Raw genomic sequence first — 72,089 nt, 5'->3', positions numbered from 1 at the left:
CCACTGTGCAGGAGAATCCGTATAGGTGTTCGAGTGTTCGAACCGTAATGCGCAAGAAATGGTATGTAAACCCCGTATTTACATATCTGCCACTGTGCAGGAAAATCCGTATAGGTGTTCGAGTGTTCGAACCGGATTGCGCAAGAAATGGCATGTAAATCCCGTATTTACATATCTGCCACTGTGCAGGAGAATCCGCATAGCTGTTCGAGTGTTCGAACCGTAATGCGCAAGAAATGGTATGGAAACCCCGTATTTACATATCTGCCACTGTGCAGGAGAATCCGTATAGGTGTTCGAGTGTTCGAACCGTAATGCGCAAGAAATGGTATGGAAATCCCGTATTTACATATCTGCCACTGTGCAGGAAAATCCGTATAGGTGTTCGAGTGTTCGAACCGTATTGCGAAAAAAATGGTATGTAAACCCCGTATTTACATATCTGCCACTGTGCAGGAGAATCCGTATAGGTGTTCGACTGTTCGAACCGTGTTTCGCAAGAAATGGTATGTAAACCCCGTATTTACATATCTGCCACTGTGCAGGAGAATCCGTATAGGTGTTCGAGTGTTCGAACCGTAATGCACAAGAAATGGTATGGAAACCCCGTATTTACATATCTGCCACTGTGTAGGAGAATCCGTATAGGTGTTCGAGTGTTCGAACCGTAATGCGCAAGAAATGGTGTGTAAACCCCGTATTTACATATCTGCCACTGTGCAGGAAAATCCGTATAGGTGTTCGAGTGTTCGAACCGGATTGCGCAAGAAATGGAATGTAAATCCCGTATTTACATATCTGCCACTATGCAGGAGAATCCGCATAGGTGTTCGAGTGTTCGAACCGTAATGCGTAAGAAATGGTATGGAAACCCCGTATTTACATATCTGCCACTGTGCAGGAGAATCCGTATAGGTGTTCGAGTGTTGGAACCGTAATACGCAAGAAATGGTATGGAAACCCCGTATTTACATATCTGCCACTGTGCAGGAAAATCCGTATAGGTGTTCGAGTGTTCGAACCGTATTGCGCAAGAAATGGTATGTAAACCCCGTATTTACATATCTGCCACTGTGCAGGAGAATCCGTATAGGTGTTCGAGTGTTCGAACCGTGTTGCGCAAGAAATGGTATGTAAACCCCGTATTTACATATCTGCCACTGTGCAGGAGAATCCGTATAGGTGTTCGAGTGTTCGAGCCGTAATGCGCAAGAAATGGTATGGAAACCCCGTATTTACATGTCTGCCACTGTGCAGGAAAATCCGTATAGGTGTTCGACTGTTCGAACCGTATTGCGCAAGAAATGGTATGTAAATCCCGTATTTACATATCTGCCACTGTGCAGGAGAATCCGCATAGGTGTTCGAGTGTTCGAACCGTAATGCGCAAGAAATGGTATGGAGACCCCGTGTTTACATATCTGCCACTATGCAGGAGAATCCGTATAGGTGTTCGAGTGTTCGAACCGTAATGCGCAAGAAATGGTATGGAAACCCCGTATTTACATATCTGCCACTGTGCAGGAAAATCCGTATAGGTGTTCGAGTGATCGAACCGTATTGCGCAAGAAATGGTATGTAAACCCCGTATTTACATATCTGCCATTGTGCAGAAGAATCCGTATAGGTGTTCGAGTGTTCGAACCGTAATGCGCAAGAAATGGTATGTAAACCCCGTATTTACATATCTGCCACTGTGCAGGAAAATCCGTATAGGTGTTCGAGTGTTCGAACCGGATTGCGCAAGAAATGGTATGTAAATCCCATATTTAAATATCTGCCACTGTGCAGGAGAATCCGCATAGGTGTTCGAGTGTTCGAACCGTAATGCGCAAGAAATGGTATGGAAGCCCCGTATTTACATATCTGCCACTGTGCAGGAGAATCCGTATAGCTGTTCGAGTGTTCGAACCGTAATGCGCAAGAAATGGTATGGAAACCCCGTATTTACATATCTGCCACTGTGCAGGAAAATCCGTATAGGTGTTCGAGTGTTCGAACCGTATTGCGCAAGAAATGGTATGTAAACCCCGTATTTACATATCTGCCACTGTGCAGGAGAATCCGTATAGGTGTTCGAGTGTTCGAACCGTGTTGCGCAAGAAATGGTATGGAAACCCCGTATTTACATATCTGCCACTGTGCAGGAAAATCCGTATAGGTGTTCGAGTGCTCGAACCGTAATGCGCAAGAAATGGTATGGAAACCCCGTATTTACATATCTGCCACTGTGCAGGAGAATCCGTATAGGTGTTCGAGTGTTCGAACCGTAATGCGCAAGAAATGGTATGGAAACCCCGTATTTACATATCTGCCACTGTGCAGGAAAATCCGTATAGGTGTTCGAGTGTTCGAACCGTATTGCGCAAGAAATGGTATGTAAACCCCGTATTTACATATCTGCCACTGTGCATTAGAATCCGTATAGGTGTTCGAGTGTTCGAACCGTGTTGCGCAAGAAATGGTATGTAAACCCCGTATTTACATATCTGCCACTGTGCAGGAGAATCCGTATAGGTGTTCGAGTGTTCGAACCGTAATGCGCAAGAAATGGTATGGAAACCCCGTATTTACATATCTGCCACTGTGCAGGAGAATCCGTATAGGTGTTCGAGTGTTCGAACCGTAATGCGCAAGAAATGGTATGGAAACCCCGTATTTACATATCTGCCACTGTGCAGGAAAATCCGTGTAGGTGTTCGAGTGTTCGAACCGTATTGCGCAAGAAATGGTATATAAACCCCGTATTTACATATCTGCCACTGTGCAGGAGAATCCGTATAGGTGTTCGAGTGTTCGAACCGTGTTGCGCAAGAAATGGTATGTAAACCCCGTATTTACATATCTGCCACTGTGCAGGAGAATCCGTATAGGTGTTCGAGTGTTCGAACCGTAATGCGCAAGAAATGGTATGGAAACCCCGTATTTACATATCTGCCACTGTGCAGGAAAATCCGTATAGGTGTTCGAGTGTTCGAACCGTATTGCGCAAGAAATGGTATGTAAACCCCGTATTTACATATCTGCCACTGTGCATTAGAATCCGTATAGGTGTTCGAGTGTTCGAACCGTGTTGCGCAAGAAATGGTATGTAAACCCCGTATTTACATATCTGCCACTGTGCAGGAGAATCCGTATAGGTGTTCGAGTGTTCGAACCGTAATGCGCAAGAAATGGTATGGAAACCCCGTATTTACATATCTGCCACTGTGCAGGAGAATCCGTATAGGTGTTCGAGTGTTCGAACCGTAATGCGCAAGAAATGGTATGGAAACCCCGTATTTACATATCTGCCACTGTGCAGGAAAATCCGTGTAGGTGTTCGAGTGTTCGAACCGTATTGCGCAAGAAATGGTATATAAACCCCGTATTTACATATCTGCCACTGTGCAGGAGAATCCGTATAGGTGTTCGAGTGTTCGAACCGTGTTGCGCAAGAAATGGTATGTAAACCCCGTATTTACATATCTGCCACTGTGCAGGAGAATCCGTATAGGTGTTCGAGTGTTCGAACCGTAATGCGCAAGAAATGGTATGTAAACCCCGTATTTACATATCTGCCACTGTGCAGGAAAATCCGTATAGGTGTTCGAGTGTTCGAACCGGATTGCGCAAGAAATGGTATGTAAATCCCGTATTTAAATATCTGCCACTGTGCAGGAGAATCCGCATAGGTGTTCGAGTGTTCGAACCGTAATGCGCAAGAAATGGTATGGAAACCCCGTATTTACATATCTGCCACTGTGCAGGAGAATCCGTATAGCTGTTCGAGTGTTCGAACCGTAATGCGCAAGAAATGGTATGGAAACCCCGTATTTACATATCTGCCACTGTGCAGGAAAATCCGTATAGGTATTCGAGTGTTCGAACCGTATTGCGCAAGAAATGGTATGTAAACCCCGTATTTACATATCTGCCACTGTGTAGGAGAATCCGTATAGGTGTTCGAGTGTTCGAACCGTGTTGCGCAAGAAATGGTATGGAAACCCCGTATTTACATATCTGCCACTGTGCAGGAAAATCCGTATAGGTGTTCGAGTGCTCGAACCGTAATGCGCAAGAAATGGTATGGAAACCCCGTATTTACATATCTGCCACTCTGCAGGAGAATCCGTATAGGTGTTCGAGTGTTCGAACCGTAATGCGCAAGAAATGGTATGGAAACCCCGTATTTACATATCTGCCACTGTGCAGGAAAATCCGTATAGGTGTTCGAGTGTTCGAACCGTATTGCGCAAGAAATGGTATGTAAACCCCGTATTTACATATCTGCCACTGTGCAGGAGAATCCGTATAGGTGTTCGAGTGTTCGAACCGTGTTGCGCAAGAAATGGTATGTAAACCCCGTATTTACATATCTGCCACTGTGCAGGAGAATCCGTATAGGTGTTCGAGTGTTCGAACCGTAATGCGCAAGAAATGGTATGGAAACCCCGTATTTACATATCCGCCACTGTGCAGGAGAATCCGTATAGGTGTTCGAGTGTTCGAACCGTAATGCGCAAGAAATGGTATGGAAACCCCGTATTTACATATCTGCCACTGTGCAGGAAAATCCGTATAGGTGTTCGAGTGTTCGAACCGTATTGCGCAAGAAATGGTATGTAAACCCTGTATTTACATATCTGCCACTGTGCAGGAGAATCCGTATAGGTGTTCGAGTGTTCGAACCGTGTTGCGCAATAAATGGTATGTAAACCCCGTATTTACATATCTGCCACTGTGCAGGAGAATCCGTATAGGTGTTCGAGTGTTCGAACCGTAATGCGCAAGAAATGGTATGGAAACCCCGTATTTACATATCTGCCACTGTACAGGAGAATCCGTATAGGTGTTCGAGTGTTCGAACCGTAATGCGCAAGAAATGGTATGGAAACCCCGTATTTACATATCTGCCACTGTGCAGGAAAATCCGTATTGGTGTTCGAGTGTTCGAACCGTATTGCGCAAGAAATGGTATGTAAACCCCGTATTTACATATCAGCCACTGTGCAGGAGAATCCGTATAGGTGTTCGAGTGTTCGAACCGTGTTGCGCAAGAAATGGTATGTAAACCCCGTATTTACATATCTGCCACTGTGCAGGAGAATCCGTATAGGTGTTCGAGTGTTCGAACCGTAATGCGCAAGAAATGGTATGTAAACCCCGTATTTACATATCTGCCACTGTGCAGGAAAATCCGTATAGGTGTTCGAGTGTTCGAACCGGATTGCGCAAGAAATGGTATGTAAATCCCGTATTTAAATATCTGCCACTGTGCAGGAGAATCCGCATAGGTGTTCGGGTGTTCGAACCGTAATGCGCAAGAAATGGTATGGAAACCCCGTATTTACATATTTGCCACTGTGCAGGAGAATCCGTATAGCTGTTCGAGTGTTCGAACCGTAATGCGCAAGAAATGGTATGGAAACCCCGTATTTACATATCTGCCACTGTGCAGGAAAATCCGTATAGGTGTTCGAGTGTTCGAACCGGATTGCGCAAGAAATGGCATGTAAATCCTGTATTTACATATCTGCCACTGTGCAGGAGAATCCGCATAGGTGTTCGAGTGTTCGAACCGTAATGCGCAAGAAATGGTATGGAAACCCCGTATTTACATATCTGCCACTGTGCAGGAGAATCCGTATAGGTGTTCGAGTGTTCGAACCGTAATGCGCAAGAAATGGTATGGAAACCCCGTATTTACATATCTTCCACTGTGCAGGAGAATCCGTATAGGTGTTCGAGTATTCGAACCGTAATGCGCAAGAAATGGTATGGAAACCCCGTATTTACATATCTGCCACTGTGCAGGAAAATCCGTATAGGTGTTCGAGTGTTCGAACCGTATTGCGCAAGAAATGGTATGTAAACCCCGTATTTTCATATCTGCCACTGTGCAGAAGAATCCGTATAGGTGTTCGAAGTGTTCGAACCGTGTTGCGCACGAAATGGTATGTAAACCCCGTATTTACATATCTGCCACTGTGCAGGAGAATCCGTATAGGTGTTCGAGTGTTCGGACCGTAATGCGCAAGAAATGGTATGGAAACCCCGTATTTACATATCTGCCACTGTGCAGGGGAATCCGTATAGGTGTTCGAGTGTTCGAACCGTAATGCGCAAGAAATGGCATGGAAACCCCGTATTTACATATCTGCCACTGTGCTGGAGAATCCGTATAGGTGTTCGAGTGTTCGAACCGTATTGCGCAAGAAATGGTATGTAAACCCCGTATTTACATATCTGCCACTGTGCAGGAGAATCCGTATAGGTGCTCGAGTGTTCGAACCGTGTTGCGCAAGAAATGGTATGTAAACCCCGTATTTACATATCTGCCACTGTGCGGGAGAATCCGTATAGGTGTTCGAGTGTTCGAACCGTAATGCGCAAGAAATGGTATGGAAACCCCGTATTTACATATCTGCCACTGTGCAGGAGAATCCGTATAGGTGTTCGAGTGTTCGAACCGTAATGCGCAAGAAATGGTATGTAAACCCCGTATTTACATATCTGCCACTGTGCAGGAAAATCCGTATAGGTGTTCGAGTGTTCGAACCGGATTGCGCAAGAAATGGCATGTAAATCCCGTATTTACATATCTGCCACTGTGCAGGAGAATCCGCATAGCTGTTCGAGTGTTCGAACCGTAATGCGCAAGAAATGGTATGGAAACCCCGTATTTACATATCTGCCACTGTGCAGGAGAATCCGTATAGGTGTTCGAGTGTTCGAACCGTAATGCGCAAGAAATGGTATGGAAATCCCGTATTTACATATCTGCCACTGTGCAGGAAAATCCGTATAGGTGTTCGAGTGTTCGAACCGTATTGCGAAAAAAATGGTATGTAAACCCCGTATTTACATATCTGCCACTGTGCAGGAGAATCCGTATAGGTGTTCGACTGTTCGAACCGTGTTTCGCAAGAAATGGTATGTAAACCCCGTATTTACATATCTGCCACTGTGCAGGAGAATCCGTATAGGTGTTCGAGTGTTCGAACCGTAATGCACAAGAAATGGTATGGAAACCCCGTATTTACATATCTGCCACTGTGTAGGAGAATCCGTATAGGTGTTCGAGTGTTCGAACCGTAATGCGCAAGAAATGGTGTGTAAACCCCGTATTTACATATCTGCCACTGTGCAGGAAAATCCGTATAGGTGTTCGAGTGTTCGAACCGGATTGCGCAAGAAATGGAATGTAAATCCCGTATTTACATATCTGCCACTATGCAGGAGAATCCGCATAGGTGTTCGAGTGTTCGAACCGTAATGCGTAAGAAATGGTATGGAAACCCCGTATTTACATATCTGCCACTGTGCAGGAGAATCCGTATAGGTGTTCGAGTGTTGGAACCGTAATACGCAAGAAATGGTATGGAAACCCCGTATTTACATATCTGCCACTGTGCAGGAAAATCCGTATAGGTGTTCGAGTGTTCGAACCGTATTGCGCAAGAAATGGTATGTAAACCCCGTATTTACATATCTGCCACTGTGCAGGAGAATCCGTATAGGTGTTCGAGTGTTCGAACCGTGTTGCGCAAGAAATGGTATGTAAACCCCGTATTTACATATCTGCCACTGTGCAGGAGAATCCGTATAGGTGTTCGAGTGTTCGAGCCGTAATGCGCAAGAAATGGTATGGAAACCCCGTATTTACATGTCTGCCACTGTGCAGGAAAATCCGTATAGGTGTTCGACTGTTCGAACCGTATTGCGCAAGAAATGGTATGTAAATCCCGTATTTACATATCTGCCACTGTGCAGGAGAATCCGCATAGGTGTTCGAGTGTTCGAACCGTAATGCGCAAGAAATGGTATGGAGACCCCGTGTTTACATATCTGCCACTATGCAGGAGAATCCGTATAGGTGTTCGAGTGTTCGAACCGTAATGCGCAAGAAATGGTATGGAAACCCCGTATTTACATATCTGCCACTGTGCAGGAAAATCCGTATAGGTGTTCGAGTGATCGAACCGTATTGCGCAAGAAATGGTATGTAAACCCCGTATTTACATATCTGCCATTGTGCAGAAGAATCCGTATAGGTGTTCGAGTGTTCGAACCGTAATGCGCAAGAAATGGTATGTAAACCCCGTATTTACATATCTGCCACTGTGCAGGAAAATCCGTATAGGTGTTCGAGTGTTCGAACCGGATTGCGCAAGAAATGGTATGTAAATCCCATATTTAAATATCTGCCACTGTGCAGGAGAATCCGCATAGGTGTTCGAGTGTTCGAACCGTAATGCGCAAGAAATGGTATGGAAGCCCCGTATTTACATATCTGCCACTGTGCAGGAGAATCCGTATAGCTGTTCGAGTGTTCGAACCGTAATGCGCAAGAAATGGTATGGAAACCCCGTATTTACATATCTGCCACTGTGCAGGAAAATCCGTATAGGTGTTCGAGTGTTCGAACCGTATTGCGCAAGAAATGGTATGTAAACCCCGTATTTACATATCTGCCACTGTGCAGGAGAATCCGTATAGGTGTTCGAGTGTTCGAACCGTGTTGCGCAAGAAATGGTATGGAAACCCCGTATTTACATATCTGCCACTGTGCAGGAAAATCCGTATAGGTGTTCGAGTGCTCGAACCGTAATGCGCAAGAAATGGTATGGAAACCCCGTATTTACATATCTGCCACTGTGCAGGAGAATCCGTATAGGTGTTCGAGTGTTCGAACCGTAATGCGCAAGAAATGGTATGGAAACCCCGTATTTACATATCTGCCACTGTGCAGGAAAATCCGTATAGGTGTTCGAGTGTTCGAACCGTATTGCGCAAGAAATGGTATGTAAACCCCGTATTTACATATCTGCCACTGTGCATTAGAATCCGTATAGGTGTTCGAGTGTTCGAACCGTGTTGCGCAAGAAATGGTATGTAAACCCCGTATTTACATATCTGCCACTGTGCAGGAGAATCCGTATAGGTGTTCGAGTGTTCGAACCGTAATGCGCAAGAAATGGTATGGAAACCCCGTATTTACATATCTGCCACTGTGCAGGAGAATCCGTATAGGTGTTCGAGTGTTCGAACCGTAATGCGCAAGAAATGGTATGGAAACCCCGTATTTACATATCTGCCACTGTGCAGGAAAATCCGTGTAGGTGTTCGAGTGTTCGAACCGTATTGCGCAAGAAATGGTATATAAACCCCGTATTTACATATCTGCCACTGTGCAGGAGAATCCGTATAGGTGTTCGAGTGTTCGAACCGTGTTGCGCAAGAAATGGTATGTAAACCCCGTATTTACATATCTGCCACTGTGCAGGAGAATCCGTATAGGTGTTCGAGTGTTCGAACCGTAATGCGCAAGAAATGGTATGGAAACCCCGTATTTACATATCTGCCACTGTGCAGGAAAATCCGTATAGGTGTTCGAGTGTTCGAACCGTATTGCGCAAGAAATGGTATGTAAACCCCGTATTTACATATCTGCCACTGTGCATTAGAATCCGTATAGGTGTTCGAGTGTTCGAACCGTGTTGCGCAAGAAATGGTATGTAAACCCCGTATTTACATATCTGCCACTGTGCAGGAGAATCCGTATAGGTGTTCGAGTGTTCGAACCGTAATGCGCAAGAAATGGTATGGAAACCCCGTATTTACATATCTGCCACTGTGCAGGAGAATCCGTATAGGTGTTCGAGTGTTCGAACCGTAATGCGCAAGAAATGGTATGGAAACCCCGTATTTACATATCTGCCACTGTGCAGGAAAATCCGTGTAGGTGTTCGAGTGTTCGAACCGTATTGCGCAAGAAATGGTATATAAACCCCGTATTTACATATCTGCCACTGTGCAGGAGAATCCGTATAGGTGTTCGAGTGTTCGAACCGTGTTGCGCAAGAAATGGTATGTAAACCCCGTATTTACATATCTGCCACTGTGCAGGAGAATCCGTATAGGTGTTCGAGTGTTCGAACCGTAATGCGCAAGAAATGGTATGTAAACCCCGTATTTACATATCTGCCACTGTGCAGGAAAATCCGTATAGGTGTTCGAGTGTTCGAACCGGATTGCGCAAGAAATGGTATGTAAATCCCGTATTTAAATATCTGCCACTGTGCAGGAGAATCCGCATAGGTGTTCGAGTGTTCGAACCGTAATGCGCAAGAAATGGTATGGAAACCCCGTATTTACATATCTGCCACTGTGCAGGAGAATCCGTATAGCTGTTCGAGTGTTCGAACCGTAATGCGCAAGAAATGGTATGGAAACCCCGTATTTACATATCTGCCACTGTGCAGGAAAATCCGTATAGGTATTCGAGTGTTCGAACCGTATTGCGCAAGAAATGGTATGTAAACCCCGTATTTACATATCTGCCACTGTGTAGGAGAATCCGTATAGGTGTTCGAGTGTTCGAACCGTGTTGCGCAAGAAATGGTATGGAAACCCCGTATTTACATATCTGCCACTGTGCAGGAAAATCCGTATAGGTGTTCGAGTGCTCGAACCGTAATGCGCAAGAAATGGTATGGAAACCCCGTATTTACATATCTGCCACTCTGCAGGAGAATCCGTATAGGTGTTCGAGTGTTCGAACCGTAATGCGCAAGAAATGGTATGGAAACCCCGTATTTACATATCTGCCACTGTGCAGGAAAATCCGTATAGGTGTTCGAGTGTTCGAACCGTATTGCGCAAGAAATGGTATGTAAACCCCGTATTTACATATCTGCCACTGTGCAGGAGAATCCGTATAGGTGTTCGAGTGTTCGAACCGTGTTGCGCAAGAAATGGTATGTAAACCCCGTATTTACATATCTGCCACTGTGCAGGAGAATCCGTATAGGTGTTCGAGTGTTCGAACCGTAATGCGCAAGAAATGGTATGGAAACCCCGTATTTACATATCCGCCACTGTGCAGGAGAATCCGTATAGGTGTTCGAGTGTTCGAACCGTAATGCGCAAGAAATGGTATGGAAACCCCGTATTTACATATCTGCCACTGTGCAGGAAAATCCGTATAGGTGTTCGAGTGTTCGAACCGTATTGCGCAAGAAATGGTATGTAAACCCTGTATTTACATATCTGCCACTGTGCAGGAGAATCCGTATAGGTGTTCGAGTGTTCGAACCGTGTTGCGCAATAAATGGTATGTAAACCCCGTATTTACATATCTGCCACTGTGCAGGAGAATCCGTATAGGTGTTCGAGTGTTCGAACCGTAATGCGCAAGAAATGGTATGGAAACCCCGTATTTACATATCTGCCACTGTACAGGAGAATCCGTATAGGTGTTCGAGTGTTCGAACCGTAATGCGCAAGAAATGGTATGGAAACCCCGTATTTACATATCTGCCACTGTGCAGGAAAATCCGTATTGGTGTTCGAGTGTTCGAACCGTATTGCGCAAGAAATGGTATGTAAACCCCGTATTTACATATCAGCCACTGTGCAGGAGAATCCGTATAGGTGTTCGAGTGTTCGAACCGTGTTGCGCAAGAAATGGTATGTAAACCCCGTATTTACATATCTGCCACTGTGCAGGAGAATCCGTATAGGTGTTCGAGTGTTCGAACCGTAATGCGCAAGAAATGGTATGTAAACCCCGTATTTACATATCTGCCACTGTGCAGGAAAATCCGTATAGGTGTTCGAGTGTTCGAACCGGATTGCGCAAGAAATGGTATGTAAATCCCGTATTTAAATATCTGCCACTGTGCAGGAGAATCCGCATAGGTGTTCGGGTGTTCGAACCGTAATGCGCAAGAAATGGTATGGAAACCCCGTATTTACATATTTGCCACTGTGCAGGAGAATCCGTATAGCTGTTCGAGTGTTCGAACCGTAATGCGCAAGAAATGGTATGGAAACCCCGTATTTACATATCTGCCACTGTGCAGGAAAATCCGTATAGGTGTTCGAGTGTTCGAACCGGATTGCGCAAGAAATGGCATGTAAATCCTGTATTTACATATCTGCCACTGTGCAGGAGAATCCGCATAGGTGTTCGAGTGTTCGAACCGTAATGCGCAAGAAATGGTATGGAAACCCCGTATTTACATATCTGCCACTGTGCAGGAGAATCCGTATAGGTGTTCGAGTGTTCGAACCGTAATGCGCAAGAAATGGTATGGAAACCCCGTATTTACATATCTGCCACTGTGCAGGAAAATCCGTATAGGTGTTCGAGTGTTCGAACCGTATTGCGCAAGAAATGGTATGTAAACCCCGTATTTACATATCTGCCACTGTGCAGGAGAATCCGTATAGGTGTTCGACTGTTCGAACCGTGTTTCGCAAGAAATGGTATGTAAATCCCGTATTTACATATCTGCCACTGTGCAGGAGAATCCGTATAGGTGTTCGAGTGTTCGAACCGTAATGCACAAGAAATGGTATGGAAACCCCGTATTTACATATCTGCCACTGTGTAGGAGAATCCGTATAGGTGTTCGAGTGTTCAAACCGTAATGCGCAAGAAATGGTATGTAAACCCCGTATTTACATATCTGCCGCTGTGCAGGAAAATCCGTATAGGTGTTCGAGTGTTCGAACCGGATTGCGCAAGAAATGGTATGTAAATCCCGTATTTACATATCTGCCACTGTGCAGGAGAATCCGCATAGGTGTTCGAGTGTTCGAACCGTAATGCGCAAGAAATGGTATGGAAACCCCGTATTTACATATCTGCCACTGTGCAGGAGAATCCGTATAGGTGTTCGAGTGTTCGAACCGTAATGCGCAAGAAATGGTATGGAAACCCCGTATTTACATATCTGCCACTGTGCAGGAGAATCCGTATAGGCGTTCGAGTGTTCGAACCGCGTTGCGCTAGAAATGGTATGGAAACCCCGTATTTACATATCTGCCACTGTGCAGGAAAATCCATATAGGTGTTCGAGTGCTCGAACCGTAATGCGCAAGAAATGGTAGGGAAACCCCGTATTTACATATCTGCCACTGTGCAGGAGAATCCGTATAGGTGTTCGAGTGTTCGAACCGTAATGCGCAAGAAATGGTATGGAAACCCCGTATTTACATATCTGCCACTGTGCAGGAAAATCCGTATAGGTGTTCGAGTGTTCGAACCGTATTGCGCAAGAAATGGTATGTAAACCCCGTATTTACATATCTGCCACTGTGCAGGAGAATCCGTATAGGTGTTCGAGTGTTCGAACCGTGTTGCGCAAGAAATGGTATGTAAACCCCGTATTTACATATCTGCCACTATGCAGGAGAATCCGTATAGGTGTTCGAGTGTTCGAACCGTAATGCGCAAGAAATGGTATGGAAACCCCGTATTTACATATCTGCCACTGTGCAGGAAAATCCGTATAGGTGTTCGAGTGTTCGAACCGTATTGCGCAAGAAATGGTATGTAAACCCCGTATTTACATATCTGCCACTGTGCAGGAGAATCCGTATAGGTGTTCGACTGTTCGAACCTTGTTGCGCAAGAAATGGTATGTAAACCCCGTATTTACATATCTGCCACTGTGCAGGAGAATCCGTATAGGTGTTCGAGTGTTCGAACCGTAATGCGCAAGAAATGGTATGGAAACCCCGTATTTACATATCTGCCACTGTGCAGGAGAATCCGTATAGGTGCTCGAGTGTTCGAACCGTAATGCGCAAGAAATGGTATGGAAACCCCGTATTTACATATCTGCCACTGTGCAGGAAAATCCGTATAGGTGTTCGAGTGTTCGAACCGGATTGCGCAAGAAATGGCATGTAAATCCCGTATTTACATATCTGCCACTGTGCAGGAGAATCCGCATAGCTGTTCGAGTGTTCGAACCGTAATGCGCAAGAAATGGTATGGAAACCCCGTATTTACATATCTGCCACTGTGCAGGAGAATCCGTATAGGTGTTCGAGTGTTCGAACCGTAATGCGCAAGAAATGGTATGGAAATCCCGTATTTACATATCTGCCACTGTGCAGGAAAATCCGTATAGGTGTTCGAGTGTTCGAACCGTATTGCGAAAAAAATGGTATGTAAACCCCGTATTTACATATCTGCCACTGTGCAGGAGAATCCGTATAGGTGTTCGACTGTTCGAACCGTGTTTCGCAAGAAATGGTATGTAAACCCCGTATTTACATATCTGCCACTGTGCAGGAGAATCCGTATAGGTGTTCGAGTGTTCGAACCGTAATGCACAAGAAATGGTATGGAAACCCCGTATTTACATATCTGCCACTGTGTAGGAGAATCCGTACAGGTGTTCGAGTGTTCGAACCGTAATGCGCAAGAAATGGTGTGTAAACCCCGTATTTACATATCTGCCACTGTGCAGGAAAATCCGTATAGGTGTTCGAGTGTTCGAACCGGATTGCGCAAGAAATGGAATGTAAATCCCGTATTTACATATCTGCCACTATGCAGGAGAATCCGCATAGGTGTTCGAGTGTTCGAACCGTAATGCGCAAGAAATGGTATGGAAACCCCGTATTTACATATCTGCCACTGTGCAGGAGAATCCGTATAGGTGTTCGAGTGTTGGAACCGTAATACGCAAGAAATGGTATGGAAACCCCGTATTTACATATCTGCCACTGTGCAGGAAAATCCGTATAGGTGTTCGAGTGTTCGAACCGTATTGCGCAAGAAATGGTATGTAAACCCCGTATTTACATATCTGCCACTGTGCAGGAGAGTCCGTATAGGTGTTCGAGTGTTCGAACCGTGTTGCGCAAGAAATGGTATGTAAACCCCGTATTTACATATCTGCCACTGTGCAGGAGAATCCGTATAGGTGTTCGAGTGTTCGAACCGTAATGCGCAAGAAATGGTATGGAAACCCCGTATTTACATGTCTGCCACTGTGCAGGAAAATCCGTATAGGTGTTCGACTGTTCGAACCGTATTGCGCAAGAAATGGTATGGAAACCCCGTATTTACATATCTGCCACTGTGCAGGAAAATCCGTATAGGTGTTCGAGTGTTCGAACCGTATTGCGCAAGAAATGGTATGTAAACCCCGTATTTACATATCTGCCACTGTGCATTAGAATCCGTATAGGTGTTCGAGTGTTCGAACCGTGTTGCGCAAGAAATGGTATGTAAACCCCGTATTTACATATCTGCCACTGTGCAGGAGAATCCGTATAGGTGTTCGAGTGTTCGAACCGTAATGCGCAAGAAATGGTATGGAAACCCCGTATTTACATATCTGCCACTGTGCAGGAGAATCCGTATAGGTGTTCGAGTGTTCGAACCGTAATGCGCAAGAAATGGTATGGAAACCCCGTATTTACATATCTGCCACTGTGCAGGAAAATCCGTGTAGGTGTTCGAGTGTTCGAACCGGATTGCGCAAGAAATGGTATGTAAATCCCATATTTAAATATCTGCCACTGTGCAGGAGAATCCGCATAGGTGTTCGAGTGTTCGAACCGTAATGCGCAAGAAATGGTATGGAAGCCCCGTATTTACATATCTGCCACTGTGCAGGAGAATCCGTATAGCTGTTCGAGTGTTCGAACCGTAATGCGCAAGAAATGGTATGGAAACCCCGTATTTACATATCTGCCACTGTGCAGGAAAATCCGTATAGGTGTTCGAGTGTTCGAACCGTATTGCGCAAGAAATGGTATGTAAACCCCGTATTTACATATCTCCCACTGTGCAGGAGAATCCGTATAGGTGTTCGAGTGTTCGAACCGTGTTGCGCAAGAAATGGTATGGAAACCCCGTATTTACATATCTGCCACTGTGCAGGAAAATCCGTATAGGTGTTCGAGTGCTCGAACCGTAATGCGCAAGAAATGGTATGGAAACCCCGTATTTACATATCTGCCACTGTGCAGGAGAATCCGTATAGGTGTTCGAGTGTTCGAACCGTAATGCGCAAGAAATGGTATGGAAACCCCGTATTTACATATCTGCCACTGTGCAGGAAAATCCGTATAGGTGTTCGAGTGTTCGAACCGTATTGCGCAAGAAATGGTATGTAAACCCCGTATTTACATATCTGCCACTGTGCATTAGAATCCGTATAGGTGTTCGAGTGTTCGAACCGTGTTGCGCAAGAAATGGTATGTAAACCCCGTATTTACATATCTGCCACTGTGCAGGAGAATCCGTATAGGTGTTCGAGTGTTCGAACCGTAATGCGCAAGAAATGGTATGGAAACCCCGTATTTACATATCTGCCACTGTGCAGGAGAATCCGTATAGGTGTTCGAGTGTTCGAACCGTAATGCGCAAGAAATGGTATGGAAACCCCGTATTTACATATCTGCCACTGTGCAGGAAAATCCGTGTAGGTGTTCGAGTGTTCGAACCGTATTGCGCAAGAAATGGTATATAAACCCCGTATTTACATATCTGCCACTGTGCAGGAGAATCCGTATAGGTGTTCGAGTGTTCGAACCGTGTTGCGCAAGAAATGGTATGTAAACCCCGTATTTACATATCTGCCACTGTGCAGGAGAATCCGTATAGGTGTTCGAGTGTTCGAACCGTAATGCGCAAGAAATGGTATGGAAACCCCGTATTTACATATCTGCCACTGTGCAGGAAAATCCGTATAGGTGTTCGAGTGTTCGAACCGTATTGCGCAAGAAATGGTATGTAAACCCCGTATTTACATATCTGCCACTGTGCATTAGAATCCGTATAGGTGTTCGAGTGTTCGAACCGTGTTGCGCAAGAAATGGTATGTAAACCCCGTATTTACATATCTGCCACTGTGCAGGAGAATCCGTATAGGTGTTCGAGTGTTCGAACCGTAATGCGCAAGAAATGGTATGGAAACCCCGTATTTACATATCTGCCACTGTGCAGGAGAATCCGTATAGGTGTTCGAGTGTTCGAACCGTAATGCGCAAGAAATGGTATGGAAACCCCGTATTTACATATCTGCCACTGTGCAGGAAAATCCGTGTAGGTGTTCGAGTGTTCGAACCGTATTGCGCAAGAAATGGTATATAAACCCCGTATTTACATATCTGCCACTGTGCAGGAGAATCCGTATAGGTGTTCGAGTGTTCGAACCGTGTTGCGCAAGAAATGGTATGTAAACCCCGTATTTACATATCTGCCACTGTGCAGGAGAATCCGTATAGGTGTTCGAGTGTTCGAACCGTAATGCGCAAGAAATGGTATGTAAACCCCGTATTTACATATCTGCCACTGTGCAGGAAAATCCGTATAGGTGTTCGAGTGTTCGAACCGGATTGCGCAAGAAATGGTATGTCAATCCCGTATTTAAATATCTGCCACTGTGCAGGAGAATCCGCATAGGTGTTCGAGTGTTCGAACCGTAATGCGCAAGAAATGGTATGGAAACCCCGTATTTACATATCTGCCACTGTGCAGGAGAATCCGTATAGCTGTTCGAGTGTTCGAACCGTAATGCGCAAGAAATGGTATGGAAACCCCGTATTTACATATCTGCCACTGTGCAGGAAAATCCGTATAGGTATTCGAGTGTTCGAACCGTATTGCGCAAGAAATGGTATGTAAACCCCGTATTTACATATCTGCCACTGTGTAGGAGAATCCGTATAGGTGTTCGAGTGTTCGAACCGTGTTGCGCAAGAAATGGTATGGAAACCCCGTATTTACATATCTGCCACTGTGCAGGAAAATCCGTATAGGTGTTCGAGTGCTCGAACCGTAATGCGCAAGAAATGGTATGGAAACCCCGTATTTACATATCTGCCACTCTGCAGGAGAATCCGTATAGGTGTTCGAGTGTTCGAACCGTAATGCGCAAGAAATGGTATGGAAACCTCGTATTTACATATCTGCCACTGTGCAGGAAAATCCGTATAGGTGTTCGAGTGTTCGAACCGTATTGCGCAAGAAATGGTATGTAAACCCCGTATTTACATATCTGCCACTGTGCAGGAGAATCCGTATAGGTGTTCGAGTGTTCGAACCGTGTTGCGCAAGAAATGGTATGTAAACCCCGTATTTACATATCTGCCACTGTGCAGGAGAATCCGTATAGGTGTTCGAGTGTTCGAACCGTAATGCGCAAGAAATGGTATGGAAACCCCGTATTTACATATCCGCCACTGTGCAGGAGAATCCGTATAGGTGTTCGAGTGTTCGAACCGTAATGCGCAAGAAATGGTATGGAAACCCCGTATTTACATATCTGCCACTGTGCAGGAAAATCCGTATAGGTGTTCGAGTGTTCGAACCGTATTGCGCAAGAAATGGTATGTAAACCCTGTATTTACATATCTGCCACTGTGCAGGAGAATCCGTATAGGTGTTCGAGTGTTCGAACCGTGTTGCGCAATAAATGGTATGTAAACCCCGTATTTACATATCTGCCACTGTGCAGGAGAATCCGTATAGGTGTTCGAGTGTTCGAACCGTAATGCGCAAGAAATGGTATGGAAACCCCGTATTTACATATCTGCCACTGTACAGGAGAATCCGTATAGGTGTTCGAGTGTTCGAACCGTAATGCGCAAGAAATGGTATGGAAACCCCGTATTTACATATCTGCCACTGTGCAGGAAAATCCGTATTGGTGTTCGAGTGTTCGAACCGTATTGCGCAAGAAATGGTATGTAAACCCCGTATTTACATATCAGCCACTGTGCAGGAGAATCCGTATAGGTGTTCGAGTGTTCGAACCGTGTTGCGCAAGAAATGGTATGTAAACCCCGTATTTACATATCTGCCACTGTGCAGGAGAATCCGTATAGGTGTTCGAGTGTTCGAACCGTAATGCGCAAGAAATGGTATGTAAACCCCGTATTTACATATCTGCCACTGTGCAGGAAAATCCGTATAGGTGTTCGAGTGTTCGAACCGGATTGCGCAAGAAATGGTATGTAAATCCCGTATTTAAATATCTGCCACTGTGCAGGAGAATCCGCATAGGTGTTCGGGTGTTCGAACCGTAATGCGCAAGAAATGGTATGGAAACCCCGTATTTACATATTTGCCACTGTGCAGGAGAATCCGTATAGCTGTTCGAGTGTTCGAACCGTAATGCGCAAGAAATGGTATGGAAACCCCGTATTTACATATCTGCCACTGTGCAGGAAAATCCGTATAGGTGTTCGAGTGTTCGAACCGGATTGCGCAAGAAATGGCATGTAAATCCTGTATTTACATATCTGCCACTGTGCAGGAGAATCCGCATAGGTGTTCGAGTGTTCGAACCGTAATGCGCAAGAAATGGTATGGAAACCCCGTATTTACATATCTGCCACTGTGCAGGAAAATCCGTATAGGTGTTCGAGTGTTCGAACCGTATTGCGCAAGAAATGGTATGTAAACCCCGTATTTACATATCTGCCACTGTGCAGGAGAATCCGTATAGGTGTTCGACTGTTCGAACCGTGTTTCGCAAGAAATGGTATGTAAATCCCGTATTTACATATCTGCCACTGTGCAGGAGAATCCGTATAGGTGTTCGAGTGTTCGAACCGTAATGCACAAGAAATGGTATGGAAACCCCGTATTTACATATCTGCCACTGTGTAGGAGAATCCGTATAGGTGTTCGAGTGTTCAAACCGTAATGCGCAAGAAATGGTATGTAAACCCCGTATTTACATATCTGCCGCTGTGCAGGAAAATCCGTATAGGTGTTCGAGTGTTCGAACCGGATTGCGCAAGAAATGGTATGTAAATCCCGTATTTACATATCTGCCACTGTGCAGGAGAATCCGCATAGGTGTTCGAGTGTTCGAACCGTAATGCGCAAGAAATGGTATGGAAACCCCGTATTTACATATCTGCCACTGTGCAGGAGAATCCGTATAGGTGTTCGAGTGTTCGAACCGTAATGCGCAAGAAATGGTATGGAAACCCCGTATTTACATATCTGCCACTGTGCAGGAGAATCCGTATAGGCGTTCGAGTGTTCGAACCGCGTTGCGCTAGAAATGGTATGGAAACCCCGTATTTACATATCTGCCACTGTGCAGGAAAATCCATATAGGTGTTCGAGTGCTCGAACCGTAATGCGCAAGAAATGGTAGGGAAACCCCGTATTTACATATCTGCCACTGTGCAGGAGAATCCGTATAGGTGTTCGAGTGTTCGAACCGTAATGCGCAAGAAATGGTATGGAAACCCCGTATTTACATATCTGCCACTGTGCAGGAAAATCCGTATAGGTGTTCGAGTGTTCGAACCGTATTGCGCAAGAAATGGTATGTAAACCCCGTATTTACATATCTGCCACTGTGCAGGAGAATCCGTATAGGTGTTCGAGTGTTCGAACCGTGTTGCGCAAGAAATGGTATGTAAACCCCGTATTTACATATCTGCCACTATGCAGGAGAATCCGTATAGGTGTTCGAGTGTTCGAACCGTAATGCGCAAGAAATGGTATGGAAACCCCGTATTTACATATCTGCCACTGTGCAGGAAAATCCGTATAGGTGTTCGAGTGTTCGAACCGTATTGCGCAAGAAATGGTATGTAAACCCCGTATTTACATATCTGCCACTGTGCAGGAGAATCCGTATAGGTGTTCGACTGTTCGAACCTTGTTGCGCAAGAAATGGTATGTAAACCCCGTATTTACATATCTGCCACTGTGCAGGAGAATCCGTATAGGTGTTCGAGTGTTCGAACCGTAATGCGCAAGAAATGGTATGGAAACCCCGTATTTACATATCTGCCACTGTGCAGGAGAATCCGTATAGGTGCTCGAGTGTTCGAACCGTAATGCGCAAGAAATGGTATGGAAACCCCGTATTTACATATCTGCCACTGTGCAGGAAAATCCGTATAGGTGTTCGAGTGTTCGAACCGTATTGCGCAAGAAATGGTATGTAAACCCCGTATTTACATATCTGCCACTGTGCAGGAGAATCCGTATAGGTGTTCGAGTGTTCGAACCGTGTTGCGCAAGAAATGGTATGTAAACCCCGTATTTACATATCTGCCACTGTGCAGGAGAATCCGTATAGGTGTTCGAGTGTTCGAACCGTAATGCGCAAGAAATGGTATGGAAACCCCGTATTTACATATCTGCCACTGTACAGGAGAATCCGTATAGGTGTTCGAGTGTTCGAACCGTAATGCGCAAGAAATGGAATGGAAACCCCGTATTTACATATCTGCCACTGTGCAGGAAAATCCGTATAGGTGTTCGAGTGTTCGAACCGTATTGCGCAAGAAATGGTATGTAAACCCCGTATTTACATATCTGCCACTGTGCAGGAGAATCCGTATAGGTGTTCGAGTGTTCGAACCGTGTTGCGCAAGAAATGGTATGTAAACCCCGTATTTACATATCTGCCACTGTGCAGGAGAATCCGTATAGGTGTTCGAGTGTTCGAACCGTAATGCGCAAGAAATGGTATGTAAACCCCGTATTTACATATCTGCCACTGTGCAGGAAAATCCGTATAGGTGTTCGAGTGTTCGAACCGGATTGCGCAAGAAATGGTATGTAAATCCCGTAGTTAAATATCTGCCACTGTGCAGGAGAATCCGCATAGGTGTTCGAGTGTTCGAACCGTAATGCGCAAGAAATGGTATGGAAACCCCGTATTTACATATCTGCCACTGTGCAGGAGAATCCGTATAGCTGTTCGAGTGTTCGAACCGTAATGCGCAAGAAATGGTATGGAAACCCCGTATTTACATATCTGCCACTGTGCAGGAAAATCCGTATAGGTGTTCGAGTGTTCGAACCGGATTGCGCAAGAAATGGCATGTAAATCCTATATTTACATATCTGCCACTGTGCAGGAGAATCCGCATAGGTGTTCGAGTGTTCGAACCGTAATGCGCAAGAAATGGTATGGAAACCCCGTATTTACATATCTGCCACTGTGCAGGAAAATCCGTATAGGTGTTCGAGTGTTCGAACCGTATTGCGCAAGAAATGGTATGTAAACCCCGTATTTACATATCTGCCACTGTGCAGGAGAATCCGTATAGGTGTTCGACTGTTCGAACCGTGTTTCGCAAGAAATGGTATGTAAACCCCGTATTTACATATCTGCCACTGTGCAGGAGAATCCGTATAGGTGTTCGAGTGTTCGAACCGTAATGCACAAGAAATGGTATGGAAACCCCGTATTTACATATCTGCCACTGTGCAGGAGAATCCGTATAGGTGTTCGAGTGTTCAAACCGTAATGCGCAAGAAATGGTATGTAAACCCCGTATTTACATATCTGCCGCTGTGCAGGAAAATCCGTATAGGTGTTCGAGTGTTCGAACCGGATTGCGCAAGAAATGGTATGTAAATCCCGTATTTACATATCTGCCACTGTGCAGGAGAATCCGCATAGGTGTTCGAGTGTTCGAACCGTAATGCGCAAGAAATGGTATGGAAACCCCGTATTTACATATCTGCCACTGTGCAGGAGAATCCGTATAGGTGTTCGAGTGTTCGAACCGTAATGCGCAAGAAATGGTATGGAAACCCCGTATTTACATATCTGCCACTGTGCAGGAGAATCCGTATAGGTGTTCGAGTGTTCGAACCGTGTTGCGCAAGAAATGGTATGGAAACCCCGTATTTACATATCTGCCACTGTGCAGGAAAATCCGTATAGGTGTTCGAGTGCTCGAACCGTAATGCGCAAGAAATGGTATGGAAACCCCGTATTTACATATCTGCCACTGTGCAGGAGAATCCGTATAGGTGTTCGATTGTTCGAACCGTAATGCGCAAGAAATGGTATGGAAACCCCGTATTTACATATCTGCCACTGTGCAGGAAAATCCGTATAGGTGTTCGAGTGTTCGAACCGTATTGCGCAAGAAATGGTTTGTAAACCCCGTATTTACATATCTGCCACTGTGCAGGAGAATCGGTATAGGTGTTCGAGTGTTCGAACCGTGTTGCGCAAGAAATGGTTTGTAAACTCCGTATTTACATATCTGCCACTGTGCAGGAGAATCCGTATAGGTGTTCGAGTGTTCGAACCGTAATGCGCAAGAAATGGTATGGAAACCCCGTATTTACATATCTGCCACTGTGCAGGAAAATCCGTATAGGTGTTCGAGTGTTCGAACCGTATTGCGCAAGAAATGGTATGTAAACCCCGTATTTACATATCTGCCACTGTGCAGGAGAATCCGTATAGGTGTTCGAGTGTTCGAACCGTGTTGCGCAAGAAATGGTATGTAAACCCCGTATTTACATATCTGCCACTGTGCAGGAGAATCCGTATAGCTGTTCGAGTGTTCGAACCGTAATGCGCAAGAAATGGTATGGAAACCCCGTATTTACATATCTGCCACTGTGCAGGAAAATCCGTATAGGTGTTCGAGTGTTCGAACCGGATTGCGCAAGAAATGGCATGTAAATCCTATATTTACATATCTGCCACTGTGCAGGAGAATCCGCATAGGTGTTCGAGTGTTCGAACCGTAATGCGCAAGAAATGGTATGGAAACCCCGTATTTACATATCTGCCACTGTGCAGGAAAATCCGTATAGGTGTTCGAGTGTTCGAACCGTATTGCGCAAGAAATGGTATGTAAACCCCGTATTTACATATCTGCCACTGTGCAGGAGAATCCGTATAGGTGTTCGACTGTTCGAACCGTGTTTCGCAAGAAATGGTATGTAAACCCCGTATTTACATATCTGCCACTGTGCAGGAGAATCCGTATAGGTGTTCGAGTGTTCGAACCGTAATGCACAAGAAATGGTATGGAAACCCCGTATTTACATATCTGCCACTGTGCAGGAGAATCCGTATAGGTGTTCGAGTGTTCAAACCGTAATGCGCAAGAAATGGTATGTAAACCCCGTATTTACATATCTGCCGCTGTGCAGGAAAATCCGTATAGGTGTTCGAGTGTTCGAACCGGATTGCGCAAGAAATGGTATGTAAATCCCGTATTTACATATCTGCCACTGTGCAGGAGAATCCGCATAGGTGTTCGAGTGTTCGAACCGTAATGCGCAAGAAATGGTATGGAAACCCCGTATTTACATATCTGCCACTGTGCAGGAGAATCCGTATAGGTGTTCGAGTGTTCGAACCGTAATGCGCAAGAAATGGTATGGAAACCCCGTATTTACATATCTGCCACTGTGCAGGAGAATCCGTATAGGTGTTCGAGTGTTCGAACCGTGTTGCGCAAGAAATGGTATGGAAACCCCGTATTTACATATCTGCCACTGTGCAGGAAAAGCCGTATAGGTGTTCGAGTGCTCGAACCGTAATGCGCAAGAAATGGTATGGAAACCCCGTATTTACATATCTGCCACTGTGCAGGAGAATCCGTATAGGTGTTCGATTGTTCGAACCGTAATGCGCAAGAAATGGTATGGAAACCCCGTATTTACATATCTGCCACTGTGCAGGAAAATCCGTATAGGTGTTCGAGTGTTCGAACCGTATTGCGCAAGAAATGGTTTGTAAACCCCGTATTTACATATCTGCCACTGTGCAGGAGAATCGGTATAGGTGTTCGAGTGTTCGAACCGTGTTGCGCAAGAAATGGTTTGTAAACTCCGTATTTACATATCTGCCACTGTGCAGGAGAATCCGTATAGGTGTTCGAGTGTTCGAACCGTAATGCGCAAGAAATGGTATGGAAACCCCGTATTTACATATCTGCCACTGTGCAGGAAAATCCGTATAGGTGTTCGAGTGTTCGAACCGTATTGCGCAAGAAATGGTATGTAAACCCCGTATTTACATATCTGCCACTGTGCAGGAGAATCCGTATAGGTGTTCGAGTGTTCGAACCGTGTTGCGCAAGAAATGGTTTGTAAACCCCGTATTTACATATCTGCCACTGTGCAGGAGAATCCGTATAGGTGTTCGAGTGTTCGAACCGTAATGCGCAAGAAATGGTATGGAAACCCCGTATTTACATATCTGCCACTGTGCAGGAGAATCCGTATAGGTGTTCGAGTGTTCGAACCGTAATGCGCAAGAAATGGTATGGAAACCCCGTATTTACATATCTGCCACTGTGCAGGAAAATCCGTATAGGTGTTCGAGTGTTCGAACCGTATTGCGCAAGAAATGGTATGTAAACCCCGTATTTACATATCTGCCACTGTGCAGGAGAATCCGTATAGGTGTTCGAGTGTTCGAACCGTGTTGCGCAAGAAATGGTATGGAAACCCCGTATTTACATATCTGCCACTGTGCAGGAAAATCCGTATAGGTGTTCGAGTGCTCGAACCGTAATGCGCAAGAAATGGTATGGAAACCCCGTATTTACATATCTGCCACTGTGCAGGAGAATCCGTATAGGTGTTCGATTGTTCGAACCGTAATGCGCAAGAAATGGTATGGAAACCCCGTATTTACATATCTGCCACTGTGCAGGAAAATCCGTATAGGTGTTCGAGTGTTCGAACCGTATTGCGCAAGAAATGGTATGTAAACCCCGTATTTACATATCTGCCACTGTGCAGGAGAATCCGTATAGGTGTTCGAGTGTTCGAACCGTGTTGCGCAAGAAATGGTTTGTAAACCCCGTATTTACATATCTGCCACTGTGCAGGAGAATCCGTATAGGTGTTCGAGTGTTCGAACCGTAATGCGCAAGAAATGGTATGGAAACCCCGTATTTACATATCTGCCACTGTGCAGGAAAATCCGTATAGGTGTTCGAGTGTTCGAACCGTATTGCGAAAGAAATGGTATGTAAACCCCGTATTTACATATCTGCCACTGTGCAGGAGAATCCGTATAGGTGTTCGAGTGTTCGAACCGTGTTGCGCAGGAAATGGTTTGTAAACCCCGTATTTACATATCTGCCACTGTGCAGGAGAATCCGTATAGGTGTTCGAGTGTTCGAACCGTAATGCGCAAGAAATGGTATGGAAACCCCGTATTTACATATCTGCCACTGTGCAGGAGAATCCGTATAGGTGTTCGAGTGTTCGAACCGTAATGCGCAAGAAATGGTATGGAAACCCCGTATTTACATATCTGCCACTGTGCAGGAAAATCCGTATAGGTGTTCGAGTGTTCGAACCGTATTGCGCAAGAAATGGTATGTAAACCCCGTATTTACATATCAGCCACTGTGCAGGAGAATCCGTATAGGTGTTCGAGTGTTCGAACCGTGTTGCGCAAGAAATGGTATGTAAACCCCGTATTTACATATCTGCCACTGTGCAGGAGAATCCGTATAGGTGTTCGAGTGTTCGAACCGTAATGCGCAAGAAATGGTATGGAAACCCCGTATTTACATATCTGCCACTGTGCAGGAAAATCCGTATAGGTGTTCGAGTGTTCGAACCGTATTGCGCAAGAAATGGTATGTAAACCCCGTATTTACATATCTGCCACTGTGCAGGAGAATCCGTATAGGTGTTCGACTGTTCGAACCGTGTTTCGCAAGAAATGGTATGTAAACCCCGTATTTACATATCTGCCACTGTGCAGGAGAATCCGTATAGGTGTTCGAGTGTTCGAACCGTAATGCACAAGAAATGGTATGGAAACCCCGTATTTACATATCTGCCACTGTGCAGGAGAATCCGTATAGGTGTTCGAGTGTTCAAACCGTAATGCGCAAGAAATGGTATGTAAACCCCGTATTTACATATCTGCCGCTGTGCAGGAAAATCCGTATAGGTGTTCGAGTGTTCGAACCGGATTGCGCAAGAAATGGTATGTAAATCCCGTATTTACATACCTGCCACTGTGCAGGAGAATCCGCATAGGTGTTCGAGTGTTCGAACCGTAATGCGCAAGAAATGGTATGGAAACCCCGTATTTACATATCTGCCACTGTGCAGGAGAATCCGTATAGGTGTTCGAGTGTTCGAACCGTAATGCGCAAGAAATGGTATGGAAACCCCGTATTTACATATCTGCCACTGTGCAGGAGAATCCGTATAGGTGTTCGAGTGTTCGAACCGTGTTGCGCAAGAAATGGTATGGAAACCCCGTATTTACATATCTGCCACTGTGCAGGAAAATCCGTATAGGTGTTCGAGTGCTCGAACCGTAATGCGCAAGAAATGGTATGGAAACCCCGTATTTACATATCTGCCACTGTGCAGGAGAATCCGTATAGGTGTTCGAGTGTTCGAACCGTAATGCGCAAGAAATGGTATGGAAACCCCGTATTTACATATCTGCCACTGTGCAGGAAAATCCGTATAGGTGTTCGAGTGTTCGAACCGTATTGCGCAAGAAATGGTATGTAAACCCCGTATTTACATATCTGCCACTGTGCAGGAGAATCCGTATAGGTGTTCGAGTGTTCGAACCGTGTTGCGCAAGAAATGGTATGTAAACCCCGTATTTACATATCTGCCACTGTGCAGGAGAATCCGTATAGGTGTTCGAGTGTTCGAACCGTAATGCGCAAGAAATGTTATGGAAACCCCGTATTTACATATCTGCCACTGTGCAGGAGAATCCGTATAGGTGTTCGAGTGTTCGAACCGTAATGCGCAAGAAATGGTATGGAAACCCCGTATTTACATATCTGCCACTGTGCAGGAAAATCCGTATAGGTGTTCGAGTGTTCGAACCGTATTGCGCAAGAAATGGTATGTAAACCCCGTATTTACATATCTGCCACTGTGCAGGAGAATCCGTATAGGTGTTCGAGTGTTCGAACCGTGTTGCGCAAGAAATGGTATGTAAACCCCGTATTTAGATATCTGCCACTGTGCAGGAGAATCCGTATAGGTGTTCGAGTGTTCGAACCGTAATGCGCAAGAAATGGTATGTAAACCCCGTATTTACATATCTGCCACTGTGCAGGAAAATCCGTATAGGTGTTCGAGTGTTCGAACCGGATTGCGCAAGAAATGGTATGTAAATCCCGTATTTAAATATCTGCCACTGTGCAGGAGAATCCGCATAGGTGTTCGAGTGTTCGAACCGTAATGCGCAAGAAATGGTATGGAAACCCCGTATTTACATATCTGCCACTGTGCAGGAGAATCCGTATAGCTGTTCGAGTGTTCGAACCGTAATGCGCAAGAAATGGTATGTAAACCCCGTATTTACATATCTGCCACTGTGCAGGAAAATCCGTATAGGTGTTCGAGTGTTCGAACCGTATTGCGCAAGAAAGGGTATGTAAACCCCGTATTTACATATCTGCCGCTGTGCAGGAGAATCCGTATAGGTGTTCGAGTGTTCGAACCGTGTTGCGCAAGAAATGGTATGGAAACCCCGTATTTACATATCTGCCACTGTGCAGGAAAATCCGTATAGGTGTTCGAGTGCTCGAACCGTAATGCGCAAGAAATGGTATGGAAACCCCGTATTTACATATCTGCCACTGTGCAGGAGAATCCGTATAGGTGTTCGATTGTTCGAACCGTAACGCGCAAGAAATGGTATGGAAACCCCGTATTTACATATCTGCCACTGTGCAGGAAAATCCGTATAGGTGTTCGAGTGTTCGAACCGTATTGCGCAAGAAATGGTTTGTAAACCCCGTATTTACATATCTGCCACTGTGCAGGAGAATCGGTATAGGTGTTCGAGTGTTCGAACCGTGTTGCGCAAGAAATGGTTTGTAAACCCCGTATTTACATATCTGCCACTGTGCAGGAGAATCCGTATAGGTGTTCGAGTGTTCGAACCGTAATGCGCAAGAAATGGTATGGAAACCCCGTATTTACATATCTGCCACTGTGCAGGAAAATCCGTATAGGTGTTCGAGTGTTCGAACCGTATTGCGCAAGAAATGGTATGTAAACCCCGTATTTACATATCTGCCACTGTGCAGGAGAATCCGTATAGGTGTTCGAGTGTTCGAACCGTGTTGCGCAAGAAATGGTTTGTAAACCCCGTATTTACATATCTGCCACTGTGCAGGAAAATCCGTATAGGTGTTCGAGTGTTCGAACCGTAATCCGCAAGAAATGGTATGGAAACCCCGTATTTACATATCTGCCACTGTGCAGGAGAATCCGTATAGGTGTTCGAGTGTTCGAACCGTAATGCGCAAGAAATGGTATGGAAACCCCGTATTTACATATCTGCCACTGTGCAGGAAAATCCGTATAGGTGTTCGAGTGTTCGAACCGTATTGCGCAAGAAATGGTATGTAAACCCCGTATTTACATATCTGCCACTGTGCAGGAGAATCCGTATAGGTGTTCGAGTGTTCGAACCGTGTTGCGCAAGAAATGGTATGGAAACCCCGTATTTACATATCTGCCACTGTGCAGGAAAATCCGTATAGGTGTTCGAGTGTTCGAACCGTATTGCGCAAGAAATGGTATGTAAACCCCGTATTTACATATCTGCCACTGTGCAGGAAAATCCGTATAGGTGTTCGAGTGCTCGAACCGTAATGCGCAAGAAATGGTATGGAAACCCCGTATTTACATATCTGCCACTGTGCAGGAGAATCCGTATAGGTGTTCGAGTGTTCGAACCGTAATGCGCAAGAAATGGTATGGAAACCCCGTATTTACATATCTGCCACTGTGCAGGAAAATCCGTATAGGTGTTCGAGTGTTCGAACCGTATTGCGCAAGAAATGGTATGTAAACCCCGTATTTACATATCTGCCACTGTGCAGGAGAATCCGTATAGGTGTTCGAGTGTTCGAACCGTGTTGCGCAAGAAATGGTATGTAAACCCCGTATTTACATATCTGCCACTGTGCAGGAGAATCCGTATAGGTGTTCGAGTGTTCGAACCGTAATGCGCAAGAAATGGTATGGAAACCCCGTATTTACATATCTGCCACTGTGCAGGAGAATCCGTATAGGTGTTCGAGTGTTCGAACCGTAATGCGCAAGAAATGGTATGGAAACCCCGTATTTACATATCTGCCACTGTGCAGGAAAATCCGTATAGGTGTTCGAGTGTTCGAACCGTATTGCGCAAGAAATGGTATGTAAACCCCGTATTTACATATCTGCCACTGTGCAGGAGAATCCGTATAGGTGTTCGAGTGTTCGAACCGTGTTGCGCAAGAAATGGTATGTAAACCCCGTATTTAGATATCTGCCACTGTGCAGGAGAATCCGTATAGGTGTTCGAGTGTTCGAACCGTAATGCGCAAGAAATGGTATGTAAACCCCGTATTTACATATCTGCCACTGTGCAGGAAAATCCGTATAGGTGTTCGAGTGTTCGAACCGGATTGCGCAAGAAATGGTATGTAAATCCCGTATTTAAATATCTGCCACTGTGCAGGAGAATCCGCATAGGTGTTCGAGTGTTCGAACCGTAATGCGCAAGAAATGGTATGGAAACCCCGTATTTACATATCTGCCACTGTGCAGGAGAATCCGTATAGCTGTTCGAGTGTTCGAACCGTAATGCGCAAGAAATGGTATGTAAACCCCGTATTTACATATCTGCCACTGTGCAGGAAAATCCGTATAGGTGTTCGAGTGTTCGAACCGTATTGCGCAAGAAATGGTATGTAAACCCCGTATTTACATATCTGCCGCTGTGCAGGAGAATCCGTATAGGTGTTCGAGTGTTCGAACCGTGTTGCGCAAGAAATGGTATGGAAACCCCGTATTTACATATCTGCCACTGTGCAGGAAAATCCGTATAGGTGTTCGAGTGCTCGAACCGTAATGCGCAAGAAATGGTATGGAAACCCCGTATTTACATATCTGCCACTGTGCAGGAGAATCCGTATAGGTGTTCGATTGTTCGAACCGTAATGCGCAAGAAATGGTATGGAAACCCCGTATTTACATATCTGCCACTGTGCAGGAAAATCCGTATAGGTGTTCGAGTGTTCGAACCGTATTGCGCAAGAAATGGTTTGTAAACCCCGTATTTACATATCTGCCACTGTGCAGGAGAATCGGTATAGGTGTTCGAGTGTTCGAACCGTGTTGCGCAAGAAATGGTTTGTAAACCCCGTATTTACATATCTGCCACTGTGCAGGAGAATCCGTATAGGTGTTCGAGTGTTCGAACCGTAATGCGCAAGAAATGGTATGGAAACCCCGTATTTACATATCTGCCACTGTGCAGGAAAATCCGTATAGGTGTTCGAGTGTTCGAACCGTATTGCGCAAGAAATGGTATGTAAACCCCGTATTTACATATCTGCCACTGTGCAGGAGAATCCGTATAGGTGTTCGAGTGTTCGAACCGTGTTGCGCAAGAAATGGTTTGTAAACCCCGTATTTACATATCTGCCACTGTGCAGGAGAATCCGTATAGGTGTTCGAGTGTTCGAACCGTAATGCGCAAGAAATGGTATGGAAACCCCGTATTTACATATCTGCCACTGTGCAGGAGAATCCGTATAGGTGTTCGAGTGTTCGAACCGTAATGCGCAAGAAATGGTATGGAAACCCCGTATTTACATATCTGCCACTGTGCAGGAAAATCCGTATAGGTGTTCGAGTGTTCGAACCGTATTGCGCAAGAAATGGTATGTAAACCCCGTATTTACATATCTGCCACTGTGCAGGAGAATCCGTATAGGTGTTCGAGTGTTCGAACCGTGTTGCGCAAGAAATGGTATGGAAACCCCGTATTTACATATCTGCCACTGTGCAGGAAAATCCGTATAGGTGTTCGAGTGCTCGAACCGTAATGCGCAAGAAATGGTATGGAAACCCCGTATTTACATATCTGCCACTGTGCAGGAGAATCCGTATAGGTGTTCGATTGTTCGAACCGTAATGCGCAAGAAATGGTATGGAAACCCCGTATTTACATATCTGCCACTGTGCAGGAAAATCCGTATAGGTGTTCGAGTGTTCGAACCGTATTGCGCAAGAAATGGTATGTAAACCCCGTATTTACATATCTGCCACTGTGCAGGAGAATCCGTATAGGTGTTCGAGTGTTCGAACCGTGTTGCGCAAGAAATGGTTCGTAAACCCCGTATTTACATATCTGCCACTGTGCAGGAGAATCCGTATAGGTGTTCGAGTGTTCGAACCGTAATGCGCAAGAAATGGTATGGAAACCCCGTATTTACATATCTGCCACTGTGCAGGAAAATCCGTATAGGTGTTCGAGTGTTCGAACCGTATTGCGAAAGAAATGGTATGTAAACCCCGTATTTACATATCTGCCACTGTGCAGGAGAATCCGTATAGGTGTTCGAGTGTTCGAACCGTGTTGCGCAGGAAATGGTTTGTAAACCCCGTATTTACATATCTGCCACTGTGCAGGAGAATCCGTATAGGTGTTCGAGTGTTCGAACCGTAATGCGCAAGAAATGGTATGGAAACCCCGTATTTACATATCTGCCACTGTGCAGGAGAATCCGTATAGGTGTTCGAGTGTTCGAACCGTAATGCGCAAGAAATGGTATGGAAACCCCGTATTTACATATCTGCCACTGTGCAGGAAAATCCGTATAGGTGTTCGAGTGTTCGAACCGTATTGCGCAAGAAATGGTATGTAAACCCCGTATTTACATATCAGCCACTGTGCAGGAGAATCCGTATAGGTGTTCGAGTGTTCGAACCGTGTTGCGCAAGAAATGGTATGTAAACCCCGTATTTACATATCTGCCACTGTGCAGGAGAATCCGTATAGGTGTTCGAGTGTTCGAACCGTAATGCGCAAGAAATGGTATGGAAACCCCGTATTTACATATCTGCCACTGTGCAGGAAAATCCGTATAAGTGTTCGAGTGTTCGAACCGTATTGCGCAAGAAATGGTATGTAAACCCCGTATTTACATATCTGCCACTGTGCAGGAGAATCCGTATAGGTGTTCGAGTGTTCGAACCGTGTTGCGCAAGAAATGGTATGTAAACCCCGTATTTACATATCTGCCACTGTGTAGGAGAATCCGTATAGGTGTTCGAGTGTTCGAACCGTGTTGCGCAAGAAATGGTATGGAAACCCCGTATTTACATATCTGCCACTGTGTAGGAAAATCCGTATAGGTGTTCGAGTGGTCGAACCGTAATGCGCAAGAAATGGTATGGAAACCCCGTATTTACATATCTGCCACTGTACAGGAGAATCCGTATAGGTGTTCGATTGTTCGAACCGTAATGCGCAAGAAATGGTATGGAAACCCCGTATTTACATATCTGCCACTGTGCAGGAAAATCCGTATAGGTGTTCGAGTGTTCGAACCGTATTGCGCAAGAAATGGTATGTAAACCCCGTATTTACATATCTGCCACTGTGCAGGAGAATCCGTATAGGTGTTCGAGTGTTCGAACCGTGTTGCGCAAGAAATGGTATGTAAACCCCGTATTTACATATCTGCCACTGTGCAGGAGAATCCGTATAGGTGTTCGAGTGTTCGAACCGTAATGCGCAAGAAATGGTATGTAAACCCCGTATTTACATATCTGCCACTGTGCAGGAAAATCCGTATAGGTGTTCGAGTGTTCGAACCGGATTGCGCAAGAAATGGTATGTAAATCCCGTAGTTAAATATCTGCCACTGTGCAGGAGAATCCGCATAGGTGTTCGAGTGTTCGAACCGTAATGCGCAAGAAATGGTATGGAAACCCCGTATTTACATATCTGCCACTGTGCAGGAGAATCCGTATAGCTGTTCGAGTGTTCGAACCGTAATGCGCAAGAAATGGTATGGAAACCCCGTATTTACATATCTGCCACTGTGCAGGAAAATCCGTATAGGTGTTCGAGTGTTCGAACCGGATTGCGCAAGAAATGGCATGTAAATCCTATATTTACATATCTGCCACTGTGCAGGAGAATCCGCATAGGTGTTCGAGTGTTCGAACCGTAATGCGCAAGAAATGGTATGGAAACCCCGTATTTACATATCTGCCACTGTGCAGGAAAATCCGTATAGGTGTTCGAGTGTTCGAACCGTATTGCGCAAGAAATGGTATGTAAACCCCGTATTTACATATCTGCCACTGTGCAGGAGAATCCGTATAGGTGTTCGACTGTTCGAACCGTGTTTCGCAAGAAATGGTATGTAAACCCCGTATTTACATATCTGCCACTGTGCAGGAGAATCCGTATAGGTGTTCGAGTGTTCGAACCGTAATGCACAAGAAATGGTATGGAAACCCCGTATTTACATATCTGCCACTGTGCAGGAGAATCCGTATAGGTGTTCGAGTGTTCAAACCGTAATGCGCAAGAAATGGTATGTAAACCCCGTATTTACATATCTGCCGCTGTGCAGGAAAATCCGTATAGGTGTTCGAGTGTTCGAACCGGATTGCGCAAGAAATGGTATGTAAATCCCGTATTTACATATCTGCCACTGTGCAGGAGAATCCGCATAGGTGTTCGAGTGTTCGAACCGTAATGCGCAAGAAATGGTATGGAAACCCCGTATTTACATATCTGCCACTGTGCAGGAGAATCCGTATAGGTGTTCGAGTGTTCGAACCGTAATGCGCAAGAAATGGTATGGAAACCCCGTATTTACATATCTGCCACTGTGCAGGAGAATCCGTATAGGTGTTCGAGTGTTCGAACCGTGTTGCGCAAGAAATGGTATGGAAACCCCGTATTTACATATCTGCCACTGTGCAGGAAAATCCGTATAGGTGTTCGAGTGCTCGAACCGTAATGCGCAAGAAATGGTATGGAAACCCCGTATTTACATATCTGCCACTGTGCAGGAGAATCCGTATAGGTGTTCGATTGTTCGAACCGTAATGCGCAAGAAATGGTATGGAAACCCCGTATTTACATATCTGCCACTGTGCAGGAAAATCCGTATAGGTGTTCGAGTGTTCGAACCGTATTGCGCAAGAAATGGTTTGTAAACCCCGTATTTACATATCTGCCACTGTGCAGGAGAATCGGTATAGGTGTTCGAGTGTTCGAACCGTGTTGCGCAAGAAATGGTTTGTAAACTCCGTATTTACATATCTGCCACTGTGCAGGAGAATCCGTATAGGTGTTCGAGTGTTCGAACCGTAATGCGCAAGAAATGGTATGGAAACCCCGTATTTACATATCTGCCACTGTGCAGGAAAATCCGTATAGGTGTTCGAGTGTTCGAACCGTATTGCGCAAGAAATGGTATGTAAACCCCGTATTTACATATCTGCCACTGTGCAGGAGAATCCGTATAGGTGTTCGAGTGTTCGAACCGTGTTGCGCAAGAAATGGTATGTAAACCCCGTATTTACATATCTGCCACTGTGCAGGAGAATCCGTATAGCTGTTCGAGTGTTCGAACCGTAATGCGCAAGAAATGGTATGGAAACCCCGTATTTACATATCTGCCACTGTGCAGGAAAATCCGTATAGGTGTTCGAGTGTTCGAACCGGATTGCGCAAGAAATGGCATGTAAATCCTATATTTACATATCTGCCACTGTGCAGGAGAATCCGCATAGGTGTTCGAGTGTTCGAACCGTAATGCGCAAGAAATGGTATGGAAACCCCGTATTTACATATCTGCCACTGTGCAGGAAAATCCGTATAGGTGTTCGAGTGTTCGAACCGTATTGCGCAAGAAATGGTATGTAAACCCCGTATTTACATATCTGCCACTGTGCAGGAGAATCCGTATAGGTGTTCGACTGTTCGAACCGTGTTTCGCAAGAAATGGTATGTAAACCCCGTATTTACATATCTGCCACTGTGCAGGAGAATCCGTATAGGTGTTCGAGTGTTCGAACCGTAATGCACAAGAAATGGTATGGAAACCCCGTATTTACATATCTGCCACTGTGTAGGAGAATCCGTATAGGTGTTCGAGTGTTCAAACCGTAATGCGCAAGAAATGGTATGTAAACCCCGTATTTACATATCTGCCGCTGTGCAGGAAAATCCGTATAGGTGTTCGAATGTTCGAACCGGATTGCGCAAGAAATGGTATGTAAATCCCGTATTTACATATCTGCCACTGTGCAGGAGAATCCGCATAGGTGTTCGAGTGTTCGAACCGTAATGCGCAAGAAATGGTATGGAAACCCCGTATTTACATATCTGCCACTGTGCAGGAGAATCCGTATAGGTGTTCGAGTGTTCGAACCGTAATGCGCAAGAAATGGTATGGAAACCCCGTATTTACATATCTGCCACTGTGCAGGAGAATCCGTATAGGTGTTCGAGTGTTCGAACCGTGTTGCGCAAGAAATGGTATGGAAACCCCGTATTTACATATCTGCCACTGTGCAGGAAAATCCGTATAGGTGTTCGAGTGCTCGAACCGTAATGCGCAAGAAATGGTATGGAAACCCCGTATTTACATATCTGCCACTGTGCAGGAGAATCCGTATAGGTGTTCGATTGTTCGAACCGTAATGCGCAAGAAATGGTATGGAAACCCCGTATTTACATATCTGCCACTGTGCAGGAAAATCCGTATAGGTGTTCGAGTGTTCGAACCGTATTGCGCAAGAAATGGTTTGTAAACCCCGTATTTACATATCTGCCACTGTGCAGGAGAATCGGTATAGGTGTTCGAGTGTTCGAACCGTGTTGCGCAAGAAATGGTTTGTAAACTCCGTATTTACATATCTGCCACTGTGCAGGAGAATCCGTATAGGTGTTCGAGTGTTCGAACCGTAATGCGCAAGAAATGGTATGGAAACCCCGTATTTACATATCTGCCACTGTGCAGGAAAATCCGTATAGGTGTTCGAGTGTTCGAACCGTATTGCGCAAGAAATGGTATGTAAACCCCGTATTTACATATCTGCCACTGTGCAGGAGAATCCGTATAGGTGTTCGAGTGTTCGAACCGTGTTGCGCAAGAAATGGTTTGTAAACCCCGTATTTACATATCTGCCACTGTGCAGGAGAATCCGTATAGGTGTTCGAGTGTTCGAACCGTAATGCGCAAGAAATGGTATGGAAACCCCGTATTTACATATCTGCCACTGTGCAGGAGAATCCGTATAGGTGTTCGAGTGTTCGAACCGTAATGCGCAAGAAATGGTATGGAAACCCCGTATTTACATATCTGCCACTGTGCAGGAAAATCCGTATAGGTGTTCGAGTGTTCGAACCGTATTGCGCAAGAAATGGTATGTAAACCCCGTATTTACATATCTGCCACTGTGCAGGAGAATCCGTATAGGTGTTCGAGTGTTCGAACCGTGTTGCGCAAGAAATGGTATGGAAACCCCGTATTTACATATCTGCCACTGTGCAGGAAAATCCGTATAGGTGTTCGAGTGCTCGAACCGTAATGCGCAAGAAATGGTATGGAAACCCCGTATTTACATATCTGCCACTGTGCAGGAGAATCCGTATAGGTGTTCGATTGTTCGAACCGTAATGCGCAAGAAATGGTATGGAAACCCCGTATTTACATATCTGCCACTGTGCAGGAAAATCCGTATAGGTGTTCGAGTGTTCGAACCGTATTGCGCAAGAAATGGTATGTAAACCCCGTATTTACATATCTGCCACTGTGCAGGAGAATCCGTATAGGTGTTCGAGTGTTCGAACCGTGTTGCGCAAGAAATGGTTTGTAAACCCCGTATTTACATATCTGCCACTGTGCAGGAGAATCCGTATAGGTGTTCGAGTGTTCGAACCGTAATGCGCAAGAAATGGTATGGAAACCCCGTATTTACATATCTGCCACTGTGCAGGAAAATCCGTATAGGTGTTCGAGTGTTCGAACCGTATTGCGAAAGAAATGGTATGTAAACCCCGTATTTACATATCTGCCACTGTGCAGGAGAATCCGTATAGGTGTTCGAGTGTTCGAACCGTGTTGCGCAGGAAATGATTTGTAAACCCCGTATTTACATATCTGCCACTGTGCAGGAGAATCCGTATAGGTGTTCGAGTGTTCGAACCGTAATGCGCAAGAAATGGTATGGAAACCCCGTATTTACATATCTGCCACTGTGCAGGAGAATCCGTATAGGTGTTCGAGTGTTCGAACCGTAATGCGCAAGAAATGGTATGGAAACCCCGTATTTACATATCTGCCACTGTGCAGGAAAATCCGTATAGGTGTTCGAGTGTTCGAACCGTATTGCGCAAGAAATGGTATGTAAACCCCGTATTTACATATCAGCCACTGTGCAGGAGAATCCGTATAGGTGTTCGAGTGTTCGAACCGTGTTGCGCAAGAAATGGTATGTAAACCCCGTATTTACATATCTGCCACTGTGCAGGAGAATCCGTATAGGTGTTCGAGTGTTCGAACCGTAATGCGCAAGAAATGGTATGGAAACCCCGTATTTACATATCTGCCACTGTGCAGGAAAATCCGTATAGGTGTTCGAGTGTTCGAACCGTATTGCGCAAGAAATGGTATGTAAACCCCGTATTTACATATCTGCCACTGTGCAGGAGAATCCGTATAGGTGTTCGACTGTTCGAACCGTGTTTCGCAAGAAATGGTATGTAAACCCCGTATTTACATATCTGCCACTGTGCAGGAGAATCCGTATAGGTGTTCGAGTGTTCGAACCGTAATGCACAAGAAATGGTATGGAAACCCCGTATTTACATATCTGCCACTGTGCAGGAGAATCCGTATAGGTGTTCGAGTGTTCAAACCGTAATGCGCAAGAAATGGTATGTAAACCCCGTATTTACATATCTGCCGCTGTGCAGGAAAATCCGTATAGGTGTTCGAGTGTTCGAACCGGATTGCGCAAGAAATGGTATGTAAATCCCGTATTTACATACCTGCCACTGTGCAGGAGAATCCGCATAGGTGTTCGAGTGTTCGAACCGTAATGCGCAAGAAATGGTATGGAAACCCCGTATTTACATATCTGCCACTGTGCAGGAGAATCCGTATAGGTGTTCGAGTGTTCGAACCGTAATGCGCAAGAAATGGTATGGAAACCCCGTATTTACATATCTGCCACTGTGCAGGAGAATCCGTATAGGTGTTCGAGTGTTCGAACCGTGTTGCGCAAGAAATGGTATGGAAACCCCGTATTTATATATCTGCCACTGTGCAGGAAAATCCGTATAGGTGTTCGAGTGCTCGAACCGTAATGCGCAAGAAATGGTATGGAAACCCCGTATTTACATATCTGCCACTGTGCAGGAGAATCCGTATAGGTGTTCGAGTGTTCGAACCGTAATGCGCAAGAAATGGTATGGAAACCCCGTATTTACATATCTGCCACTGTGCAGGAAAATCCGTATAGGTGTTCGAGTGTTCGAACCGTATTGCGCAAGAAATGGTATGTAAACCCCGTATTTACATATCTGCCACTGTGCAGGAGAATCCGTATAGGTGTTCGAGTGTTCGAACCGTGTTGCGCAAGAAATGGTATGTAAACCCCGTATTTACATATCTGCCACTGTGCAGGAGAATCCGTATAGGTGTTCGAGTGTTCGAACCGTAATGCGCAAGAAATGGTATGGAAACCCCGTATTTACATATCTGCCACTGTGCAGGAGAATCCGTATAGGTGTTCGAGTGTTCGAACCGTAATGCGCAAGAAATGGTATGGAAACCCCGTATTTACATATCTGCCACTGTGCAGGAAAATCCGTATAGGTGTTCGAGTGTTCGAACCGTATTGCGCAAGAAATGGTATGTAAACCCCGTATTTACATATCTGCCACTGTGCAGGAGAATCCGTATAGGTGTTCGAGTGTTCGAACCGTGTTGCGCAAGAAATGGTATGTAAACCCCGTATTTAGATATCTGCCACTGTGCAGGAGAATCCGTATAGGTGTTCGAGTGTTCGAACCGTAATGCGCAAGAAATGGTATGTAAACCCCGTATTTACATATCTGCCACTGTGCAGGAAAATCCGTATAGGTGTTCGAGTGTTCGAACCGGATTGCGCAAGAAATGGTATGTAAATCCCGTATTTAAATATCTGCCACTGTGCAGGAGAATCCGCATAGGTGTTCGAGTGTTCGAACCGTAATGCGCAAGAAATGGTATGGAAACCCCGTATTTACATATCTGCCACTGTGCAGGAGAATCCGTATAGCTGTTCGAGTGTTCGAACCGTAATGCGCAAGAAATGGTATGTAAACCCCGTATTTACATATCTGCCACTGTGCAGGAAAATCCGTATAGGTGTTCGAGTGTTCGAACCGTATTGCGCAAGAAAGGGTATGTAAACCCCGTATTTACATATCTGCCGCTGTGCAGGAGAATCCGTATAGGTGTTCGAGTGTTCGAACCGTGTTGCGCAAGAAATGGTATGGAAACCCCGTATTTACATATCTGCCACTGTGCAGGAAAATCCGTATAGGTGTTCGAGTGCTCGAACCGTAATGCGCAAGAAATGGTATGGAAACCCCGTATTTACATATCTGCCACTGTGCAGGAGAATCCGTATAGGTGTTCGATTGTTCGAACCGTAATGCGCAAGAAATGGTATGGAAACCCCGTATTTACATATCTGCCACTGTGCAGGAAAATCCGTATAGGTGTTCGAGTGTTCGAACCGTATTGCGCAAGAAATGGTTTGTAAACCCCGTATTTACATATCTGCCACTGTGCAGGAGAATCGGTATAGGTGTTCGAGTGTTCGAACCGTGTTGCGCAAGAAACGGTTTGTAAACCCCGTATTTACATATCTGCCACTGTGCAGGAGAATCCGTATAGGTGTTCGAGTGTTCGAACCGTAATGCGCAAGAAATGGTATGGAAACCCCGTATTTACGTATCTGCCACTGTGCAGGAAAATCCGTATAGGTGTTCGAGTGTTCGAACCGTATTGCGCAAGAAATGGTATGTAAACCCCGTATTTACATATCTGCCACTGTGCAGGAGAATCCGTATAGGTGTTCGAGTGTTCGAACCGTGTTGCGCAAGAAATGGTTTGTAAACCCCGTATTTACATATCTGCCACTGTGCAGGAAAATCCGTATCGGTGTTCGAGTGTTCGAACCGTAATGCGCAAGAAATGGTATGGAAACCCCGTATTTACATATCTGCCACTGTGCAGGAGAATCCGTATAGGTGTTCGAGTGTTCGAACCGTAATGCGCAAGAAATGGTATGGAAACCCCGTATTTACATATCTGCCACTGTGCAGGAAAATCCGTATAGGTGTTCGAGTGTTCGAACCGTATTGCGCAAGAAATGGTATGTAAACCCCGTATTTACATATCTGCCACTGTGCAGGAGAATCCGTATAGGTGTTCGAGTGTTCGAACCGTGTTGCGCAAGAAATGGTATGGAAACCCCGTATTTACATATCTGCCACTGTGCAGGAAAATCCGTATAGGTGTTCGAGTGTTCGAACCGTATTGCGCAAGAAATGGTATGTAAACCCCGTATTTACATATCTGCCACTGTGCAGGAAAATCCGTATAGGTGTTCGAGTGCTCGAACCGTAATGCGCAAGAAATGGTATGGAAACCCCGTATTTACATATCTGCCACTGTGCAGGAGAATCCGTATAGGTGTTCGAGTGTTCGAACCGTAATGCGCAAGAAATGGTATGGAAACCCCGTATTTACATATCTGCCACTGTGCAGGAAAATCCGTATAGGTGTTCGAGTGTTCGAACCGTATTGCGCAAGAAATGGTATGTAAACCCCGTATTTACATATCTGCCACTGTGCAGGAGAATCCGTATAGGTGTTCGAGTGTTCGAACCGTGTTGCGCAAGAAATGGTATGTAAACCCCGTATTTAGATATCTGCCACTGTGCAGGAGAATCCGTATAGGTGTTCGAGTGTTCGAACCGTAATGCGCAAGAAATGGTATGTAAACCCCGTATTTACATATCTGCCACTGTGCAGGAAAATCCGTATAGGTGTTCGAGTGTTCGAACCGGATTGCGCAAGAAATGGTATGTAAATCCCGTATTTAAATATCTGCCACTGTGCAGGAGAATCCGCATAGGTGTTCGAGTGTTCGAACCGTAATGCGCAAGAAATGGTATGGAAACCCCGTATTTACATATCTGCCACTGTGCAGGAGAATCCGTATAGCTGTTCGAGTGTTCGAACCGTAATGCGCAAGAAATGGTATGTAAACCCCGTATTTACATATCTGCCACTGTGCAGGAAAATCCGTATAGGTGTTCGAGTGTTCGAACCGTATTGCGCAAGAAAGGCTATGTAAACCCCGTATTTACATATCTGCCGCTGTGCAGGAGAATCCGTATAGGTGTTCGAGTGTTCGAACCGTGTTGCGCAAGAAATGGTATGGAAACCCCGTATTTACATATCTGCCACTGTGCAGGAAAATCCGTATAGGTGTTCGAGTGCTCGAACCGTAATGCGCAAGAAATGGTATGGAAACCCCGTATTTACATATCTGCCACTGTGCAGGAGAATCCGTATAGGTGTTCGATTGTTCGAACCGTAATGCGCAAGAAATGGTATGGAAACCCCGTATTTACATATCTGCCACTGTGCAGGAAAATCCGTATAGGTGTTCGAGTGTTCGAACCGTATTGCGCAAGAAATGGTTTGTAAACCCCGTATTTACATATCTGCCACTGTGCAGGAGAATCGGTATAGGTGTTCGAGTGTTCGAACCGTGTTGCGCAAGAAATGGTTTGTAAACCCCGTATTTACATATCTGCCACTGTGCAGGAGAATCCGTATAGGTGTTCGAGTGTTCGAACCGTAATGCGCAAGAAATGGTATGGAAACCCCGTATTTACGTATCTGCCACTGTGCAGGAAAATCCGTATAGGTGTTCGAGTGTTCGAACCGTATTGCGCAAGAAATGGTATGTAAACCCCGTATTTACATATCTGCCACTGTGCAGGAGAATCCGTATAGGTGTTCGAGTGTTCGAACCGTGTTGCGCAAGAAATGGTTTGTAAACCCCGTATTTACATATCTGCCACTGTGCAGGAAAATCCGTATAGGTGTTCGAGTGTTCGAACCGTAATGCGCAAGAAATGGTATGGAAACCCCGTATTTACATATCTGCCACTGTGCAGGAGAATCCGTATAGGTGTTCGAGTGTTCGAACCGTAATGCGCAAGAAATGGTATGGAAACCCCGTATTTACATATCTGCCACTGTGCAGGAAAATCCGTATAGGTGTTCGAGTGTTCGAACCGTATTGCGCAAGAAATGGTATGTAAACCCCGTATTTACATATCTGCCACTGTGCAGGAGAATCCGTATAGGTGTTCGAGTGTTCGAACCGTGTTGCGCAAGAAATGGTATGGAAACCCCGTATTTACATATCTGCCACTGTGCAGGAAAATCCGTATAGGTGTTCGAGTGTTCGAACCGTATTGCGCAAGAAATGGTATGTAAACCCCGTATTTACATATCTGCCACTGTGCAGGAAAATCCGTATAGGTGTTCGAGTGCTCGAACCGTAATGCGCAAGAAATGGTATGGAAACCCCGTATTTACATATCTGCCACTGTGCAGGAGAATCCGTATAGGTGTTCGAGTGTTCGAACCGTAATGCGCAAGAAATGGTATGGAAACCCCGTATTTACATATCTGCCACTGTGCAGGAAAATCCGTATAGGTGTTCGAGTGTTCGAACCGTATTGCGCAAGAAATGGTATGTAAACCCCGTATTTACATATCTGCCACTGTGCAGGAGAATCCGTATAGGTGTTCGAGTGTTCGAACCGTGTTGCGCAAGAAATGGTATGTAAACCCCGTATTTACATATCTGCCACTGTGCAGGAGAATCCGTATAGGTGTTCGAGTGTTCGAACCGTAATGCGCAAGAAATGGTATGTAAACCCCGTATTTACATATCTGCCACTGTGCAGGAAAATCCGTATAGGTGTTCGAGTGTTCGAACCGGATTGCGCAAGAAATGGTATGTAAATCCCGTATTTAAATATCTGCCACTGTGCAGGAGAATCCGCATAGGTGTTCGAGTGTTCGAACCGTAATGCGCAAGAAATGGTATGGAAACCCCGTATTTACATATCTGCCACTGTGCAGGAGAATCCGTATAGCTGTTCGAGTGTTCGAACCGTAATGCGCAAGAAATGGTATGTAAACCCCGTATTTACATATCTGCCACTGTGCAGGAAAATCCGTATAGGTGTTCGAGTGTTCGAACCGTATTGCGCAAGAAAGGCTATGTAAACCCCGTATTTACATATCTGCCGCTGTGCAGGAGAATCCGTATAGGTGTTCGAGTGTTCGAACCGTGTTGCGCAAGAAATGGTATGGAAACCCCGTATTTACATATCTGCCACTGTGCAGGAAAATCCGTATAGGTGTTCGAGTGCTCGAACCGTAATGCGCAAGAAATGGTATGGAAACCCCGTATTTACATATCTGCCACTGTGCAGGAGAATCCGTATAGGTGTTCGATTGTTCGAACCGTAATGCGCAAGAAATGGTATGGAAACCCCGTATTTACATATCTGCCACTGTGCAGGAAAATCCGTATAGGTGTTCGAGTGTTCGAACCGTATTGCGCAAGAAATGGTTTGTAAACCCCGTATTTACATATCTGCCACTGTGCAGGAGAATCGGTATAGGTGTTCGAGTGTTCGAACCGTGTTGCGCAAGAAATGGTTTGTAAACCCCGTATTTACATATCTGCCACTGTGCAGGAGAATCCGTATAGGTGTTCGAGTGTTCGAACCGTAATGCGCAAGAAATGGTATGGAAACCCCGTATTTACGTATCTGCCACTGTGCAGGAAAATCCGTATAGGTGTTCGAGTGTTCGAACCGTATTGCGCAAGAAATGGTATGTAAACCCCGTATTTACATATCTGCCACTGTGCAGGAGAATCCGTATAGGTGTTCGAGTGTTCGAACCGTGTTGCGCAAGAAATGGTTTGTAAACCCCGTATTTACATATCTGCCACTGTGCAGGAAAATCCGTATAGGTGTTCGAGTGTTCGAACCGTAATGCGCAAGAAATGGTATGGAAACCCCGTATTTACATATCTGCCACTGTGCAGGAGAATCCGTATAGGTGTTCGAGTGTTCGAACCGTAATGCGCAAGAAATGGTATGGAAACCCCGTATTTACATATCTGCCACTGTGCAGGAAAATCCGTATAGGTGTTCGAGTGTTCGAACCGTATTGCGCAAGAAATGGTATGTAAACCCCGTATTTACATATCTGCCACTGTGCAGGAGAATCCGTATAGGTGTTCGAGTGTTCGAACCGTGTTGCGCAAGAAATGGTATGGAAACCCCGTATTTACATATCTGCCACTGTGCAGGAAAATCCGTATAGGTGTTCGAGTGTTCGAACCGTATTGCGCAAGAAATGGTATGTAAACCCCGTATTTACATATCTGCCACTGTGCAGGAAAATCCGTATAGGTGTTCGAGTGCTCGAACCGTAATGCGCAAGAAATGGTATGGAAACCCCGTATTTACATATCTGCCACTGTGCAGGAGAATCCGTATAGGTGTTCGAGTGTTCGAACCGTAATGCGCAAGAAATGGTATGGAAACCCCGTATTTACATATCTGCCACTGTGCAGGAAAATCCGTATAGGTGTTCGAGTGTTCGAACCGTATTGCGCAAGAAATGGTATGTAAACCCCGTATTTACATATCTGCCACTGTGCAGGAGAATCCGTATAGGTGTTCGAGTGTTCGAACCGTGTTGCGCAAGAAATGGTATGTAAACCCCGTATTTACATATCTGCCACTGTGCAGGAGAATCCGTATAGGTGTTCGAGTGTTCGAACCGTAATGCGCAAGAAATGGTATGGAAACCCCGTATTTACATATCTGCCACTGTGCAGGAGAATCCGTATAGGTGTTCGAGTGTTCGAACCGTAATGCGCAAGAAATGGTATGGAAACCCCGTATTTACATATCTGCCACTGTGCAGGAAAATCCGTATAGGTGTTCGAGTGTTCGAACCGTATTGCGCAAGAAATGGTATGTAAACCCCGTATTTACATATCTGCCACTGTGCAGGAGAATCCGTATAGGTGTTCGAGTGTTCGAACCGTGTTGCGCAAGAAATGGTATGTAAACCCCGTATTTAGATATCTGCCACTGTGCAGGAGAATCCGTATAGGTGTTCGAGTGTTCGAACCGTAATGCGCAAGAAATGGTATGGAAACCCCGTATTTACATATCTGCCACTGTGCAGGAGAATCCGTATAGGTGTTCGAGTGTTCGAACCGTAATGCGCAAGAAATGGTATGGAAACCCCGTATTTACATATCTGCCACTGTGCAGGAAAATCCGTATAGGTGTTCGAGTGTTCGAACCGTATTGCGCAAGAAATGGTATGTAAACCCCGTATTTACATATCTGCCACTGTGCAGGAGAATCCGTATAGGTGTTCGAGTGTTCGAACCGTAATGCGCAAGAAATGGTATGGAAACCCCGTATTTACGTATCTGCCACTGTGCAGGAAAATCCGTATAGGTGTTCGAGTGTTCGAACCGTATTGCGCAAGAAATGGTATGTAAACCCCGTATTTACATATCTGCCACTGTGCAGGAGAATCCGTATAGGTGTTCGAGTGTTCGAACCGTGTTGCGCAAGAAATGGTTTGTAAACCCCGTATTTACATATCTGCCACTGTGCAGGAAAATCCGTATCGGTGTTCGAGTGTTCGAACCGTAATGCGCAAGAAATGGTATGGAAACCCCGTATTTACATATCTGCCACTGTGCAGGAGAATCCGTATAGGTGTTCGAGTGTTCGAACCGTAATGCGCAAGAAATGGTATGGAAACCCCGTATTTACATATCTGCCACTGTGCAGGAAAATCCGTATAGGTGTTCGAGTGTTCGAACCGTATTGCGCAAGAAATGGTATGTAAACCCCGTATTTACATATCTGCCACTGTGCAGGAGAATCCGTATAGGTGTTCGAGTGTTCGAACCGTGTTGCGCAAGAAATGGTATGGAAACCCCGTATTTACATATCTGCCACTGTGCAGGAAAATCCGTATAGGTGTTCGAGTGTTCGAACCGTATTGCGCAAGAAATGGTATGTAAACCCCGTATTTACATATCTGCCACTGTGCAGGAAAATCCGTATAGGTGTTCGAGTGCTCGAACCGTAATGCGCAAGAAATGGTATGGAAACCCCGTATTTACATATCTGCCACTGTGCAGGAGAATCCGTATAGGTGTTCGAGTGTTCGAACCGTAATGCGCAAGAAATGGTATGGAAACCCCGTATTTACATATCTGCCACTGTGCAGGAAAATCCGTATAGGTGTTCGAGTGTTCGAACCGTATTGCGCAAGAAATGGTATGTAAACCCCGTATTTACATATCTGCCACTGTGCAGGAGAATCCGTATAGGTGTTCGAGTGTTCGAACCGTGTTGCGCAAGAAATGGTATGTAAACCCCGTATTTAGATATCTGCCACTGTGCAGGAGAATCCGTATAGGTGTTCGAGTGTTCGAACCGTAATGCGCAAGAAATGGTATGTAAACCCCGTATTTACATATCTGCCACTGTGCAGGAAAATCCGTATAGGTGTTCGAGTGTTCGAACCGGATTGCGCAAGAAATGGTATGTAAATCCCGTATTTAAATATCTGCCACTGTGCAGGAGAATCCGCATAGGTGTTCGAGTGTTCGAACCGTAATGCGCAAGAAATGGTATGGAAACCCCGTATTTACATATCTGCCACTGTGCAGGAGAATCCGTATAGCTGTTCGAGTGTTCGAACCGTAATGCGCAAGAAATGGTATGTAAACCCCGTATTTACATATCTGCCACTGTGCAGGAAAATCCGTATAGGTGTTCGAGTGTTCGAACCGTATTGCGCAAGAAAGGGTATGTAAACCCCGTATTTACATATCTGCCGCTGTGCAGGAGAATCCGTATAGGTGTTCGAGTGTTCGAACCGTGTTGCGCAAGAAATGGTATGGAAACCCCGTATTTACATATCTGCCACTGTGCAGGAAAATCCGTATAGGTGTTCGAGTGCTCGAACCGTAATGCGCAAGAAATGGTATGGAAACCCCGTATTTACATATCTGCCACTGTGCAGGAGAATCCGTATAGGTGTTCGATTGTTCGAACCGTAATGCGCAAGAAATGGTATGGAAACCCCGTATTTACATATCTGCCACTGTGCAGGAAAATCCGTATAGGTGTTCGAGTGTTCGAACCGTATTGCGCAAGAAATGGTTTGTAAACCCCGTATTTACATATCTGCCACTGTGCAGGAGAATCGGTATAGGTGTTCGAGTGTTCGAACCGTGTTGCGCAAGAAATGGTTTGTAAACCCCGTATTTACATATCTGCCACTGTGCAGGAGAATCCGTATAGGTGTTCGAGTGTTCGAACCGTAATGCGCAAGAAATGGTATGGAAACCCCGTATTTACGTATCTGCCACTGTGCAGGAAAATCCGTATAGGTGTTCGAGTGTTCGAACCGTATTGCGCAAGAAATGGTATGTAAACCCCGTATTTACATATCTGCCACTGTGCAGGAGAATCCGTATAGGTGTTCGAGTGTTCGAACCGTGTTGCGCAAGAAATGGTTTGTAAACCCCGTATTTACATATCTGCCACTGTGCAGGAAAATCCGTATAGGTGTTCGAGTGTTCGAACCGTAATGCGCAAGAAATGGTATGGAAACCCCGTATTTACATATCTGCCACTGTGCAGGAGAATCCGTATAGGTGTTCGAGTGTTCGAACCGTAATGCGCAAGAAATGGTATGGAAACCCCGTATTTACATATCTGCCACTGTGCAGGAAAATCCGTATAGGTGTTCGAGTGTTCGAACCGTATTGCGCAAGAAATGGTATGTAAACCCCGTATTTACATATCTGCCACTGTGCAGGAGAATCCGTATAGGTGTTCGAGTGTTCGAACCGTGTTGCGCAAGAAATGGTATGGAAACCCCGTATTTACATATCTGCCACTGTGCAGGAAAATCCGTATAGGTGTTCGAGTGTTCGAACCGTATTGCGCAAGAAATGGTATGTAAACCCCGTATTTACATATCTGCCACTGTGCAGGAAAATCCGTATAGGTGTTCGAGTGCTCGAACCGTAATGCGCAAGAAATGGTATGGAAACCCCGTATTTACATATCTGCCACTGTGCAGGAGAATCCGTATAGGTGTTCGAGTGTTCGAACCGTAATGCGCAAGAAATGGTATGGAAACCCCGTATTTACATATCTGCCACTGTGCAGGAAAATCCGTATAGGTGTTCGAGTGTTCGAACCGTATTGCGCAAGAAATGGTATGTAAACCCCGTATTTACATATCTGCCACTGTGCAGGAGAATCCGTATAGGTGTTCGAGTGTTCGAACCGTGTTGCGCAAGAAATGGTATGTAAACCCCGTATTTACATATCTGCCACTGTGCAGGAGAATCCGTATAGGTGTTCGAGTGTTCGAACCGTAATGCGCAAGAAATGGTATGGAAACCCCGTATTTACATATCTGCCACTGTGCAGGAGAATCCGTATAGGTGTTCGAGTGTTCGAACCGTAATGCGCAAGAAATGGTATGGAAACCCCGTATTTACATATCTGCCACTGTGCAGGAAAATCCGTATAGGTGTTCGAGTGTTCGAACCGTATTGCGCAAGAAATGGTATGTAAACCCCGTATTTACATATCTGCCACTGTGCAGGAGAATCCGTATAGGTGTTCGAGTGTTCGAACCGTGTTGCGCAAGAAATGGTATGTAAACCCCGTATTTAGATATCTGCCACTGTGCAGGAGAATCCGTATAGGTGTTCGAGTGTTCGAACCGTAATGCGCAAGAAATGGTATGTAAACCCCGTATTTACATATCTGCCACTGTGCAGGAAAATCCGTATAGGTGTTCGAGTGTTCGAACCGGATTGCGCAAGAAATGGTATGTAAATCCCGTATTTAAATATCTGCCACTGTGCAGGAGAATCCGCATAGGTGTTCGAGTGTTCGAACCGTAATGCGCAAGAAATGGTATGGAAACCCCGTATTTACATATCTGCCACTGTGCAGGAGAATCCGTATAGCTGTTCGAGTGTTCGAACCGTAATGCGCAAGAAATGGTATGTAAACCCCGTATTTACATATCTGCCACTGTGCAGGAAAATCCGTATAGGTGTTCGAGTGTTCGAACCGTATTGCGCAAGAAATGGTATGTAAACCCCGTATTTACATATCTGCCGCTGTGCAGGAGAATCCGTATAGGTGTTCGAGTGTTCGAACCGTGTTGCGCAAGAAATGGTATGGAAACCCCGTATTTACATATCTGCCACTGTGCAGGAAAATCCGTATAGGTGTTCGAGTGCTCGAACCGTAATGCGCAAGAAATGGTATGGAAACCCCGTATTTACATATCTGCCACTGTGCAGGAGAATCCGTATAGGTGTTCGATTGTTCGAACCGTAATGCGCAAGAAATGGTATGGAAACCCCGTATTTACATATCTGCCACTGTGCAGGAAAATCCGTATAGGTGTTCGAGTGTTCGAACCGTATTGCGCAAGAAATGGTTTGTAAACCCCGTATTTACATATCTGCCACTGTGCAGGAGAATCGGTATAGGTGTTCGAGTGTTCGAACCGTGTTGCGCAAGAAATGGTTTGTAAACCCCGTATTTACATATCTGCCACTGTGCAGGAGAATCCGTATAGGTGTTCGAGTGTTCGAACCGTAATGCGCAAGAAATGGTATGGAAACCCCGTATTTACATATCTGCCACTGTGCAGGAAAATCCGTATAGGTGTTCGAGTGTTCGAACCGTATTGCGCAAGAAATGGTATGTAAACCCCGTATTTACATATCTGCCACTGTGCAGGAGAATCCGTATAGGTGTTCGAGTGTTCGAACCGTGTTGCGCAAGAAATGGTTTGTAAACCCCGTATTTACATATCTGCCACTGTGCAGGAGAATCCGTATAGGTGTTCGAGTGTTCGAACCGTAATGCGCAAGAAATGGTATGGAAACCCCGTATTTACATATCTGCCACTGTGCAGGAGAATCCGTATAGGTGTTCGAGTGTTCGAACCGTAATGCGCAAGAAATGGTATGGAAACCCCGTATTTACATATCTGCCACTGTGCAGGAAAATCCGTATAGGTGTTCGAGTGTTCGAACCGTATTGCGCAAGAAATGGTATGTAAACCCCGTATTTACATATCTGCCACTGTGCAGGAGAATCCGTATAGGTGTTCGAGTGTTCGAACCGTGTTGCGCAAGAAATGGTATGGAAACCCCGTATTTACATATCTGCCACTGTGCAGGAAAATCCGTATAGGTGTTCGAGTGCTCGAACCGTAATGCGCAAGAAATGGTATGGAAACCCCGTATTTACATATCTGCCACTGTGCAGGAGAATCCGTATAGGTGTTCGATTGTTCGAACCGTAATGCGCAAGAAATGGTATGGAAACCCCGTATTTACATATCTGCCACTGTGCAGGAAAATCCGTATAGGTGTTCGAGTGTTCGAACCGTATTGCGCAAGAAATGGTATGTAAACCCCGTATTTACATATCTGCCACTGTGCAGGAGAATCCGTATAGGTGTTCGAGTGTTCGAACCGTGTTGCGCAAGAAATGGTTCGTAAACCCCGTATTTACATATCTGCCACTGTGCAGGAGAATCCGTATAGGTGTTCGAGTGTTCGAACCGTAATGCGCAAGAAATGGTATGGAAACCCCGTATTTACATATCTGCCACTGTGCAGGAAAATCCGTATAGGTGTTCGAGTGTTCGAACCGTATTGCGAAAGAAATGGTATGTAAACCCCGTATTTACATATCTGCCACTGTGCAGGAGAATCCGTATAGGTGTTCGAGTGTTCGAACCGTGTTGCGCAGGAAATGGTTTGTAAACCCCGTATTTACATATCTGCCACTGTGCAGGAGAATCCGTATAGGTGTTCGAGTGTTCGAACCGTATTGCGCAAGAAATGGTATGGAAACCCCGTATTTACATATCTGCCACTGTGCAGGAGAATCCGTATAGGTGTTCGAGTGTTCGAACCGTAATGCGCAAGAAATGGTATGGAAACCCCGTATTTACATATCTGCCACTGTGTAGGAAAATCCGTATAGGTGTTCGAGTGTTCGAACCGTATTGCGCAAGAAATGGTATGTAAACCCCGTATTTACATATCTGCCACTGTGCAGGAGAATCCGTATAGGTGTTCGAGTGTTCGAACCGTGTTGCGCAAGAAATGGTATGTAAACCCCGTATTTACATATCTGCCACTGTGCAGGAGAATCCGTATAGGTGTTCGAGTGTTCGAACCGTAATGCGCAAGAAATGGTATGTAAACCCCGTATTTACATATCTGCCACTGTGCAGGAAAATCCGTATAGGTGTTCGAGTGTTCGAACCGGATTGCGCAAGAAATGGTATGTAAATCCCGTATTTAAATATCTGCCACTGTGCAGGAGAATCCGCATAGGTGTTCGAGTGTTCGAACCGTAATGCGCAAGAAATTGTATGGAAACCCCGTATTTACATATCTGCCACTGTGTAGGAGAATCCGTATAGCTGTTCGAGTGTTCGAACCGTAATGCGCAAGAAATGGTATGTAAACCCCGTATTTACATATCTGCCACTGTGCAGGAAAATCCGTATAGGTGTTCGAGTGTTCGAACCGTTTTGCGCAAGAAATGGTATGTAAACCCCGTATTTACATATCTGCCACTGTGCAGGAGAATCCGTATAGGTGTTCGAGTGTTCGAACCGTGTTGCGCAAGAAATGGTATGGAAACCCCGTATTTACATATCTGCCACTGTGCAGGAAAATCCGTATAGGTGTTCGAGTGCTCGAACCGTAATGCGCAATAAATGGTATGGAAACCCCGTATTTACATATCTGCCATTGTGCAGGAGAATCCGTATAGGTGTTCGATTGTTCGAACCGTAATGCGCAAGAAATGGTATGGAAACCCCGTATTTACATATCTGCCACTGTGCAGGAAAATCCGTATAGATGTTCGAGTGTTCGAACCGTAATGCCCAAGAAATGGTATGTAAACCCCGTATTTACATATCTGCCACTGTGCAGGAAAATCCGTATACGTGTTCGAGTGTTCGAACCGGATTGCGCAAGAAATGGTATGTAAATCCCGTATTTAAATATCTGCCACTGTGCAGGAGAATCCGCATAGGTGTTCGAGTGTTCGAACCGTAATGCGCAAGAAATGGTATGGAAACCCCGTATTTACATATCTGCCACTGTGCAGGAGAATCCGTATAGCTGTTCGAGTGTTCGAACCGTAATGCGCAAGAAATGGTATGTAAACCCCGTATTTACATATCTGCCACTGTGCAGGAAAATCCGTATAGGTGTTCGAGTGTTCGAACCGTATTGCGCAAGAAATGGTATATGAACCCCGTATTTACATATCTGCCACTGTGCAGGAAAATCCGTATAGGTGTTCGAGTGTTCGAACCGTATTGCGCAAGAAATGGTATGTAAACCCCGTATTTACATATCTGCCACTGTGCAGGAGAATCCGTATAGGTGTTCGAGTGTTCGAACCGTGTTGCGCAAGAAATGGTTTGTAAACCCCGTATTTACATATCTGCCACTGTGCAGGAGAATCCGTATAGGTGTTCGAGTGTTCGAACCGTGTTGCGCAAGAAATGATATGTAAACCCCGTATTTACATATCTGCCACTGTGCAGGAGAATCCGTCTAGGTGTTCGAGTGTTCGAACCGTAATGCGCAAGAAATGGTATGGAAACCCCGTATTTACATATCTGCCACTGTGCAGGAGAATCCGTATAGCTGTTCGAGTGTTCGAACCGTAATGCGCAAGAAATGGTATGGAAACCCCGTATTTACATATCTGCCACTGTGCAGGAGAATCCGTATAGGTGTTCGAGTGTTCGAACCGTGTTGCGCAAGAAATGGTATGTAAACCCCGTATTTACATATCTGCCACTGTGCAGGAGAATCCGTATAGGTGTTCGAGTGTTCGAACCGTGTTGCGCAAGAAATGGTATGTAAACCCCGTATTTACATATCTGCCACTGTGCAGGAGAATCCGTATAGGTGTTCGAGTGTTCGAACCGTAATGCGCAAGAAATGGTATGTAAACCCCGTATTTACATATCTGCCACTGTGCAGGAAAATCCGTATAGGTGTTCGAGTGTTCGAACCGGATTGCGCAAGAAATGGTATGTAAATCCCGTATTTAAATATCTGCCACTGTGCAGGAGAATCCGCATAGGTGTTCGAGTGTTCGAACCGTAATGCGCAAGAAATGGTATGGAAACCCCGTATTTACATATCTGCCACTGTGCAGGAGAATCCGTATAGCTGTTCGAGTGTTCGAACCGTAATGCGCAAGAAATGGTATGGAAACCCCGTATTTACATATCTGCCACTGTGCAGGAAAATCCGTATAGGTGTTCGAGTGTTCGAACCGTATTGCGCAAGAAATGGTATGTAAACCCCGTATTTACATATCTGCCACTGTGCAGGAGAATCCGTATAGGTGTTCGAGTGTTCGAACCATGTTGCGCAAGAAATGGTATGGAAACCCCGTATTTACATATCTGCCACTGTGCAGGAGAATCCGTATAGGTGTTCGAGTGTTCGAACCGTAATGCGCAAGAAATGGTATGGAAACCCCGTATTTACATATCTGCCACTGTGCAGGAAAATCCGTATAGGTGTTCGAGTGTTCGAACCGGATTGCGCAAGAAATGGTATGTAAATCCCGTATTTAAATATCTGCCACTGTGCAGGAGAATCCGCATAGGTGTTCGAGTGTTCGAACCGTATTGCGCAAGAAATGGTATGGAAACCCCGTATTTACATATCTGCCACTGTGCAGGAGAATCCGTATAGCTGTTCGAGTGTTCGAACCGTAATGCGCAAGAAATGGTATGTAAACCCCGTATTTACATATCTGCCACTGTGCAGGAAAATCCGTATAGGTGTTCGAGTGTTCGAACCGTTTTGCGCAAGAAATGGTATGTAAACCCCGTATTTACATATCTGCCACTGTGCAGGAGAATCCGTATAGGTGTTCGAGTGTTCGAACCGTGTTGCGCAAGAAATGGTATGGAAACCCCGTATTTACATATCTGCCACTGTGCAGGAAAATCCGTATAGGTGTTCGAGTGCTCGAACCGTAATGCGCAAGAAATGGTATGGAAACCCCGTATTTACATATCTGCCACTGTGCAGGAGAATCCGTATAGGTGTTCGATTGTTCGAACCGTAATGCGCAAGAAATGGTATGGAAACCCCGTATTTACATATCTGCCACTGTGCAGGAAAATCCGTATAGGTGTTCGAGTGTTCGAACCGTGTTGCGCAAGAAATGGTATGTAAACCCCGTATTTACATATCTGCCACTGTGCAGGAGAATCCGTATAGGTGTTCGAGTGTTCGAACCGGATTGCGCAAGAAATGGTATGTAAATCCCGTATTTAAATATCTGCCACTGTGCAGGAGAATCCGCATAGGTGTTCGAGTGTTCGAACCGTAATGCGCAAGAAATGGTATGGAAACCCCGTATTTACATATCTGCCACTGTGCAGGAGAATCCGTATAGCTGTTCGAGTGTTCGAACCGTAATGCGCAAGAAATGGTATGTAAACCCCGTATTTACATATCTGCCACTGTGCAGGAAAATCCGTATAGGTGTTCGAGTGTTCGAACCGTATTGCGCAAGAAATGGTATGTAAACCCCGTATTTACATATCTGCCACTGTGCAGGAGAATCCGTATAGGTGTTCGAGTGTTCGAACCGTGTTGCGCAAGAAATGGTATGGAAACCCCGTATTTACATATCTGCCACTGTGCAGGAAAATCCGTATAGGTGTTCGAGTGCTCGAACCGTAATGTGCAAGAAATGGTATGGAAACCCCGTATTTACATATCTGCCACTGTGCAGGAGAATCCGTATAGGTGTTCGATTGTTCGAACCGTAATGCGCAAGAAATGGTATGGAAACCCCGTATTTACATATCTGCCACTGTCCAGGAAAATCCGTATAGGTGTTCGAGTGTTCGAACCGTATTGCGCAAGAAATGGTATGTAAACCCCGTATTTACATATCTGCCACTGTGCAGGAGAATCCGTATAGGTGTTCGAGTGTTCGAACCGTGTTGCGCAAGAAATGGTTTGTAAACCCCGTATTTACATATCTGCCACTGTGCAGGAAAATCCGTATAGGTGTTCGAGTGTTCGAACCGGATTGCGCAAGAAATGGTATGTAAATCCCGTATTTAAATATCTGCCACTGTGCAGGAGAATCCGCATAGGTGTTCGAGTGTTCGAACCGTAATGCGCAAGAAATGGTATGGAAACCCCGTATTTACATATCTGCCACTGTGCAGGAGAATCCGTATAGCTGTTCGAGTGTTCGAACCGTAATGCGCAAGAAATGGTATGGAAACCCCGTATTTACATATCTGCCACTGTGCAGGAAAATCCGTATAGGTGTTCGAGTGTTCGAACCGTATTGCGCAAGAAATGGTATGTAAACCCCGTATTTACATATCTGCCACTGTGCAGGAGAATCCGTATAGGTGTTCGAGTGTTCGAACCATGTTGCGCAAGAAATGGTATGGAAACCCCGTATTTACATATCTGCCACTGTGCAGGAGAATCCGTATAGGTGTTCGAGTGTTCGAACCGTAATGCGCAAGAAATGGTATGGAAACCCCGTATTTACATATCTGCCACTGTGCAGGAAAATCCGTATAGGTGTTCGAGTGTTCGAACCGGATTGCGCAAGAAATGGTATGTAAATCCCGTATTTAAATATCTGCCACTGTGCAGGAGAATCCGCATAGGTGTTCGAGTGTTCGAACCGTATTGCGCAAGAAATGGTATGGAAACCCCGTATTTACATATCTGCCACTGTGCAGGAGAATCCGTATAGCTGTTCGAGTGTTCGAACCGTAATGCGCAAGAAATGGTATGTAAACCCCGTATTTACATATCTGCCACTGTGCAGGAAAATCCGTATAGGTGTTCGAGTGTTCGAACCGTTTTGCGCAAGAAATGGTATGTAAACCCCGTATTTACATATCTGCCACTGTGCAGGAGAATCCGTATAGGTGTTCGAGTGTTCGAACCGTGTTGCGCAAGAAATGGTATGGAAACCCCGTATTTACATATCTGCCACTGTGCAGGAAAATCCGTATAGGTGTTCGAGTGCTCGAACCGTAATGCGCAAGAAATGGTATGGAAACCCCGTATTTACATATCTGCCACTGTGCAGGAGAATCCGTATAGGTGTTCGATTGTTCGAACCGTAATGCGCAAGAAATGGTATGGAAACCCCGTATTTACATATCTGCCACTGTGCAGGAAAATCCGTATAGGTGTTCGAGTGTTCGAACCGTAATGCCCAAGAAATGGTATGTAAACCCCGTATTTACATATCTGCCACTGTGCAGGAAAATCCGTATAGGTGTTCGAGTGTTCGAACCGGATTGCGCAAGAAATGGTATGTAAATCCCGTATTTAAATATCTGCCACTGTGCAGGAGAATCCGCATAGGTGTTCGAGTGTTCGAACCGTAATGCGCAAGAAATGGTATGGAAACCCCGTATTTACATATCTGCCACTGTGCAGGAGAATCCGTATAGCTGTTCGAGTGTTCGAACCGTAATGCGCAAGAAATGGTATGTAAACCCCGTATTTACATATCTGCCACTGTGCAGGAAAATCCGTATAGGTGTTCGAGTGTTCGAACCGTATTGCGCAAGAAATGGTATGTAAACCCCGTATTTACATATCTGCCACTGTGCAGGAGAATCCGTATAGGTGTTCGAGTGTTCGAACCGTGTTGCGCAAGAAATGGTATGGAAACCCCGTATTTACATATCTGCCACTGTGCAGGAAAATCCGTATAGGTGTTCGAGTGCTCGAACCGTAATGTGCAAGAAATGGTATGGAAACCCCGTATTTACATATCTGCCACTGTGCAGGAGAATCCGTATAGGTGTTCGATTGTTCGAACCGTAATGCGCAAGAAATGGTATGGAAACCCCGTATTTACATATCTGCCACTGTCCAGGAAAATCCGTATAGGTGTTCGAGTGTTCGAACCGTATTGCGCAAGAAATGGTATGTAAACCCCGTATTTACATATCTGCCACTGTGCAGGAGAATCCGTATAGGTGTTCAAGTGTTCGAACCGTGTTGCGCAAGAAATGGTTTGTAAACCCCGTATTTACATATCTGCCACTGTGCAGGAGAATCCGTATAGGTGTTCGAGTGTTCGAACCGTAATGCGCAAGAAATGGTATGGAAACCCCGTATTTACATATCTGCCACTGTGCAGGAGAATCCGTATAGGTGTTCGAGTGTTCGAACCGTAATGCGCAAGAAATGGTATGGAAACCCCGTATTTACATATCTGCCACTGTGTAGGAAAATCCGTATAGGTGTTCGAGTGTTCGAACCGTATTGCGCAAGAAATGGTATGTAAACCCCGTATTTACATATCTGCCACTGTGCAGGAGAATCCGTATAGGTGTTCGAGTGTTCGAACCGTGTTGCGCAAGAAATGGTATGTAAACCCCGTATTTACATATCTGCCACTGTGCAGGAGAATCCGTATAGGTGTTCGAGTGTTCGAACCGTAATGCGCAAGAAATGGTATGGAAACCCCGTATTTGCATATCTGCCACTGTGCAGGACAATCCGTATAGGTGTTCGAGTGTTCGAACCGTATTGCGCAAGAAATGGTATGTAAACCCCGTATTTACATATCTGCCACTGTGCAGGAGAATCCGTATAGGTGTTCGAGTGTTCGAACCGTGTTGCGCAAGAAATGGTATGTAAACCCCGTATTTACATATCTGCCACTGTGCAGGAGAATCCGTCTAGGTGTTCGAGTGTTCGAACCGTAATGCGCAAGAAATGGTATGGAAACCCCGTATTTACATATCTGCCACTGTGCAGGAGAATCCGTATAGGTGTTCGAGTGTTCGAACCGTAATGCGCAAGAAATGGTATGGAAACCCCGTATTTACATATCTGCCACTGTGCAGGAGAATCCGTATAGGTGTTCGATTGTTCGAACCGTAATGCGCAAGAAATGGTATGGAAACCCCGTATTTACATATCTGCCACTGTGCAGGAAAATCCGTATAGGTGTTCGAGTGTTCGAACCGTAATGCCCAAGAAATGGTATGTAAACCCCGTATTTACATATCTGCCACTGTGCAGGAAAATCCGTATAGGTGTTCGAGTGTTCGAACCGGATTGCGCAAGAAATGGTATGTAAATCCCGTATTTAAATATCTGCCACTGTGCAGGAGAATCCGCATAGGTGTTCGAGTGTTCGAACCGTAATGCGCAAGAAATGGTATGGAAACCCCGTATTTACATATCTGCCACTGTGCAGGAGAATCCGTATAGCTGTTCGAGTGTTCGAACCGTAATGCGCAAGAAATGGTATGTAAACCCCGTATTTACATATCTGCCACTGTGCAGGAAAATCCGTATAGGTGTTCGAGTGTTCGAACCGTATTGCGCAAGAAATGGTATGTAAACCCCGTATTTACATATCTGCCACTGTGCAGGAGAATCCGTATAGGTGTTCGAGTGTTCGAACCGTGTTGCGCAAGAAATGGTATGGAAACCCCGTATTTACATATCTGCCACTGTGCAGGAAAATCCGTATAGGTGTTCGAGTGCTCGAACCGTAATGCGCAAGAAATGGTATGGAAACCCCGTATTTACATATCTGCCACTGTGCAGGAGAATCCGTATAGGTGTTCGATTGTTCGAACCGTAATGCGCAAGAAATGGTATGGAAACCCCGTATTTACATATCTGCCACTGTCCAGGAAAATCCGTATAGGTGTTCGAGTGTTCGAACCGTATTGCGCAAGAAATGGTATGTAAACCCCGTATTTACATATCTGCCACTGTGCAGGAGAATCCGTATAGGTGTTCAAGTGTTCGAACCGTGTTGCGCAAGAAATGGTTTGTAAACCCCGTATTTACATATCTGCCACTGTGCAGGAGAATCCGTATAGGTGTTCGAGTGTTCGAACCGTAATGCGCAAGAAATGGTATGGAAACCCCGTATTTACATATCTGCCACTGTGCAGGAGAATCCGTATAGGTGTTCGAGTGTTCGAACCGTAATGCGCAAGAAATGGTATGGAAACCCCGTATTTACATATCTGCCACTGTGTAGGAAAATCCGTATAGGTGTTCGAGTGTTCGAACCGTATTGCGCAAGAAATGGTATGTAAACCCCGTATTTACATATCTGCCACTGTGCAGGAGAATCCGTATAGGTGTTCGAGTGTTCGAACCGTGTTGCGCAAGAAATGGTATGTAAACCCCGTATTTACATATCTGCCACTGTGCAGGAGAATCCGTATAGGTGTTCGAGTGTTCGAACCGTAATGCGCAAGAAATGGTATGGAAACCCCGTATTTGCATATCTGCCACTGTGCAGGACAATCCGTATAGGTGTTCGAGTGTTCGAACCGTATTGCGCAAGAAATGGTATGTAAACCCCGTATTTACATATCTGCCACTGTGCAGGAGAATCCGTATAGGTGTTCGAGTGTTCGAACCGTGTTGCGCAAGAAATGGTATGTAAACCCCGTATTTACATATCTGCCACTGTGCAGGAGAATCCGTCTAGGTGTTCGAGTGTTCGAACCGTAATGCGCAAGAAATGGTATGGAAACCCCGTATTTACATATCTGCCACTGTGCAGGAGAATCCGTATAGGTGTTCGAGTGTTCGAACCGTAATGCGCAAGAAATGGTATGGAAACCCCGTATTTACATATCTGCCACTGTGCAGGAAAATCCGTATAGGTGTTCGAGTGTTCGAACCGTATTGCGCAAGAAATGGTATGTAAACCCCGTATTTACATATCTGCCACTGTGCAGGAGAATCCGTATAGGTGTTCGAGTGTTCGAACCGTGTTGCGCAAGAAATGGTATGTAAACCCCGTATTAACATATCTGCCACTGTGCAGGAGAATCCGTATAGGTGTTCGAGTGTTCGAACCGTAATGCGCAAGAAATGGTATGTAAACCCCGTATTTACATATCTGCCACTGTGCAGGAAAATCCGTATAGGTGTTCGAGTGTTCGAACCGGATTGCGCAAGAAATGGTATGTAAATCCCGTATTTAAATATCTGCCACTGTGCAGGAGAATCCGCATAGGTGTTCGAGTGTTCGAACCGTAATGCGCAAGAAATGGTATGGAAACCCCGTATTTACATATCTGCCACTGTGCAGGAGAATCCGTATAGCTGTTCGAGTGTTCGAACCGTAATGCGCAAGAAATGGTATGGAAACCCCGTATTTACATATCTGCCACTGTGCAGGAAAATCCGTATAGGTGTTCGAGTGTTCGAACCGTATTGCGCAAGAAATGGTATGTAAATCCCGTATTTACATATCTGCCACTGTGCAGGAGAATCCGTATAGGTGTTCGAGTGTTCGAACCGTGTTGCGCAAGAAATGGTATGGAAACCCCGTATTTACATATCTGCCACTGTGCAGGAAAATCCGTATAGGTGTTCGAGTGCTCGAACCGTAATGCGCAAGAAATGGTATGGAAACCCTGTATTTACATATCTGCCACTGTGCAGGAGAATCCGTATAGGTGTTCGATTGTTCGAACCGTAATGCGCAAGAAATGGTATGGAAACCCCGTATTTACATATCTGCCACTGTGCAGGAAAATCCGTATAGGTGTTCGAGTGTTCGAACCGTATGGCGCAAGAAATGGTATGTAAACCCCGTATTTACATATCTGCCACTGTGCAGGAGAATCCGTATAGGTGTTCGAGTGTTCGAACCGTGTTGCGCAAGAAATGGTTTGTAAACCCCGTATTTACATATCTGCCACTGTGCTGGAGAATCCGTATAGGTGTTCGAGTGTTCGAACCGTAATGCGCAAGAAATGGTATGGAAACCCCGTATTTACATATCTGCCACTGTGCAGGAGAATCCGTATAGGTGTTCGAGTGTTCGAACCGTAATGCGCAAGAAATGGTATGGAAACCCCGTATTTACATATCTGCCACTGTGCAGGAAAATCCGTATAGTTGTTCGAGTGTTCGAACCGTATTGCGCAAGAAATGGTATGTTAACCCCGTATTTACATATCTGCCACTGTGCAGGAGAATCCGTATAGGTGTTCGAGTGTTCGAACCGTGTTGCGCAAGAAATGGTATGTAAACCCCGTATTTACATATCTGCCACTGTGCAGGAGAATCCGTATAGGTGTTCGAGTGTTCGAACCGTAATGCGCAAGAAATGGTATGGAAACCCCGTATTTACATATCTGCCACTCTGCAGGAAAATCCGTATAGGTGTTCGAGTGTTCGAACCGTATTGCGCAAGAAATGGTATGTAAATCCCGTATTTACATATCTGCCACTGTGCAGGAGAATCCGCATAGGTGTTCGAGTGTTCGAACCGTAACGCGCAAGAAATGGTATGGAAACCCCGTATTTACATATCTGTCACTGTGCAGGAGAATCCGTATAGGTGTTCGAGTGTTCGAACCGTAATGCGCAAGAAATGGTATGGAAACCCCGTATTTACATATCTGCCACTGTGCAGGAAAATCCGTATAGCTGTTCGAGTGTTCGAACCGTATTGCGCAAGAAATGGTATGTAAACCCCGTATTTACATATCTGCCACTGTGCAGAAGAATCCGTATAGGTGTGCGAAGTGTTCGAACTGTGTTGCGCAAGAAATGGTATGTAAACCCCGTATTTACATATCTGCCACTGTGCAGGAGAATCCGTATAGGTGTTCGAGTGTTCGGACCGTAATGCGCAAGAAATGGTATGGAAATCCCGTATTTACATATCTGCCACTGTGCAGGAGAATCCGTATAGGTGTTCGAGTGTTCGAACCGTAATGCGCAAGAAATGGCATGGAAACCCCGTATTTATATATCTGCCACTGTGCAGGAAAATCCGTATAGGTGTTCGAGTGTTCGAACCGTATTGCGCAAGAAATGGTATGTAAACCCCGTATTTACATATCTGCCACTGTGCAGGAGAATCCGTATAGGTGTTCGAGTGTTCGAACCGTAATGCGCAAGAAATGGTATGGAAACCCCGTATTTGCATATCTGCCACTGTGCAGGACAATCCGTATAGGTGTTCGAGTGTTCGAACCGTATTGCGCAAGAAATGGTATGTAAACCCCGTATTTACATATCTGCCACTGTGCAGGAGAATCCGTATAGGTGTTCGAGTGTTCGAACCGTGTTGCGCAAGAAATGGTATGTAAACCCCGTATTTACATATCTGCCACTGTGCAGGAGAATCCGTCTAGGTGTTCGAGTGTTCGAACCGTAATGCGCAAGAAATGGTATGGAAACCCCGTATTTACATATCTGCCACTGTGCAGGAGAATCCGTATAGGTGTTCGAGTGTTCGAACCGTAATGCGCAAGAAATGGTATGGAAACCCCGTATTTACATATCTGCCACTGTGCAGGAAAATCCGTATAGGTGTTCGAGTGTTCGAACCGTATTGCGCAAGAAATGGTATGTAAACCCCGTATTTACATATCTGCCACTGTGCAGGAGAATCCGTATAGGTGTTCGAGTGTTCGAACCGTGTTGCGCAAGAAATGGTATGTAAACCCCGTATTAACATATCTGCCACTGTGCAGGAGAATCCGTATAGGTGTTCGAGTGTTCGAACCGTAATGCGCAAGAAATGGTATGTAAACCCCGTATTTACATATCTGCCACTGTGCAGGAAAATCCGTATAGGTGTTCGAGTGTTCGAACCGGATTGCGCAAGAAATGGTATGTAAATCCCGTATTTAAATATCTGCCACTGTGCAGGAGAATCCGCATAGGTGTTCGAGTGTTCGAACCGTAATGCGCAAGAAATGGTATGGAAACCCCGTATTTACATATCTGCCACTGTGCAGGAGAATCCGTATAGCTGTTCGAGTGTTCGAACCGTAATGCGCAAGAAATGGTATGGAAACCCCGTATTTACATATCTGCCACTGTGCAGGAAAATCCGTATAGGTGTTCGAGTGTTCGAACCGTATTGCGCAAGAAATGGTATGTAAATCCCGTATTTACATATCTGCCACTGTGCAGGAGAATCCGTATAGGTGTTCGAGTGTTCGAACCGTGTTGCGCAAGAAATGGTATGGAAACCCCGTATTTACATATCTGCCACTGTGCAGGAAAATCCGTATAGGTGTTCGAGTGCTCGAACCGTAATGCGCAAGAAATGGTATGGAAACCCTGTATTTACATATCTGCCACTGTGCAGGAGAATCCGTATAGGTGTTCGATTGTTCGAACCGTAATGCGCAAGAAATGGTATGGAAACCCCGTATTTACATATCTGCCACTGTGCAGGAAAATCCGTATAGGTGTTCGAGTGTTCGAACCGTATGGCGCAAGAAATGGTATGTAAACCCCGTATTTACATATCTGCCACTGTGCAGGAGAATCCGTATAGGTGTTCGAGTGTTCGAACCGTGTTGCGCAAGAAATGGTTTGTAAACCCCGTATTTACATATCTGCCACTGTGCTGGAGAATCCGTATAGGTGTTCGAGTGTTCGAACCGTAATGCGCAAGAAATGGTATGGAAACCCCGTATTTACATATCTGCCACTGTGCAGGAGAATCCGTATAGGTGTTCGAGTGTTCGAACCGTAATGCGCAAGAAATGGTATGGAAACCCCGTATTTACATATCTGCCACTGTGCAGGAAAATCCGTATAGTTGTTCGAGTGTTCGAACCGTATTGCGCAAGAAATGGTATGTTAACCCCGTATTTACATATCTGCCACTGTGCAGGAGAATCCGTATAGGTGTTCGAGTGTTCGAACCGTGTTGCGCAAGAAATGGTATGTAAACCCCGTATTTACATATCTGCCACTGTGCAGGAGAATCCGTATAGGTGTTCGAGTGTTCGAACCGTAATGCGCAAGAAATGGTATGGAAACCCCGTATTTACATATCTGCCACTCTGCAGGAAAATCCGTATAGGTGTTCGAGTGTTCGAACCGTATTGCGCAAGAAATGGTATGTAAATCCCGTATTTACATATCTGCCACTGTGCAGGAGAATCCGCATAGGTGTTCGAGTGTTCGAACCGTAACGCGCAAGAAATGGTATGGAAACCCCGTATTTACATATCTGTCACTGTGCAGGAGAATCCGTATAGGTGTTCGAGTGTTCGAACCGTAATGCGCAAGAAATGGTATGGAAACCCCGTATTTACATATCTGCCACTGTGCAGGAAAATCCGTATAGCTGTTCGAGTGTTCGAACCGTATTGCGCAAGAAATGGTATGTAAACCCCGTATTTACATATCTGCCACTGTGCAGAAGAATCCGTATAGGTGTGCGAAGTGTTCGAACTGTGTTGCGCAAGAAATGGTATGTAAACCCCGTATTTACATATCTGCCACTGTGCAGGAGAATCCGTATAGGTGTTCGAGTGTTCGGACCGTAATGCGCAAGAAATGGTATGGAAATCCCGTATTTACATATCTGCCACTGTGCAGGAGAATCCGTATAGGTGTTCGAGTGTTCGAACCGTAATGCGCAAGAAATGGCATGGAAACCCCGTATTTATATATCTGCCACTGTGCAGGAAAATCCGTATAGGTGTTCGAGTGTTCGAACCGTATTGCGCAAGAAATGGTATGTAAACCCCGTATTTACATATCTGCCACTGTGCAGGAGAATCCGTATAGGTGTTCGAGTGTTCGAACCGTGTTGCGCAAGAAATGGTATGTAAACCCCGTATTTACATATCTGCCACTGTGCAGGAGAATCCGTATAGGTGTTCGAGTGTTCGAACCGTAATGCGCAAGAAATGGTATGGAAACCCCGTATTTACATATCTGCCACTGTGCAGGAGAATCCGTATAGGTGTTCGAGTGTTCGAACCGTAATGCGCAAGAAATGGTATGTAAACCCCGTATTTACATATCTGCCATTGTGCAGGAAAATCCGTATAGGTGTTCGAGTGTTCGAACCGGATTGCGCAAGAAATGGCATGTAAATCCCGTATTTACATATCTGCCACTGTGCAGGAGAATCCGCATAGGTGTTCGAGTGTTCGAACCGTAATGCGCAAGAAATGGTATGGAAACCCCGTATTTACATATCTGCCACTGTGCAGGAGAATCCGTATAGGTGTTCGAGTGTTCGAACCGTAATGCGCAAGAAATGGTATGGAAACCCCGTATTTACATATCTGCCACTGTGCAGGAAAATCCGTATAGGTGTTCGAGTGTTCGAACCGTATTGCGCAAGAAATGGTATGTAAACCCCGTATTTACATATCTGCCACTGTGCAGGAGAATCCGTATAGGTGTTCGACTGCTCGAACCGTGTTTCGCAAGAAATGGTATGTAAACCCCGTATTTACATATCTGCCACTGTGCAGGAGAATCCGTATAGGTGTTCGAGTGTTCGAACCGTAATGCCCAAGAAATGGTATGGAAACCCCGTATTTACATATCTGCCACTGTGCAGGAGAATCCGTATAGGTGTTCGAGTGTTCGAACCGTAATGCGCAAGAAATGGTATGTAAACCCCGTATTTACATATCTGCCGCTGTGCAGGAAAATCCGTATAGGTGTTCGAGTGTTCGAACCGGATTGCGCAAGAAATGGTATGTAAATCCCGTATTTACATATCTGCCACTGTGCAGGAGAATCCGCATAGGTGTTCGAGTGTTCGAACCGTAATGCGCAAGAAATGGTATGGAAACCCCGTATTTACATATCTGCCACTGTGCAGGAGAATCCGTATAGGTGTTCGAGTGTTCGAACCGTAATGCGCAAGAAATGGTATGGAAACCCTGTATTTACATATCTGCCACTGTGCAGGAAAATCCGTATAAGTGTTCGAGTGTTCGAACCGTATTGCGCAAGAAATGGTATGTAAACCCCGTATTTACATATCTGCCACTGTGCAGAAAAATCCGTATAGGTGTTCGAAATGTTCGAACCGTGTTGCGCAAGAAATGGTATGTAAACCCCGTATTTACATATCTGCCACTGTGCAGGAGAATCCGTATAGGTATTCGAGTGTTCGGACCGTAATGCGCAAGAAATGGTATGGAAACCCCGTATTTACATATCTGCCACTGTGCAGGAGAATCCGTATAGGTGTTCGAGTGTTCGAACCGTAATGCGCAAGAAATGGCTTGGAAACCCCGTATTTACATATCTGCCACTGTGCAGGAAAATCCGTATAGGTGTTCGAGTGTTCGAACCGTATTGCGCAAGAAATGGTATGTAAACCCCGTATTTACATATCTGCCACGGCGCAGGAGAATCCGTATAGGTGTTCGAGTGTTCGAACCATGTTGCGCAAGAAATGGTATGTAAACCCCGTATTTACATATCTGCCACTGTGCAGGAGAATCCGTATAGGTGTTCGAGTGTTCGAACCGTAATGCGCAAGAAATGGTATGGAAACCCCGTATTTACATATCTGCCACTGTGTAGGAAAATCCGTATAGGTGTTCGAGTGTTCGAACCGTATTGCGCAAGAAATGGTATGTAAACCCCGTATTTACATATCTGCCACTGTGCAGGAGAATCCGTATAGGTGTTCGAGTGTTCGAACCGTGTTGCGCAAGAAATGGTATGTAAACCCCGTATTTACATATCTGCCACTGTGCAGGAGAATCCGTATAGGTGTTCGAGTGTTCGAACCGTAATGCGCAAGAAATGGTATGGAAACCCCGTATTTGCATATCTGCCACTGTGCAGGACAATCCGTATAGGTGTTCGAGTGTTCGAACCGTATTGCGCAAGAAATGGTATGTAAACCCCGTATTTACATATCTGCCACTGTGCAGGAGAATCCGTATAGGTGTTCGAGTGTTCGAACCGTGTTGCGCAAGAAATGGTATGTAAACCCCGTATTTACATATCTGCCACTGTGCAGGAGAATCCGTCTAGGTGTTCGAGTGTTCGAACCGTAATGCGCAAGAAATGGTATGGAAACCCCGTATTTACATATCTGCCACTGTGCAGGAGAATCCGTATAGGTGTTCGAGTGTTCGAACCGTAATGCGCAAGAAATGGTATGGAAACCCCGTATTTACATATCTGCCACTGTGCAGGAAAATCCGTATAGGTGTTCGAGTGTTCGAACCGTATTGCGCAAGAAATGGTATGTAAACCCCGTATTTACATATCTGCCACTGTGCAGGAGAATCCGTATAGGTGTTCGAGTGTTCGAACCGTGTTGCGCAAGAAATGGTATGTAAACCCCGTATTAACATATCTGCCACTGTGCAGGAGAATCCGTATAGGTGTTCGAGTGTTCGAACCGTAATGCGCAAGAAATGGTATGTAAACCCCGTATTTACATATCTGCCACTGTGCCGGAAAATCCGTATAGGTGTTCGAGTGTTCGAACCGGATTGCGCAAGAAATGGTATGTAAATCCCGTATTTAAATATCTGCCACTGTGCAGGAGAATCCGCATAGGTGTTCGAGTGTTCGAACCGTAATGCGCAAGAAATGGTATGGAAACCCCGTATTTACATATCTGCCACTGTGCAGGAGAATCCGTATAGCTGTTCGAGTGTTCGAACCGTAATGCGCAAGAAATGGTATGGAAACCCCGTATTTACATATCTGCCACTGTGCAGGAAAATCCGTATAGGTGTTCGAGTGTTCGAACCGTATTGCGCAAGAAATGGTATGTAAATCCCGTATTTACATATCTGCCACTGTGCAGGAGAATCCGTATAGGTGTTCGAGTGTTCGAACCGTGTTGCGCAAGAAATGGTTTGTAAACCCCGTATTTACATATCTGCCACTGTGCTGGAGAATCCGTATAGGTGTTCGAGTGTTCGAACCGTAATGCGCAAGAAATGGTATGGAAACCCCGTATTTACATATCTGCCACTGTGTAGGAGAATCCGTATAGGTGTTCGAGTGTTCGAACCGTAATGCGCAAGAAATGGTATGGAAACCCCGTATTTACATATCTGCCACTGTGCAGGAAAATCCGTATAGTTGTTCGAGTGTTCGAACCGTATTGCGCAAGAAATGGTATGTAAACCCCGTATTTACATATCTGCCACTGTGCAGGAGAATCCGTATAGGTGTTCGACTGCTCGAACCGTGTTTCGCAAGAAATGGTATGTAAACCCCGTATTTACATATCTGCCACTGTGCAGGAGAATCCGTATAGGTGTTCGAGTGTTCGAACCGTAATGCACAAGAAATGGTATGGAAACCCCGTATTTACATATCTGCCACTGTGCAGGAGAATCCGTATAGGTGTTCGAGTGTTCGAACCGTAATGCGCAAGAAATGGTATGTAAACCCCGTATTTACATATCTGCCGCTGTGCAGGAAAATCCGTATAGGTGTTCGAGTGTTCGAACCGGATTGCGCAAGAAATGGTATGTAAATCCCGTATTTACATATCTGCCACTGTGCAGGAGAATCCGCATAGGTGTTCGAGTGTTCGAACCGTAATGCGCAAGAAATGGTATGGAAACCCCGTATTTACATATCTGCCACTGTGCAGGAGAATCCGTATAGGTGTTCGAGTGTTCGAACCGTAATGCGCAAGAAATGGTATGGAAACCCTGTATTTACATATCTGCCACTGTGCAGGAAAATCCGTATAAGTGTTCGAGTGTTCGAACCGTATTGCGCAAGAAATGGTATGTAAACCCCGTATTTACATATCTGCCACTGTGCAGAAAAATCCGTATAGGTGTTCGAAATGTTCGAACCGTGTTGCGCAAGAAATGGTATGTAAACCCCGTATTTACATATCTGCCACTGTGCAGGAGAATCCGTATAGGTATTCGAGTGTTCGGACCGTAATGCGCAAGAAATGGTATGGAAACCCCGTATTTACATATCTGCCACTGTGCAGGAGAATCCGTATAGGTGTTCGAGTGTTCGAACCGTAATGCGCAAGAAATGGCTTGGAAACCCCGTATTTACATATCTGCCACTGTGCAGGAAAATCCGTATAGGTGTTCGAGTGTTCGAACCGTATTGCGCAAGAAATGGTATGTAAACCCCGTATTTACATATCTGCCACGGCGCAGGAGAATCCGTATAGGTGTTCGAGTGTTCGAACCATGTTGCGCAAGAAATGGTATGTAAACCCCGTATTTACATATCTGCCACTGTGCAGGAGAATCCGTATAGGTGTTCGAGTGTTCGAACCGTAATGCGCAAGAAATGGTATGGAAACCCCGTATTTACATATCTGCCACTGTGTAGGAAAATCCGTATAGGTGTTCGAGTGTTCGAACCGTATTGCGCAAGAAATGGTATGTAAACCCCGTATTTACATATCTGCCACTGTGCAGGAGAATCCGTATAGGTGTTCGAGTGTTCGAACCGTGTTGCGCAAGAAATGGTATGTAAACCCCGTATTTACATATCTGCCACTGTGCAGGAGAATCCGTATAGGTGTTCGAGTGTTCGAACCGTAATGCGCAAGAAATGGTATGGAAACCCCGTATTTGCATATCTGCCACTGTGCAGGACAATCCGTATAGGTGTTCGAGTGTTCGAACCGTATTGCGCAAGAAATGGTATGTAAACCCCGTATTTACATATCTGCCACTGTGCAGGAGAATCCGTATAGGTGTTCGAGTGTTCGAACCGTGTTGCGCAAGAAATGGTATGTAAACCCCGTATTTACATATCTGCCACTGTGCAGGAGAATCCGTCTAGGTGTTCGAGTGTTCGAACCGTAATGCGCAAGAAATGGTATGGAAACCCCGTATTTACATATCTGCCACTGTGCAGGAGAATCCGTATAGGTGTTCGAGTGTTCGAACCGTAATGCGCAAGAAATGGTATGGAAACCCCGTATTTACATATCTGCCACTGTGCAGGAAAATCCGTATAGGTGTTCGAGTGTTCGAACCGTATTGCGCAAGAAATGGTATGTAAACCCCGTATTTACATATCTGCCACTGTGCAGGAGAATCCGTATAGGTGTTCGAGTGTTCGAACCGTGTTGCGCAAGAAATGGTATGTAAACCCCGTATTAACATATCTGCCACTGTGCAGGAGAATCCGTATAGGTGTTCGAGTGTTCGAACCGTAATGCGCAAGAAATGGTATGTAAACCCCGTATTTACATATCTGCCACTGTGCCGGAAAATCCGTATAGGTGTTCGAGTGTTCGAACCGGATTGCGCAAGAAATGGTATGTAAATCCCGTATTTAAATATCTGCCACTGTGCAGGAGAATCCGCATAGGTGTTCGAGTGTTCGAACCGTAATGCGCAAGAAATGGTATGGAAACCCCGTATTTACATATCTGCCACTGTGCAGGAGAATCCGTATAGCTGTTCGAGTGTTCGAACCGTAATGCGCAAGAAATGGTATGGAAACCCCGTATTTACATATCTGCCACTGTGCAGGAAAATCCGTATAGGTGTTCGAGTGTTCGAACCGTATTGCGCAAGAAATGGTATGTAAATCCCGTATTTACATATCTGCCACTGTGCAGGAGAATCCGTATAGGTGTTCGAGTGTTCGAACCGTGTTGCGCAAGAAATGGTATGGAAACCCCGTATTTACATATCTGCCACTGTGCAGGAAAATCCGTATAGGTGTTCGAGTGCTCGAACCGTAATGCGCAAGAAATGGTATGGAAACCCCGTATTTACATATCTGCCACTGTGCAGGAGAATCCGTATAGGTGTTCGATTGTTCGAACCGTAATGCGCAAGAAATGGTATGGAAACCCCGTATTTACATATCTGCCACTGTGCAGGAAAATCCGTATAGGTGTTCGAGTGTTCGAACCGTATGGCGCAAGAAATGGTATGTAAACCCCGTATTTACATATCTGCCACTGTGCAGGAGAATCCGTATAGGTGTTCGAGTGTTCGAACCGTGTTGCGCAAGAAATGGTTTGTAAACCCCGTATTTACATATCTGCCACTGTGCTGGAGAATCCGTATAGGTGTTCGAGTGTTCGAACCGTAATGCGCAAGAAATGGTATGGAAACCCCGTATTTACATATCTGCCACTGTGTAGGAGAATCCGTATAGGTGTTCGAGTGTTCGAACCGTAATGCGCAAGAAATGGTATGGAAACCCCGTATTTACATATCTGCCACTGTGCAGGAAAATCCGTATAGTTGTTCGAGTGTTCGAACCGTATTGCGCAAGAAATGGTATGTTAACCCCGTATTTACATATCTGCCACTGTGCAGGAGAATCCGTATAGGTGTTCGAGTGTTCGAACCGTGTTGCGCAAGAAATGGTATGTAAACCCCGTATTTACATATCTGCCACTGTGCAGGAGAATCCGTATAGGTGTTCGAGTGTTCGAACCGTAATGCGCAAGAAATGGTATGGAAACCCCGTATTTACATATCTGCCACTGTGCAGGAAAATCCGTATAGGTGTTCGAGTGTTCGAACCGTATTGCGCAAGAAATGGTATGTAAATCCCGTATTTACATATCTGCCACTGTGCAGGAGAATCCGCATAGGTGTTCGAGTGTTCGAACCGTAACGCGCAAGAAATGGTATGGAAACCCCGTATTTACATATCTGCCACTGTGCAGGAGAATCCGTATAGGTGTTCGAGTGTTCGAACCGTAATGCGCAAGAAATGGTATGGAAACCCCGTATTTACA

This window comes from Camellia sinensis, chromosome 10 (genome assembly GCF_055761805.1).
Source record: "Camellia sinensis isolate YWXY chromosome 10, ASM5576180v1, whole genome shotgun sequence".
NCBI classification, from domain to species: Eukaryota; Viridiplantae; Streptophyta; class Magnoliopsida; order Ericales; family Theaceae; genus Camellia; species Camellia sinensis.
Note: the sequence above shows the minus strand (reverse complement) of the source record.